Source organism: Pseudophryne corroboree, chromosome 11, assembly GCF_028390025.1.
Source record: "Pseudophryne corroboree isolate aPseCor3 chromosome 11, aPseCor3.hap2, whole genome shotgun sequence".
NCBI lineage: Eukaryota > Metazoa > Chordata > Amphibia > Anura > Myobatrachidae > Pseudophryne > Pseudophryne corroboree.
This window is the reverse complement of record NC_086454.1, coordinates 102,149,482-102,221,570: the sequence shown is the minus strand read 5'-3', so window position 1 is coordinate 102,221,570 and position 72,089 is coordinate 102,149,482. Positions and strand designations below refer to the sequence as shown.

The 72,089-nt window shown below is 46.5% G+C and overlaps 1 protein-coding gene across 1 annotated transcript; it reads right to left on the bottom strand.

The window, feature by feature from the left end:
• Nucleotides 1–21,329: 21,329 nt before the first annotated feature.
• On the bottom strand, nucleotides 21,330–60,795 carry LOC134968989 (cathepsin D-like). The gene is made up of 9 exons (XM_063944684.1): nucleotides 60,589–60,795; nucleotides 49,690–49,846; nucleotides 47,244–47,367; nucleotides 43,677–43,795; nucleotides 35,663–35,862; nucleotides 34,748–34,870; nucleotides 33,043–33,187; nucleotides 25,554–25,652; nucleotides 21,330–25,217 (listed from the first exon to the last, which is right to left on the bottom strand). The coding sequence occupies exons 1-9, from the start codon at nucleotides 60,654–60,656 to the stop codon at nucleotides 25,056–25,058; spliced, it is 1,197 nt and encodes a 398-aa protein (XP_063800754.1). The 5' UTR covers nucleotides 60,657–60,795; the 3' UTR covers nucleotides 21,330–25,055.
• Nucleotides 60,796–72,089: the final 11,294 nt, after the last annotated feature.

Here is a 72,089-nt window from a genome sequence, read left to right as displayed (position 1 = left end):
ACTGACAGGTAAGGAACTAGTGTCTGGCCCTCTACTGTGTGTACACAATTTGCCCTCCCCTGCCTGTTACAATGACAGCGGCTGTGATTGGGTGCTCCAGCTGGCCTGGCACCCTGGCACTTCAAGATGTCACATGGCTGCACAGGCCATTCTCCCTTGTCCCACTGCCCCCATGTACCCTGCAAATCATGCCTGTCATGTTTATTTCTCTATTATAGTATTATTTTAATACTATTATGCAGGGGCATAGTAGACACAGCAAGATAGAGGCTGCACCAATTTTAGTTGCCCCATGGCCCCCACAAGGCTTAATCTGGCCCTGGCAGCAGCCAGCCCCTGGCCGCCGCTGCTGCCTGCGCTTCCCACTTCGTGTCATCAAACTAGACCATGACTCCAGGGAGCTGTGGACAGAATATGATAGGGACCCTGAGGGCGGCAGCCTGATCACCCACAGCAAGGACACCATCTGGGACAACGGCCTGGGCACCACAGGGTCCTCCATGGTGCATGTAGCTCACAGTGCCGACTCAGTCATCAGGCAGCCCACCCTTAGCAATTTGTCACTGGGCATCAGCAGACCGTAGATGGAGAGGCAGCAGTGGTGGTGCCTGAAGGTGCTGGCAATCCATGCATCCTGCAGCCCCCCATCCCAGCTGCTGCAGCAGGGCCAGTCCTATATACCCACATAGTGTTCTGCAGAGTGGGCATAATCATAGGTGTGCGCAGGGGGGGGGTGCCTTGTGCGCACAGGCACCCCCTAATGTCTGGCACCCCAATCTCACATGCCTGATGCAGTGATCGCCGAGCAGGCTGAATACTGTCCCCTCTGCGTTGCACCCTGTCAGGACTGCATTACTGACCGGACGCCTGGGTTAATCAAGGGTGCCACTGCCACCGGCTTTCAAACTCACGGCTCCACCTCCATGTACAAAAACAGCGTGATGTGATGATGTCATGCTGCTCGCACGCCCACCTGCCACACCCGCCACATGCCCACCTCTCTCCTTCTATGCTATGCCAACGCCAGCCACTGATGAGGAGCAGCATGCAGCCAGCGTTCCTCTTAGGAAAACAAATTCAATACTGGCAGGCGGTCGGCAGAAACAATGATACGTCACTCGTTTTTCCAGCAGCAGCAGTACTAGTCTGCGACTGTCAGTGTCAGTGAGTGACTGACTTGTAAGTAAGCTGCTGCAGCTTGCAGGGGAAAGAGAGGGGGAGCCAGACGGTTCCGGTATGAATGGTCGACCATGTTATGGTCGACAGTCGTTAGGTCGACCACTATTGGTCGACATTGACATGGTCGACATGGACACATGGTCGACACGTGAAAATGGTCGACACATGAAAATGGTCGACACATGAAAAGGTCGACATGAGTTTTTTTACTTTTTTTGGTGTCGTTTTTTGCGTAAAGTGACTGGGAACCATAATTAGTGCACCGCGTCCCCTCACATGGCTCGATTCGCTCGCCATGCTTCGGGCATGGTGCCTTCGCTCCACTACCGCTTCGCTCGACACAGATTACCGTTCCAATCGTAGTCCACGCGGATCGTAAAGTATGGAAAAGTTCCCCAAAAGAAAAAAAAAGGTAAAAAAATCATGTCGACCTTTTCATGTGTCGACCTTTCATGTGTCGACCATGTGTCCATGTCGACCATGTCAATGTCGACCAATAGTGGTCGACCTAATGACTGTGAACGGATACCGAGTACGGATATTTTATATTGTGTTGACCGTCAATAGATGGTGCTAGACACGCCCAAAAGGCGGTGCTAGACACACCCCTCTGATGGTGCACCCCCTAATAAAATGTGCTGCGCACGCCTATGGGCATAATTGTCCTGTGCCCATTACCCTATCACCTATGTCTACCAGCAGGACCTCAATGGCCATCTGACAGTCTGGTCCAGTCGAGCAGCAGATACACCTCCTGTCGATGCGCTCTGTGGGTGCGGTTTTTGTAAGACTTGGCTGTGTCATGACGTCACTTTGCACAGCAACATATTTGGTGATACACTGAGACGAGGAGCTGAGGACATGCGAGTGGCATTACTGCTCTCCTGGTGCAGACAGTATCAGGTCCGGGTGTTGGTGGACATAGTTACTGCAGAGACTGCCAGCCAGTACACTACAGCCAGGTAAATATTTTGTTGCCTTCTCCTGCTCTCCCGTCTCCCACTATTCCTCCTCTCTACAGTAACTCTCCCATCTCTCACTATTCCTCCTCTCTACAGTAACTCTCCCATCTCCCACTATTCCTCCTCTCTACTTCTCCCATCTCCCACTATTCCTCCTCTCTACCTCTCCCATCTCCCACTATTCCTCCTCTCTACCTCTCCCATCTCCCACTATTCCTCCTCTCTACCTCTCCCATCTCCCACTATTCCTCCTCTCTACCTCTCCCATCTCCCACTATTCCTCCTCTCTACTTCTCCCATCTCCCACTATTCCTCCTCTCTACCTCTCCCATCTCCCACTATTCCTCCTCTCTACCTCTCCCATCTCTCACTATTCCTCCTCTCTACCTCTCCCATCTCCCACTATTCCTCCTCTCTACCTCTCCCATCTCCCACTATTCCTCCTCTCTACCTCTCCCATCTCTCACTATTCCTTCTCTCTACCTCTCCCATCTCCCACTATTCCTCCTCTCTACCTCTCCCATCTCCCACTATTCCTCCTCTCTACCTCTCCCATCTCCCACCTTTCCTCCTGTCTACCTCTCCAATCTCTCACTATTCCTTCTCTCTACCTCTCCCATCTCCCACTATTCCTCCGCTCTACCTCTCCCATCTCCCACTATTCCTCCTCTCTACCTCTCCCATCTCCCACCTTTCCTCCTGTCTACCTCTCCAATCTCTCACTATTCCTTCTCTCTACCTCTCCCATCTCCCACTATTCCTCCGCTCTACCTCTCCCATCTCCCACTATTCCTCCTCTCTACCTCTCCCATCTCCCACCTTTCCTCCTGTCTACCTCTCCAATCTCTCACTATTCCTTCTCTCTACCTCTCCCATCTCCCACTATTCCTCCGCTCTACCTCTCCCATCTCCCACTATTCCTCCTCTCTACCTCTCCCATCTCCCACCTTTCCTCCTGTCTACCTCTCCAATCTCTCACTATTCCTCCGCTCTACCTCTCCCATCTCCCACTATTCCTCCTTTCTACCTCTCCCATCTCCCACTATTCCTCCTCTCTACCTCTCCCATCTCCCACTATTCCTCCTCTCTACCTCTCCTAACTCCCACTATTCCTCCTCTCTACCTCTCCCACTATTCCTCCGCTCTACCTCTCCCATCTCCCACTATTCCTCCTCTCTACCTCTCCCATCTCCCACCTTTCCTCCTGTCTACCTCTCCAATCTCTCACTATTACTTCTCTCTACCTCTCCCATCTCCCACTATTCCTCCGCTCTACCTCTCCCATCTCCCACTATTCCTCCTCTCTACCTCTCCCATCTCCCACCTTTCCTCCTGTCTACCTCTCCAATCTCTCACTATTCCTTCTCTCTACCTCTCCCATCTCCCACTATTCCTCCGCTCTACCTCTCCCATCTCCCACTATTCCTCCTCTCTACCTCTCCCATCTCCCACCTTTCCTCCTGTCTACCTCTCCAATCTCCCACTATTCCTTCTCTCTACCTCTCCCATCTCCCACTATTCCTCCGCTCTACCTCTCCCATCTCCCACTATTCCTCCTCTCTACCTCTCCCATCTCCCACCTTTCCTCCTGTCTACCTCTCCAATCTCTCACTATTCCTCCGCTCTACCTCTCCCATCTCCCACTATTCCTCCGCTCTACCTCTCCCATCTCCCACTATTCCTCCTCTCTACCTCTCCCATCTCCCACTATTCCTCCTCTCTACCTCTCCTAACTCCCACTATTCCTCCTCTCTACCTCTCCCACTATTCCTCCTTTCTACCTCTCCCATCTCCCACTATTCCTCCTCTCTACCTCTCCTATCTCCCACTATTCCTCCTCTCTACCTCTCCCGTCTCCCACTATTCCTCCTATCTCCTGTCTCCACTATTCCTCCTCTCTACCTCTCCTATCTCCCACTGTACCTCCTCTCTACCTCTCCTATCTCCCACTATTCCTCCTCTCTACCTCTCCCATCTCCCACTATTCCTCATCTCTACCTCTCCTATCTCCCACTATTCCTCTGCTCTACCACTCCCATCTCCCACTATTCCTCCTCTCTACCTCTCCTATCTCCCACTGTACCTCCTCTCTACCTCTCCTATCTCCCACTATTCCTCCTCTCTACCTCTCCTATCTCCCACTATTCCTCCTCTCTACCTCTCCCGTCTCCCACTATTCCTCCTATCTCCCGTCTCCACTATTCCTCCTCTCTACCTCTCCTATCTCCCACTATTCCTCCTCTCTACCTCTCCTATCTCCCACTATTCCTCCTCTCTACCTCTCCTATCTCCCACTATTCCTCCTCTCTACCTCTCCCGTCTCCACTATTCCTCCTCTCTATTGATAATTTTGTAATATATTGTTGTAGAAATAAAACTAAATCTGCACCAGTTTTGTTTTGGTTGATGTTTTACACATAACTCTACATTTCTTGTCTAGGATACTGTAACTCAGGGCCTGGTTCACGTTTGTACGCAAATGTGATTTTCTAGGCTACAGAGCTGCTGATATCAGTAAGTGAAGCTGCCACCCAGGAATGAAAAGAGACGCCCACCGGAGCCATTTGATCAGATGCAATATTGTGTTTACTATCACATGACTGTAACCGCCCATGTCCTTTACACTGTAGTCACACGAGTGCACTAAATGATCACACACACAAGTCACTCTATACCTGTGTACATGCCGTGGTATAGGAGTGCCATGTATTCATATTTTCACTGATAAGAACATAGATGCCATTATGTCTTATTTAATGTCACAGGCTTTATGACCTTGCTGTCACAAGCCATAAAACAGTCCAGTAAATGTAATAAAGATAAGACAGGAAATACTGTATCCACTGTAATTAAGTTGGGACTTTTGCTAGTTTAACTGTATTTTGTTTGGACTGACCTAAAGAATGATTATTACCTACAATCAGTGGCCAACATGGAGAGCATGGAGCCCCTCTGATCTATGTATATTATAAAGCTTTTATATGGAAGTTACACAGTGATTGCATCCCAAACCTACACATTATAATGAGAGACCAAAGTTAGGACATTGCAGTTTTCTAGTTTTTAAATTATTGCCGCTTTATAAAATGGCAGGGAACCCGCACCTCCGGCCAATTCGGAATTCATTACATTCGGCCCTACATGTTAAAAATTCCCTGACTCGCCGATACTGATAATTTTTGGGTCAGAATTGCCGAATTGAGAATTTCAACATATTAGATTTTGCCGATGACCTGACCCAGGCATTAGCAGAACGGGGAAATGCTCTGATGGATGCTTGATGTATTGGCCCCTTTAGACTATAATGTACTATCAAATAATGAATGTATCCAATAGCTAAATACTCAGCACTTTGTGTCACTGTCGTGAATAGGTCTCGATGTGGATTTTTGGGTTAAGTCTCTGGTTGGAGTGGGTTCTGGAGTTGGTATCTGGAAGCTGGCTGGACTGATGTAGTTCCTGCTTATGGTATACAAAGAGGATACTGGCTAGTAGCGGGAAGTTGATGGAAACCCAGGGCAGAGGTGCGGAGTCTAACACGCTGGATATTGGACTGGAATCAATGTTGCAGGATGTCGAACTAGAACCGGCAATTGTGCAGACACTGGGATTGAACCAGCTAATACAGGATCCAGCAACTGTGTAGACACTGGGATTGGACACGTTAATACAGAAACCAGCAATTAACTCAGGAGCCAGGGAGAGCTGGAGATGGATACTGCACTGGTAGTCTTTTAGCCGGATAATATCTGTAGAGAGACATAGGGGTATATGCAATTGCGGTCGAATTCCCGAAAATGTCGAAAAACGTGACATTTTCGCCAAAAAAAAAAAATTGACAATGCAATTCAGTACTTTTCGTCAAAAAAACGGACTCGAAATTCGACTTTTTGAAATTCGACATTTGTCAAATGCGACATTTCTGCAATGGTACAAATGCGGCAATTCGACAAAAGTATATTCAATTGAAGATTGTAAATTCGACAACAGTGCTTTTAGACAGTAAATTCGTCATTTTCAATCCGCCACACTTTGCTGGCGGAATCTAATAAAAAAATGTAAAAATAAGAATTTACTTACCGATAATTCTATTTCTCGTAGTCCGTAGTGGATGCTGGGGACTCCGTAAGGACCATGGGGGATAGCGGCTCCGCAGGAGACTGGGCACAAAAGTAAAGCTTTAGAACTACCTGGTGTGCACTGGCTCCTCCCCCTATGACCCTCCTCCAAGCCTCAGTTAGGATACTGTGCCCGGACGAGCGTACACAATAAGGAAGGATTTTGAATCCCGGGTAAGACTCATACCAGCCACACCAATCACACCATATAACTTGTGATCTAAACCCAGTTAACAGCATGATAACAGAGGAGCCTCTAGAAAAGATGGCTCACTACAGCAATAACCCGATTTTTTTGGTAACAATAACTATGTACCAGTATTGCAGACAATCCGCACTTGGGATGGGCGCCCAGCATCCACTACGGACTACGAGAAATAGAATTATCGGTAAGTAAATTCTTATTTTCTCTGACGTCCTAGTGGATGCTGGCGACTCCGTAAGGACCATGGGGATTATACCAAAGCTCCCAAACGGGCGGGAGAGTGCGGATGACTCTGCAGCACCAAATGAGAGAACTCCAGGTCCTCCTCAGCCAGGGTATCAAATTTGTAGAATTTTACAAACGTATTTGCTCCTGACCAAGTAGCTGCTCGGCAAAGTTGTAAAGCCGAGACCCCTCGGGCAGCCGCCCAAGATGAGCCCACCTTCCTTGTGGAATGGGCTTTTACAGATTTTGGCTGTGGCAGGCCTGCCACAGAATGTGCAAGCTGAATTGTACTACAAAGCCAACGAGCAATAGTCTGCTTAGAAGCAGGAGCACCCAGCTTGTTGGGTGCATACAGAATAAACAACGAGTCAGATTTTCTGACTCCAGCCGTCCTGGAAACCTATATTTCCAGGGCCCTGACAACGTCTAGCAACTTGGAGTCCTCCAAGTCCCTAGTAGCCGCAGGCACCACAATAGGTTGATTCAGGTGAAACGCTGAAAACCACCTTAGGGAGAAACTGAGGACAAGTCCTCAATTCCGCCCTGTCCGAATGGAAAATCAGATGAGGGCTTTTACAGGATAAAGCCGCCAATTCTGACACGCACCTGGCCCAGGCCAGGGCCAACAGCATGACCACTTTCCATGTGAGATATTTTAACTCCACATATTTAAGTGGTTCAAACCAATGTGACTTTTGGAACCCAAAAACTACATTTAGATCCCAAGGTGCCACTGGAGGCACAAAAGGAGGCTGTATATACAGTACCCCTTTCACAAACGTCTGAACTTCAGGGACTGAAGCTAGTTCTTTTTTGGAAGAAAATTGACAGGGCCGAAATTTGAACCTTAATGGACCCCCATTTCAGGCCCATAGACACTCCTGTTTGCAGAAAATGTAGGAATCGACCTAGTTGAAAATTCCTCCGTCGGGGCCTTACTGGCCTCGCACCACGCAACATATTTTCGCCAAATGCGGTGATAATGTTTTGCGGTTATATCTTTCCTGGCTTTGATCAGGATAGGAATGACTTCATCCGGAATGCCTTTCTCCTTCAGGATCCGGCGTTCAACCGCCATGCCGTCAAACGCAGCCGCGGTAAGTCTTGGAACAGACAGGGTCCTTGCTGGAGCAGGTCCCTTCTTAGAGGTAGAGGCCACGGATCCTCCGTGAGCATCTCTTGAAGTTCCGGTTACCAAGTCCTTCTTGGCCAATCCGGAGCCACGAATATAGTGCTTACTTCTCTCCATCTTATAATTCTCAGTACCTTGGATATGAGAGGCAGAGGAGGGAACACATACACTGACTGGTACACCCACTGTGTTACCAGAGCGTCTACAGCTATTGCCTGAGGGTCCCTTGACCTGGCGCAATACTTGTCGAGTTTTATAAACATGTGGAAGACTTCTGGGTGAAGTCCCCACTCTCCCGGGTGGGGGTCGTGTCTGCTGAGGAAGTCTGCTTCCCAGTTGTCCACTCCCGGAATGAATACTGCTGACAGTGCTATCACATGATTTTCCGCCCAGCGAAGAATCCTTGCAGCTTCTGCCTTGCCCTCCTGCTTCTTGTGTCACCCTGTCTGTTTACGTGGGTGACTGCCGTGATGTTGTCCGAATGGATCAACTCCGGGTGACCTTGAAGCAGAGGAATTGCTGAGCTTAGAGCATTGTAAATGGCCCTTAGCTTCAGGATATTTATGTGAAGTGATGTCTCCAGGCTTGACCATAAGCTCTGGAAATTCCTTCCCTGTGTGACTGCTCCCCAGCCTCGCAGGCTGGCATCCGTGGTCACCAGGACCCAGTCCTGAATGTCGAATCTGCGGCTCTCTAGAAGATGAGCACTCTGCAACCACCACAGGAGAGACACCCTTGTGCTTGGTGACAGGGTTATCCGCTGATGCATCTGAAGATGCGACCCGGACCATTTGTCCCGCAGGTCCCACTGGAAAGTTCTTGCGTGGAATCTGCCGAATGGGATTGCTTCGTAGGAAGCCACCATTTTTCCCAGAACCCTTTCATTGATGTACTGAGACTTGGCTCGGTTATAGGAGGTTCCCGACTAGCTCGGATAACTCCCTGACTTTCTCCTCCGGGAGAAACACCTTTTTCTGGACTGTGTCCAGGATCATCCCTAGGAACAGAAGACGAGTCGTCGGAATCAGCTGCGATTTTGGAATATTGAGAATCCAATCGTGCTGCCGCAACACTACCTGAGATAGTGCTACACCGACCTCCAACTGTTCCCTGGATCTTACCCTTATCAGGGAATCGTCCAAGTAAGGGATAACTAAAATTCCCTTCCTTCGAAAGAGTATCATCATTTCGGCCATTACCTTGGTAAAGACCCGGGGTGCCGTGGACCATCCATACGGCAGCGTCTGAAACTGATAGTGACAGTTCTGTACCACAAACCTGAGGTACCCTTGGTGAGAAGGGTAATTGGGACATGAAGGTAAGCATCCTTGATGTCCCGAGACATCATGTAGTCCCCTTCTTCCAGGTTCGCAATCACTGCTCTGAGTGACTCAATCTTGAATTTGAACCTCCGTATGTAAGTGTTCAAGATTTTAGATTTAGAATCGGTCTCACCGAGCCGTCCGGCTTCGGTACCACAACAGTGTGGAATAATACCCCGTTCCCTGTTGCAGGAGGGGTACCTTGATTATCACCTGCTGGGAATACAGCTTGTGAATGGCTTCCAAAACTGCCTCCCTGTCAGAGGGAGACATCGGTAAAGCCGACTTTAGGAAACGGCGAGGGGGAGACGTCTCGAATTCCAATTTGTACCCCTGAGATATCACCTGAAGGATCCAGGGGTCTAATTGCGAGTGAGCCCACTGCGCGCTGAAATTCACTGAGACGGGCCCCCACCGTGCCTGATTCTGCTTGTAAAGCCCCAGCGTCATACTGAGGGCTTGGCAGAGGCGGGAGAGGGCTTCTGTTCCTGGGAACTGGCTGATTTCTGCAGCCTTTTTCCTCTCCCTCTGTCACGGGGCAGAAATGAGGAACCTTTTGCCCGCTTGCCCACGAAAGGACTGCGCCTGATAATACGGCGTCTTCTTATGTTGAGAGGCGACCTGGGGTACAAACGTGGATTTCCCAGCTGTTGCCGTGGCCACCAGGTCTGAAAGACCGACCCCAAATAACTCCTCCCCTTAATAAGGCAATACTTCCAAATGCCGTTTGGAATCCGCATCACCTGACCACTGTCGTGTCCATAACCCTCTACTGGCAGAAATGGACAACGCACTTAGACTTGATGCCAGTCGGCAAATATTCCGCTGTGCATCACGCATATATAGAAATGCATCTTTTAAATGCTCTATAGGCAATAATATACTGTCCCTATCTAGGGTATCAATATTTTCAGTCAGGGAATCCGACCACGCCAACCCAGCACTGCACATCCAGGCTGAGGCGATTGCTGGTCGCAGTATAACACCAGTATGTGTGTAAATACATTTTAGGATACCCTCCTGCTTTCTATCAGCAGGATCCTTAAGGGCGGCCATCTCAGGAGAGGGTAGAGCCCTTGTTCTTACAAGCGTGTGAGCGCTTTATCCACCCTAGGGGGTGTTTCCCAACGCACCCTAACCTCTGGCGGGAAAGGCTATAATGCCAATAACATTTTAGAAATGATCAGTTGTTATCGGGGGAAACCCACGCATCATCACACACCTCATTTAATTTCTCAGATTCAGGAAAACTACAGGTAGTTTTTCCTCACCGAACATAATACCCCTTTTTGGTGGTACTCGTATTATCAGAAATGTGTAAAACATTTTTCATTGCCTCAATCATGTAACGTGTGGCCCTACTGGAAGTCACATTTGTCTCTTCACCGTCGACACTGGAGTCAGTATCCGTGTCGGCGTCTATATCTGCCATCTGAGGTAACGGGCGCTTTAGAGCCCCTGACGGCCTATGACAGGCACAAGCTGAGTAGCCGGCTGTCTCATGTCAACCACTGTCTTTTATACAGAGCTGACACTGTCACGTAATTCCTTCCAACAGTTCATCCACTCAGGTGTCGACCCCCTAGGGGGTGACATCACTATTACAGGCAATCTGCTCCGTCTCCACATCATTTTTCTCCTCATACATGTCGACACAAACGTACCGACACACAGCACACACACAGGGAATGCTCTGATAGAGGACAGGACCCCACTAGCCCTTTGGGGAGACAGAGGGAGAGTTTGCCAGCACACACCAGAGCGCTATATATATACAGGGATAACCTTATATAAGTGTTTTTCCCCTTATAGCTGCTGTATTTTTAATACTGCGCGTAATTAGTGCCCCCCTCTCTTTTTTAACCCTTTCTGTAGTGTAGTGACTGCAGGGGAGAGCCAGGGAGCTTCCCTCCAACGGAGCTGTGAGGGAAAATGGCGCCAGTGTGCTGAGGAGATAGGCTCCGCCCCCTTCTCGGCGGCCTTATCTCCCGTTTTTCTATGTATTCTGGCAGGGGTTAAATTCATCCATATAGCCCAGGAGCTATATGTGATGCATTTTTTTGCCATCCAAGGTGTTTTTATTGCGTCTCAGGGCGCCCCCCCCCAGCGCCCTGCACCCTCAGTGACCGGAGTGTGAAGTGTGCTGAGAGCAATGGCGCACAGCTGCAGTGCTGTGCGCTACCTTGTTGAAGACAGGACGTCTTCTGCCGCCGATTTTCCGGACCTCTTCTGTTTTCTGGCTCTGTAAGGGGGCCGGCGGCGCGGCTCTGGGACCTATCCATGGCTGGGCCTGTGATCTGTCCCTCTGGAGCTAATGTCCAGTAGCCTAAGAAGCCCAATCCACTCTGCACGCAGGTGAGTTCGCTTCTTCTCCCCTTAGTCCCTCGATGCAGTGAGCCTGTTGCCAGCAGGTCTCACTGAACATAAAAAACCTAAAACTAAACTTTTCACTAAGCAGCTCAGGAGAGCCACCTAGTGTGCACCCTTCTCGTTCGGGCACAAAAATCTAACTGAGGCTTGGAGGAGGGTCATAGGGGGAGGAGCCAGTGCACACCAGGTAGTTCTAAAGCTTTACTTTTGTGCCCAGTCTCCTGCGGAGCCGCTATCCCCCATGGTCCTTACGGAGTCCCCAGCATCCACTAGGACGTCAGAGAAAACATGTTTTTGTGTGTGTTTTTTATTGGTAATAGCATATCTATTTATATTAGAAGGGATTAGGTACATGGTTTGTCTATTTAGGAGGCACAAGTATTATTTAGATATTTTTAAAAATATTTATTTTATTTTATTTTTTTAAATGGAATGGGGTAAAATCAGAAAAAAAAATGCGTGGGGTCCCCCCTCCAAAGCATAACCAGCCTCGGGCTCTTCGAGCCGGTCCTGGTTCCAAAAATCCGGGGGAAAAACTGACAGGGGATCCCCTGTATTTTTAAAACCAGCACCGGGCTCTGCGCCTGGTGCTGGTGCAAAAAATACGGGGGACAAAAAGAGTAGGGGTCCCCCGTATTTTTTACACCAGCATCGGGCTCCACTAGCTGGGTAGATAATGCCACAGCCGGGGGTCACTTTTATACAGCGCCCTGCGGCCGTGGCATTAAATACGCAACTAGTCACCCCTGGCCGGGGTACCCTGTAGGAGTGGGGACCCCTTCAATCAAGGGGTCTCCCCCATCCAGCCACCCAAGGGCCAGGGGTGAAGCCCGAGGCTGTCCCCCCCATCCAAGGGCTGCGGATGGGGGGCTGATAGCCTTTTGAAAAAATTAAAGAATATTGTTTTTTTCCAGTAGTACTACAAGTCCCAGCAAGCCTCCCCCGCAAGCTGGTACTTGGAGAACCACAAGTACCAGCATGCGGGAGAAAAACGGGCCCGCTGGTACCTGTAGTTCTACTGGGAAAAAAATACCCAAATAAAAACAGGAGATACACACCGTGAAAGTAAAACTTTATTTCACACCTGCCGACACACACATACTTACCTATGTTGACCCGCCGACTGGCACGTCTCCAATGTCGTCGACGATCCGGGGTACCTGTGAATAAAATTATACTCACCTGATCCAGTGTCCAGATTATAATCCACGTACTTGGCAAAAAAAAAAAAATGAACACCCGGACCAGGCGGACTGAAAGGGGTCCCATGTTTACACATGGGGCCCCTTTCTCCGAATGCAGAGACCCCTGTGACTCCTGTCACAGAAAGGTCTCTTCAGCCAATCAGGAAGCGCCACTTCGTGGCACTCTCCTGATTGGCTGTATGCGCGTCTGAGCTGGCAGACAGCGCATCGCACAGCTCCCTCCATTAGTTTCAATGGTGGGAACTTTGCGGTCAGCGGGTGACCTCACCGCTGACAGCAAAGTTCCCACCATTGAAACTAATGGAGGGAGCTGTGCAATGCGCGTCTGAGTTTAGACGCGCAGAGCCAATCAGGTGAGTGCCACGAAGTGGCGCTTCCTGATTGGCTGAAGAGACCTTTCTGTGACAGGAGTCACAGGGGTCTCTGCATTCTGGGAAAGGGGTCCCATGTGTAAACATGGGACCCCTTTTAGTCCGCCTGGTCCGGGTGTTCATTTTTTTTTTTGCCAAGTACGTGGATTATAATCTGGACACTGGATCAGGTGAGTATAATTTTATTCACAGGTACCCCGGATCGTCGACGACATTGGAGACGTGCCAGTCGGCGGGTCAACATAGGTAAGTATGTGTGTGTCGGCAGGTGTGAAATAAAGTTTTACTCTCACGGTGTGTGTCTCCTGTTTTTATTTGGGTATTTTTTTTCCAGTAGAACTACAGGTACCAGCGGGCCCGTTTTTCTCCCGCATGCTGGTACTTGTGATTCTCCAAGTACCAGCTTGCGGGGGAGGCTTGCTGGGACTTGTAGTACTACTGGAAAAAACAATATTCTTTCATTTTTCAAAAGGCTATCAGCCCCCCATCCGCAGCCCTTGGATGGGGGGGACAGCCTCGGACTTCACCCCTGGCACTTGGGTGGCTGGAGGGGGGGACCCCTTGATTGAAGGGGTCCCCACTCCTCCAGGGTACCCCGGCCAGGGGTGGCTAGTTGCGTATTTAATGCCACGGCCGCAGGGCGCTGTATAAAAGTGACCCCCGGCTGTGGCATTATCTACCCAGCTAGTGGAGCCCGATGCTGGTGTAAAAAATACGGGGGACCCCTACTCTTTTTGTCCCCAGTATTTTTTGCACCAGCACCAGGCGCAGAGCCCGGTGCTGGTTTTAAATATACGGGGGATCCCCTGTCAGTTTTTTCCCCGGATTTTTGGAACCAGGACCGGCTCGAAGAGCCCGAGGCTGGTTATGCTTTGGAGGGGGGACCCCACGCAATTTTTTTTCGGGTTTTTTACAGTTTTTTCCCGTTTTTTAAAAATCTAATCAAAATCCGTCAAATCGGCCGTTTTTCGACAGCGGGACTGTCGAATCCGTTTTTTATTGAATATGTTGAATTCCGGCACCCACTTGCCGGAATTCGACGGTCAAATTGTGTCGAATTAAAAAACGGGCAAAAAATTGCCGTGATTCGCCGGCAATTGCATATACCCCATATAGCTCACAGCAGGTCAAAAGACAACATATCACTGGCAGTTTGGGAGTGTCCAGGAAGATCCCTATATACCCGTGGCTGGCCAGGGATTGGAGGAGAGTGTCATGTGATTGGAAGCTGTCTCCTAGTTGGTGTTTGTCCAATCACCTGACTCGGACTGTCACGGCTGCGCCCATCATTGATTCTGGAGGGAACTCTGGAGTAGAGCACACTGTGGACATTCAGACAGTATGACAAGCACTGAAGGACTGATTGCAGCATATTCACATGATCTCTGCAGTTCAAGTCCAGCACTATCAACTGGACTATAAACTCTGCTGTAATCGGTAATCTGCAAACTTCACAGACAAAGAAACTCTCAGGTGCATAATCAGCCAGGAAGGAGACTGAGTAATTAGCAACACAAACACATGCAACAGCTTGCATGCTGAGCAGAATCCCAAGGCAAATCTGAATATTCTAGCCTGGAGAACAGGTGGCAGAGGTAAATCACAAGACAACTAGTAGAATATGAGAATAAGTCAGGACTACAGTATAACACTTTGTAACTAAAGCTGGGTACACACCTATGCAATCAATCTTTCGATGCAATAGTTCGATCAACCTAACTCCCGATCAGATGTCCCCAAAATACAGTCAATACGTCGCACACACCTATACAATTTTACTTGCAACGTCCGATTCCCTTCCGTTCAAGCTATCGAAAGAAAATGATTGTACAACCATACACACTGTCCTAATTCAGGCTACAGTCATGGCAGATGTAAACAGAATTACCATAATGGGCAGGGAAAGGGCGTGATTAATGAGCATACAAAACAAAAGAAAATCCCTTTGTCGTTTTCTACTTCTAGTGGTTCGTTTTCTGTTCCAATCATGAGTTTGAAGAGAAGAAAGGCTCGTGCTTGTATTGTTGCTGCTATGGTGACAGCACTACAAGCTATTAGATAGAAAAAGAGGAACAAGAATTGTAGTTGCTGGACCAAGGATTGGCTTCTGAGGCGAGACACTTTCTCACATATGCCATTAGTGCAGGAGATCTGTGAGAACAACCCTGAGGACTTTAGGAATTTCCTGCGTATGGATGATCCTACCTTTCACAAGCTTCTCTTGTATACCAGTACTGTGCAATTTCTGTTTATGTACGGATGTAGCCACGCCCATCATGGCTACATCTAGGCGCATTTGTGCCTGGTTTGCCGCAACCACGTGTCCGTCTAAGGTATGTGCACCTTAGACGTGCACGTGCCCCATTTTAATGAATGGGGGTGACAATAGACGCAGCTCTGTGCAGACGCACCAGGAGTGCCCATAAACGGCTGATGTAGCCACGATGGGCGTGGCTACATCTGTATAGCGGTTTATGTCGCTCATATAGTTCCATGCCAGCAATACATCACATGGAAACAGACCAGGATGTTAACATGTGATGTATTGTGGGCATGGGAGTATATACCACTATATGTTTGCTGATTATAGCCTTATAGGCAGGGCCGGATCTTCCACTAGGCAGCTCTAGGCAGCTGCCTAGGGGCACCAGGACCTGAGGGGGCGGCCTGCTACAGCTGCCTAAAAAAGGTAGCATAGTCCTTCCTTTCACAGCCACTGCAATCCCCCAGAATGCGTATCTTACAGTAGCCGTGACTGCTAAGCTCCCGTATTGCCGCCTCTAGCTCCACCTCCACCCGGCACAGGCAGTAACTTTGACAGCTCCTGGAGTCCTGGCTGGGGGTGGCATGCAGCACTGCTCTTCATTCCAGTCTCTTTCACAGACTACTCAGTTCCAACTCTGCACTGCAGCCTGCAGGTAAGGTGGCTGCACAATGCATTCTCTGCATTGATAAGGAAAGAGGGTGAGAGCAGCGGTGTGGTGAGGGGGTGGGGGGGAGGAGATAAGGAGCAGGCATGCACACAGTCTGGGGGAATGAGCAGCAGCATGCACACAGATGTTTGGGGGGATAGAACAGCAGACATTTAACAGAGTAGGGGGGTGGGGGTGAGAGCAGCATGCCTTTCATCTGAAGGGTGGGTAGGGGGAAGGGGCAGAAGGCAGAAGTTTTGCCTAGGGTGCCGAGAAACCTTGCACCGGCCCTGCTTATAGGCTACAGTATTCATTCTTTTTACAGGGTTGGGTAGGCTTTACTTGATATGGATGGTGTAATGTTTAGCATTACTGCCTCACAGCACTGAAGTCATCTGTGTGATTCCCATCATGGCCCTAACTGTGTGGAGTTTGTATATTCTCCCCATACTTGCGTGGGTTTCCTCCAGGTACTCCGGTTTCCTCCCACAATCAAAAATATACTGGTAGGTTAATTGGACCCAACAAAATTAACCCTAGTGTGAATGTGTGTGCTTGTACATGTGATAGGGTATATAGAATGTAAGCTCCACTGGGGCAGGGACTGAAGTGAATGAGCAAATATTCTCTGTAAAGCGCTGCGGAATATGTGTGTGCTGTATAAAATAACTGGTAATAAATAATAATAACTGGTAATAATATTTTGTGGTTGTATTCCTGTAATGTGCAATTCCTTTTTGCCTATATGTCATGCAACTATGTTTATGGTTGCAGTACCTCTGTGCTGCCAGAGGTGCTGCTGTTCTCACCTCTCATGTAGGAGACCTGGGATGCCAGTATACTGATGGCAGCAGTTGTAAGGCTCTCATATGTGCAGCTGGTATGCAGTTAACATACCTTCCGTCGAGGTTCCGGCGATCGCAATCCCGACAGGAGTACAGTCCCGCAGCTGGAATACCGGCAAGGTAGGTGATTTTCTCTCTGTGGGTGTACACAATACCCATAGAGGGAGAATACGTATAACCTGTGGCGAGCGAAACGAGCCACTGTGCCCGCAGCGTGGCGAGAGCAAGCAAGCCCACAAGGGTGCTTAGATGCGCTTGACCTGCTGCCGGCTTTCTGGTGGGCAGGTTGCCGATGTCGGTATCCCGTTCGCCGGCGTTTCATACCAATCCCGTGCAGCTTCCCAGCTGCAGAATATTATTATGTTTAGGGGCTGGTCATGTGAGCTGCACTGATTGACCTTTGTCTGTGTTAAAAGGCAGTCGAACCTCTGGGCCAGTTATAGTGCACGTCTAGTCCTTGTCTTGTTACCTAGTCCAAGCCGTGTCCTGAGAACCTCGTATTTATCCAGCTTGAATCCTGAATATCTTAGCTCTATCCACCTTGAATCCTGAATACCTGCCTTTGCTTTGTATCTTGCCTGCCCTGCAAAGACTGTGACGTATACTGCAATGCTATAGCTTATAGGTGAAGGTAACCTGTTTTGCATTAAAGCTCTGCAAAGACTGATATCTATACTACAACCTAATGCCTGCATGTGAAGTTTCACTTTCTCTAGCATTATATCCTGCAGAGACTGATACTTATGCTGCAATATTCTGTCTACTGGTGAATTTAACCTGCTACAGCATTTGGGTATAGTATGGTATGCCGGCGGCCGGGATCCCAACTGCCGGCATACCGACAGCTGGGCGAGCGCAAATGAGCCCCTTGCGTGCTCGCTGCGGGCAAGGTGGCACGCTACGCACGCCGCGCTATTTATTCTCCCTCCAGGGGGGTCGTGGACCCCCAAGAGGGAGAATAGTTGTCGGAATGCCGGGTGCTGGGATTCCGGCGCCAGTATACTGAGCGCCGGGATCCCAACAGCCGGCATATTGAATACCACCCACAGCATTTAACCCTGTCATTGCACCTTCACGTTACCTGTGATAGGCTTCTGTTGGTATCTTTGCATAATACAGCTTTATTGAACCAAGCATTCATGTATTCTGTTCTACTGCAGCGTATATTCTTGCAATTCACCTGTGAGACTTTGAAGGCAGGTGTCGTCATTTAACCACTTAACTGATGGTTTTCCCCCAAAAAAACGCTCAGAAATTGTCATTTTTTTTATGCGTGAATTAGGTGAAGAACATGAATTTAACCCTATCCAAAATGAATTTAGTTAAAAAAACAAACAAAAAAAAACAACAACCTTTTTTTGCATTAAAATTTTTTTTTAATTTTCCTTAAACATCTGTCAGGAAGATCGGTAACATTGCAACATTAATTTTCACACCCAAGATAGCTACCAGGTACACAGGGGGGGCTTGGGGGAGGAAGGGGGGGGGGGGGGCTGGTAGGTTTACACTTTCCCAGCGGTTGCTATTGTCTGCAGCCGCTGGGTGGGGGGTTCTGCCGTGCTGACCGATCAGCAGTGATCGGCAGCACGGCAACACTGAGGGGAGGGTGCAGGGAGGCAGAGGGACCTTCTGGTCCCTCTGACAACAGCAGCGGAGGGAAGTTTCTCTTCCCTGCCGCTGCTAACAATGTTTATCTGACTGGTCGCATCCTGTGCGACCAGGTCAGATAAGACACTTGCTGGTATGGTCGCATCTGATGCGACCATGCCAGGCAAGTGGTTAACCGTATAGTGGTATATGTCGCTCATATAGTTGTTTGACGCACTTCCGGTCACGTGTGTGCATTCCACTGGTGGTGGAACGCATGTCACTTCCGGCTTCGCGGTAATGCCGCAGCCAGGCTTTGGTTGCTTATTTGACACTTTGAGAGTTGTATGGGGTTTTCAAACTGTTTGCCTATGTGTAATTACTTTTGTCTAATTCTAATCCATGTAGATTATATTCTCTACATGCGGTTTACCACGAGTTTGTTCCACTTCCTGTGTTTAAGTGGGTGGGAGGGGCGTTTGACGTGTGTTTGCTATCAAGGTGGTCTATGGGTCATTGTGTAATATGGGCTGCTGGGTGAAGACCTGTTGTGAGTTTGTCTGTCTTGACAAAGGCTCATTTGGAGCCGAAACGTCGACATGCTGCTGTAATCTCTGCTAAATCCCTGATAGAGATGCACCTGTAAGGTCCAATAAATCTATGATTGCTTGGTAAGTGGTGAGTGCTTGCACTTCTCTTTGGATATTCAGTATGGAATGCTTTGACCATGAGATGTCCCTCTCCATTAGTTTTGGACTGATTGAGGAAACAATATTTGACCTGTTGCATTCAGCATTATATGGATACTGACAGTCTCTGGACTACTGTGTGTGTATACATTCATAATTGAATCATCCATTCTGTTATCATATTTACATTATGGATTTATTTGAAATTACTCTGATCGACATTTATGCCTGTCTTGAGAAAGATCCTGTTGTAGTATTGAAACGTCGACTTCTATGGCAATATACGAACTAAGTTTACATCTTTTTCTACATCTTTTTTATAAAGTGACTATTGACTATATATACTGTATATATGCTATGTATGGGCATATCTCACTAAATGTTATAATATAAGAGTACATACAAGGTGTAGCTAAAGTACATGTAAAAACATGCCATAGTTTACTAAGTGACAAATAATAAATGTATAATATTTTTTTAGCCGGTTAGGACAAATATATGGATGTTTAACAAAAAAAGGGCAAATATTTAAAAAGAACATGTCTGTATTTCGTGCAGTGATGGACATGAGAGTACGTAGCCAGGCAACGCCCGTAGAGGTGGTACTGCTGCAGGAGGAGAATCGCAAGAATGGTCAGAAGATCGATCGACCGTGTGTACACACTGCAGTTTTGGTCCAATCTTGCCCCGTCCGGTTGGTTGAATATTAAATGGCCCATAAAATTTGACCAATCAAGAGCCGAACAGTGTGGAGCATTTTAAGCCGTTTCTCGTCTAGTGCTCCTGCATCAGGACATACACCCCTATACAATCCAATTGCTGTTCTCTCGATAACAAATGAACGGCTTGACGATTGTATAGGTGTGTACCCAGCTTAAGAGATACTTATTTCCATACATTTTACAGATATACAGAAATGAAGAGAATGTAATCCCTATTTATAACATTAGGGTGGAATTCAATTGTTTGAAAAGTCGGTTAGGTGTCTGGTTTTTCCTGTCTATTAGATAGGAGAAAACAGACACCCAACTGACTTTTCAAACAATTGAATACCCCCCTAAGTGTCTAATAGCAGTATTCAATTGAAGGGGGTCATTCCGACCTGATCTCACGCTATGATTTTTCGCTGCGCTGCGATCAGGCCAGAACTGCGCACACGCGTAAGCACCGCAATGCACAGGCGCATCGTACGGGTAAAAGTGGATCGTTGCTGAGCGATGGATTTTACGAAGATTCCAATTGCACAGCTGATCGCAAGGAGATTGACAGGAAGAAGGCGTATGTGGGTGTCAACTGACCATTTTCTGGGAGTGGTTGTCCAAGCGTTTGCAGGGCGGGTGTCTGACGTCAATTCCAGCCTCAGACAGGTTGAAGTGATCGCAGCGGCTGAGTAAGTTCTGAGCTACTCAGAAACTGCACAAAACTTTTTTGTAGTGCTTGGCTGCACATGCGATCGCACACTTGCAAAGCAAACATACACTCCCATATAGGCGGCGACTATCTGTTCACAGCGCTGCAAAAAATAGCTAGCGAGCGATCAACTCGGAATGACCCCCGAAGTCGGAATTGCTGTCTAGTCGGAAAGACGGCAGTTTCCGACTTTTTTAGGTTGAATCATGATTAGACCTATTCAATGGGGCTGCCGTTTTTCCCACTTGTCGGCAATTCCGATTTATCGAGAAACATGTGGATCGCCGGATTAGCCGCAGATCCACATGTTTTGTCAGATCTGCGGCCAAATCCGGCAAGTTTTAGTCCCGTTTTCTACAATCTCAATCTGACTTTATAAAAAGTCGGATTGACATTGTCGAAAACGTCCAAAACCTGTCGTATTTGGCCTCAAATTGAATACTGAACTGTTGGATCCTTTGCGTCTGAAAGGATCTGACATCAATTGAATACTGCCCTAAGAGGTTTATTTATGAGGCAACCAGGCACTTCTGATCGTGTTTAGGCCCAAAATTGAAAAGGGCAATGCTTTTAGTAGCAAAACACGGCTAATAAAAACATTACCCTTTTAAATATTCGACATACACATGATCGGAAGTGCTGGGTTTAACAACCTAATGCTTGGTAACGTCACCCCATTGTCTGTAAATATTATTCACAATTATTTATACAGTAAAAGAACACACGGAAGCAGATGGTGACTTTCCTTCCATTGCTCCAATTACAGCGGTAAGGAAGATACAGACAGAAAGCTGACATAACTGGAACATTTGTTCTTTATTGCTTGACATTTGAATACATGAATATATTATTTGATCTCCATGTAACAGTCATGGACTTTGATTGTAATTGCCTTTGAGCAGGACTGGTAATCACAATAAATACAAGGCACCTATGACGTGGTTGGCCTCAGACGTTAAAGGACACAGCCGAGAATGGTTATTCAAATCAGTGCTCCTTACATACAGGTGTATCACTAACTGTATATTATTATCAAAGGATTTTCAGTTAGTATCACACTACTATTCACAATGTAATATAACTTCTGGCCCTCACTTATAAATTAGCAAAATATATTTTATGACAACAAGCATTAGCTTGTTCTAACCTAGCTTACCTATTTACTAGGTTAGCAAAGAATAATACATTAAGTAATGATATGCCTTTAAAGTGTACATATTGTCTATACACAGTGGTAGCAGCCATTTTGTGGGCTCAGTTAATATTGAGAAAAATGTAGCCTATGATTTTACTAAGAACCAGTGACATCACCCATGCCTCAGTTATGTGCCTACATTTTAGTCAATTGAAGGCTCAAGCCACAAAATGGCTGTCTCATCTGTGAGGAAGCCACATGGACAATTTATAGGTTGTGCTGGTTCGGTCATCTCACAATAATCCAGTGTAAAAGAGTTGATTTTGACAACAATTGTAGCATAATTATTGGAAAACTTGGAAGTATCGATATACATGTACCGTGTGCTCTTAAAACACAAGTAACTACACAAAAATGACAATGATTATACCTTTGTGATATCTTCAAGTCCTTTATGCAATTATGAATGCTAAAACTACATCAGTGGTTGTGATTTCTGTATTCCTAAAACCACGAAACAATAACCATATACCCGATTATTACCATTTGTACTTACTCCAGTCCCACGTAATCTTACCTGCTCTATAACATAAATAAAAGGGGCTCACTCTTGGGGGCATGGCCTGGAGTAACATGGGGTAGGAAGCATCTTGCTAGCTCTCCCATGAAAATCCTGGATATATCTTCTGTTTGTTTGGAGTTTCCACTTTTAATCTAGCACACTGGTGGAATTCCCCCTCATGCCTCCCTGAGGTATCCTTACCTGCTAGCCGAAGGTCCCTGCTGTCTCAGCCTCTGGTTTCTCCCTCGGCTCCAAAGACTGCATTGCAGTGCTGCCGGCACTTGGTTTTCTCAGTCTGGTTCCCGACCATCCTTTTCTGTATCCTGGATGCACTAGCAGCTGGCTGTCTCTCTGGCTCCCGTGGCTGCCCCCTGGTGTGGCACTTATCTGTGGGCTCCATTCTGACTCCTGGTTGCTTCCATCGCAGCTCCTGTCCATCTGTTGTGGTGTCTGGGATGTGGTAGGCATGGACCGTCGCCATCTTGCAGCTGTAGTCCTCCCCAGCAGTCATTCAGATCCTCCTGCTGCTCCTATGCTCCTTGGGCTGTGGATTACGCTGCTGGCTGTTCTCTGTGCTTCAGTGATGGATGCTTACTGCAACTGGCACTCTCTCCTGGTACTTTATCTGCACATCTTCTGCCTGATGTTTGCCTGCTGGTGAGATCTGGTGGCTGGACTCCTTCAAGTAACACTTTCTCCTGTTGGCTTGGCAGCTTCGGTGATACGTTTTAATATGGTTAGCTCTCTGCAACAAATCCTCCTAGTTATTAATGCCTCTACTCAGAGGTTTCTCAATAATATTGGGGAAATGCAGGTGGATATCCTTCTCCATGTTACATCCCTTGGAAATCTCGTGAAGAGGTTGGGTTGGAAGTATATCCGATTTCTGAATCTGCAGTCCTCACAGTTTCGATGCCTGATTATTTCTTGGATTTATCTTTCCCCATGTCTGTGAGTTTGTTAACTACCTTGTTCCTGGTTATTTTGATGCTGCTATAGTCCAGTCTCCAATCCTATTGGTTCTGCTGGGACTACGGGAGTTGTAATTTCAGTAAGCTATGTACTCTCCTCTTTGTCGTCGAGTGAGTTGGGAAGGGACTGCTTCGTTATTTTATCCTTTCAGGGGTCTGAGGCTTGGCCGGACTAAAGTTATGAAGCCTGTCAGTATGCCTTTCTGTTTGGGATGCTAATTCTAATTATGTGAAATTGTATATCATGTGTGCTATACACGTGTTCATATCATATTCATCATTTGTTATATGATAACTCCATTTTCATATGCGTGGGAGAGCTGGGTCTACACTAACTTTGGGTCATTAGTCGATTGCCCTCATCATATACTGTATGTAGCTTTATTACCTTTCTCCAGGTTGCGGGTTCTTAGGGGTTGTATATTGATCATACAGGATGGGGGGTTACAGGGAGGTTTGTATCGGGGGTAATTGTGTAGTTCTGTTGTTCGGGCAGATGTGGGTGCTTTATATTTTGGTATTTTATATTGCTTGGTATGCAGTTAGTACATTTCGGATTTGCGGTGGTGGAGTATTTTGTTTTTTTGCTTTTTTTTATATGTTATTTGTCTCTTGTACTTCTCTATCGCCTCCAGCTGTGTAAACCCAAATGGCGCCTTTGGGGTCTTGCTATGTTATATTTATAAGAGGTGGGGTACTATGTATATCCTATTTTCGGGATTACGTCCTTCATTTTTGTACACTGCCCTATGATATTACTTACTGTACAGTATGTCGCATTTGTGCCACATTTAATCTGTTTCAACTATATTATTTTATTGTTTGGGTATATTCTGTAAAATTCTATAAACATTACTCAATTTAAAACAGTGGGGTTCAGTCTTACAAGGCAGAGATTGCATGAAATACACAGTCTTAGATCCTGACCTATTTAATAGTGTTATGTAGCAGATTAGCACAGCCAATATAAAGGAGCTTCACTCTCCAGTTGTGTGATATTTGTTGAAACACTGTGTGTCACGGGAAGTAGGTCATGTTAAAAGGTACAGTAGATACAGCCCAGGAATATGGCCGTCATTGTTTACTGCTGAACAAAACCTAATTGTTTCTCGTACTTGTCACAGTAGTTTGGGGCTTTGCCAACAATCAGGATGTTCCAGATTGTTTTCTGTGGCTTACAATAGCGAAAATGTTTGAACGTGGCTTTAAACTAATAATGTACATCATTCTGTATGATTGTTTTTAAAATAGCGAACAAACTGGCCACATACAGGCAGATCTGTAGCAAGGTTACTGGAGGTCTTGTCACCAGTGAAGTGTTCTTGCACTCATCTGATTTCCATAACTATAGATATTTTTTTTTGGGGTGGCACAGTTCATACAAGATTGTCACATGTTAACGGATTTACAGTATGTTGTGCACTGTGAAAATTTCTCACACAATCTATCCCTTTGCATTAATCTGAAATTTAGTAGTTAAACCTGAGGATTGCTGGACTACACTGCAAGCAGGACAATCCAAGTTACTGAAAACTGAAAATGACCTACAGTACTTAAGATTGTTCTGCTCCACGGCCACACTTGAGATTGCGGCATGTTGTCTTAATTTATTGATCATTATTTATTCTACCATGCGATAAAATAAATTACTAATAACAGGCACTGAATCTTGATAGGTTTCAGCTGTTCAGTGCCTACTGACTGGACAACAAGAACGTTTAACACTCTGGAACCAATGGCATAAGATGGATGATGCCACTGGCACAGTGCTCAGCGGTTACATGTCAATCTGTAAGGGATATAATTGCATTAAGTTCCTGGGAAGAACAAGCGGTGATTGTACATGACTGTCTCATCACTTGGCTTTGGCAAACCCTACTCGATCGTTAGCCCGGTCAAAGACTGTATAATATTGTCCAATGAAGACATCGCCCAATATCCAGAGAGGTCCGGCTGGAGGAGGAATGTCAAGACCCATGAAGCCACTTACACAGATGTTTTGGCTCCCCTGTGTCACCTGTGGGTAAATGACAGAAATTAAATTATAATCTGTGCCACATACTGTAACCTACTCTCATCGCTCAGTGACAACATACATAAAGTATACGTGATCTGGTAAGAAAGGCTAATCTGTCATATTTACATATAGAGATGTAAACATTTCCATACCTGATTACCATAGAATAACCAAATGGTACAAAGCAGCATCTAAAGTAGTCCTGTCATATAGGGAAACTTGCCTATATGTAGTTCACGTATTTTCCAGTCAGGCTGTAGCCATTACTATCCCTACCCCCATTCAGATATCAGACACCCAGTTACAGTGCTAAATATTCCAGCCTCACTCCCTCACCTTCAGTATGTACTGTTCCCCAGTCAGGGTGTATCCTCGGCCTCCAAGTGTCAAAGAGATGACAGGCAATGAGGGGACTTTATCACACGGTACCATGTACTGCAAAAGACAATAAGCAGACTTGTTAGAGGCTGTCACATGTTACAGGCAATGTTTACAGAGTACCACTGCCCATTCCAACATGCGTTAACATCTGATAACTAGGAGTCTTTATTTACATTTATGATAGAATTCAGAGATGTGCGTTAGTTCAATAGTAATGCACAACTCTGCTGTTTTGAGATCTGTGCATGTACAGGATCCGCAGTGTACTTGTCTGGGGCTGCGATGTCGCTCGCAGTGCCACAAACACTACTGCATGTTTGACATGATGCTAGGTTTTGGGGTCAGCAACAATTAGCTTTTTCCGGAAAACGGGGGGGGGGGGGGCGTGTTGGCCCCATTTTCTGGGCGTGCCAAAACCAATGGCTATATCCGCGGATTCAGCTTCACTGGCCCCAGCAGCGTGAAATCACTGGACATCCTGAGTAGCCTAAGGCTTACTCAGATGTCAGGCGGTAACGCAATTCCGATACTGTATCCACAGATGCAGCAGCAGATCTCAGATGCCATCGCGAGGTGTCTATTTACACAAGAAGCCCCCTGCAGCATTTGCATATCGCCTGTGGCCACTATGGCGTCCTCCGCCGAACCAGACCCTAAAACACTTTCATTAAAGTTTTTGCGCTCACAGGATTCCTTCTGAGGAAACATGTGGGTAGACAGGTCCAAAATATGAAATACCCGTAGGAATTCAAGCAAACGGTGGAAAGCCTTTGGGGCATATTTTATCTAAAAAATGTGATAATACTTATTACTTTAGACCATTTTTTTTTTTTGCATATCCTTGGCCTGTAGTGGGAATCACAAACAATCTGTACCGGTGTGTAAAAGGATATATACATTGTCACCATTCATAATATCGACACCAGAATGTTGGTATGGCTGAGCAGGTCAGCAGGTACCAGGTTGACATCCTCAGAATGCCGGCGGTTAAGTTTAGGTGATGCGGGGAGAGTTAGGGTTAGGCTTTTGGAATAGAGGGAAAATACTCACCGGAACGGCGCTAGTCAGACCTCTGTGCTGGAACTACTTGTCACATGACCGCCAAGATCCGGAAGACAGCGCTGGAGACACAGCCGCCATTGGGACCAGGTAAATGACATCACGCCCACCAGGGACGTTAGGTGACATTCTGTCATAATGAATGGTAACATGGTCTATTCTGACATTTCGTCCATGACGCCATTCTCATGTTGACATTGTGCATGTCAACATCATAACTGTCAACCTAACATGCTACAACCCAACTGACCAGCAAACCGGTATCCGGACTCCAGGTCAACAACAAAAAGGTCGACACACCTTAGGTCGACGCCAATTGGTCGACACACCTTAGGTCAACATGGACAAAAGGTCGACAGGAACAAGGTCGGCATGGAAAAAGGTCGACATGAGTTTTTCACAATTTTTTTTCTTTTTTGGAACCTTTTCATACTTAACGATCCACGTGGACTACGATTGGAACGGTAATCTGTGCCAAGCGGAGCGAAGGCACCATGCCCGGAGCATGGCGAGCGAAGCGAGCCATGCGAGGGGACGCGGTGCACTAATTGGGGTTCCCGGTCACTCTACGAAGAAAACGACACCAAAAAAAATAAGAATTTACTTACCGATAATTCTATTTCTCGTAGTCCGTAGTGGATGCTGGGAACTCCGTAAGGACCATGGGGATAGCGGCTCCGCAGGAGACTGGGCACATCTAAAGAAAGCTTTAGGACTATCTGGTGTGCACTGGCTCCTCCCCCTATGACCCTCCTCCAAGCCTCAGTTAGGATACTGTGCCCGGACGAGCGTACACAATAAGGAAGGATTTTGAATCCCGGGTAAGACTCATACCAGCCACACCAATCACACCGTACAACTTGTGATATGAAACCCAGTTAACAGCATGATAACAGAGGAGCCTCTGAATAGATGGCACACAACAAGAACCCGATTAGTTAACAATAACTATGTACAAGTATTGCAGACAATCCGCACTTGGGATGGGCGCCCAGCATCCACTACGGACTACGAGAAATAGAATTATCGGTAAGTAAATTCTTATTTTCTCTGACGTCCTAGTGGATGCTGGGAACTCCGTAAGGACCATGGGGATTATACCAAAGCTCCCAAACGGGCGGGAGAGTGCGGATGACTCTGCAGCACCGAATGAGAGAACTCCAGGTCCTCCTCAGCCAGGGTATCAATTCGTAGAATTTTGCAAACGTGTTTGCCCCTGACCAAGTAGCTGCTCGGCAAAGTTGTAAAGCCGAGACCCCTCGGGCAGCCGCCCAAGATGAGCCCACCGTCCTTGTGGAATGGGCTTTTATTGATTTAGGCTGCGGTAATCCTACCGCAGAATGTGCCAGCTGAATAGTGCTACAAAACCAGTGCGCAATAGACTGCCTAGAAGCAGGAGCACCCAGTTTGTTGGGTGCCATCAGGATAAACAGCGAGTCAGTCTTCCTGACTCCAGCCGTCCTGGAAAAATAAAATTTACAGGGCTCTGACTACGTCCAGCAACTTGGAATCCTCCAAGTCCCCAGTAGCCGCAGGCACCACAAAAGGTTGGTTCAAGTGAAAACCTGAGACCACCTTCGGGAGAAACTGAGGACGAGTCCTCAACTCTGCCCTATCCATACAGAAAATCAGATAAGGCCTTTTACATGACAAAGCCGCCAATTCTGACACACGCCTGGCCAAGGCCAAGGCCAACAGCATGACCACTTTCCACTCGAGATACTTTAGCTCCATGGTTTTAAGTGGCTCAACCAATGTGACATTAGGAAATCCAACACCACGTTGAGATCCAAAAAGTGCCACAGGAGGCACAAAAGGAGGCTGAATATGTAGTACTCCTTTAACCAAAGTCTGAACTTCAGGCAGTGAAGCCAGTTTTTTCTGGAAGAAAATCGACAGAGCCGAAATCTGGACATTGATGGACCCCAATTTGAGGCCCAAACGTCACCCCTGCTTGCAGGAAGTGCAGGAATCGACATAGTTGAAATTCCTCTGTCGGGGCCTTCATGGCCTCCCACCAAGCAACAAATTTTCGCCAAACGCGGCGATAATGTCTTGCGGTGACATCCTTCCTGGCTATGATCAGGGTAGGGATGACTTCCTTTGGAATACCCTTTTCCTTTAGGATCCGGTGTTCTACCGCCATGCCGTCAAACGCAGCCGCGGTAAGTCTTGGAACAGACAGGGTCCCTGCTGCAGCAGGTCTTGTCTGAGCGGCAGAGGCCAAGGGTCCTCTGCCAGCATCTCTTGAAGTTCCGGGTACCAAGCTCTTCATGGCCAATCCGGAACCCCGAGTATGGTTTTCACTCCTCGCCTTCTTATTATTCTCAGTACCTTGGGTATGAGAGGTAGAGGAGGAGACACATAAACCGACTGGTACACCCACGGTGTCACTAGAGCGTCCCCAGCGATCGCCTGAGGGTCCCTTGACCTGGCGCAATATCTTTTCAACTTCTTGTTGAGGCGGGACGCCATCATGTCCACCCGTGGTCATTCCCAACGGTTTACCCGCATTTGGAAAACTTCTGGATGAAGTCCCCATTCTCCTGGGTGTAGGTCGCCCATCGGAGAATCCTTGTGGCTTCTGCCATCGCCATCCTGCTTCTTGTGCCGCCCTGTCTGTGTACATGGGCGACCGCCGTGATGTCGTCTGATTGGATCAGTACCGGCTGGTTCTGAAGCAGGGGCCTTGCTTGTCTTAGGGCATTGTAAATGGCCCTTAGCTGCAGAATATTTATGTGAAGCGAAATCTCCTTGGAAATTTCTTCCCTGTGTGACTGCACCCCAGCCCCGAAGGCTGGCATCCGTGGTCACCAGGACCCAGTCCTGTATTCCGAATCTGCGGCCCACTAGTAGATGAGCCCTCTGCAGCCACCACAGCAGCGACACCCTGTTTCTTGCTGACAGGGTTATCCGCTGTTGTATCTGTACATGGGACCCGGACCATTAGTCCCACAGGTCCCACTTTGATGTACCGACACCTGTCCTGGTTTTAGGATGTCTCTGACTAGAGATGACAACTCCTCGGCTTTTTCCACTGGAAGAAACACTCTTTTCTGGTCTGCGTTCAGAAACATTCCCAGGAACAGAAGACGTGTCGTCGGGACCAGCTGTGACTTTGGAATATTGAGAATCCAGTCGTGCTGTTGTAGCACTTCCCGAGAGAGTGCTACCCCCACTACCAACTGTTCTTTGGACCTCGCCTTTATCAGGAGATCGTCCAAGTACGGGATAATAAAAACTTCCTTCTTGTGAAGGAGTATCATCACTTCAGCCATTACCTAGGTAAAGACCTTCGGTGCCGTGGACAACTCCAACGGCCGCGTCTGGAACTGATAGTGACAGTACTGTACCACATATCTGAGGTACTCCTGGTGAGGGGGGGGGGGGGGGGATGGGGACATGCAGGTACGCATCCTTGATGTCCAGGGAGACCCTGTAATCCCCCTCGTCCAGGCTCGTAATAAGCGCCCTGAGCGATTCCATCTTGAACTTGAATCTTCTGATATAAAAGTTCAAGTGTTTTAATTTCAAGATGGGTCTCACCGAACCGTTGCGGTACCACAACCACTGTGGAATAGTAACCCCTTCCTTGCTGAAGGAGGGGCACCTTGACAATCACTTGTTGTGATTATAGTGTTGAATATCCACCAACACCGTCTCCCTGGCAGAGGGAGGTGCCGGTAAGGCAGATTTTAGGAAACGGCGGGGGGAAGAACGTCTCGAACTCCAGCCTGTATTCCTGAGATACTACTTGAAGGACCCAGGGATCTATGTGAGAGAGCCCACTGTCCGCTGAAATATCTGAGACGGGCCCCCACCGTACCCGGGTCCGCCTGAGCAGCCCCAGCACCATGCTGTGGACCTACCGGACGCAGGGAGGACTTCTGCTCTTGGGAACTAGCTGTGTGTTGCAGCTTTTTTCCCTCTACCTTTGCCTCTCGGCAGAAAGGATGAGCCTCTAGCCCACTTGTTTTTCTGGGGCCGAAAGGACTGTACTTGATGATACGGTGCTTTCTTTTGTTGTGGGGTAGCCTGTGGCAAAAAAATAAATTAATTTCCCAGCAGTAGCTGTGGAAACGAGGTCTGAAAAACTATCCCCAAACAGTTTTACCCCCTTATAGGGCAACTTCCATGTGCCGATTCGAGTCGGCATCGCCTGACCATTGCCAAGTCCATAACCCCCGTCTGGCGGCAATGGACCTAGCGCTTATTTTTGATGCCAGCCGGCAAATATCCCTCTGTGCATCACGCATGTATAAGACCACGTCTTTTATATGCTCTATATTCAGCAAAATATTGTCCCTATCCATAGTTATTTTCCGACAGGGAAACTGACCACGCAGCGGGAGCACTGCCCATCCATGCCGAAGCAACGGCTGGTCGCAATATAATGCCCTAGTGCGTGACCATATCTTATAGGGTAACCTCCTGCTTTCTATCAGCAGGTTCCTTCAGGGCGGCCGTACCTGAAGACGGTAGTGCCACCTTTTCTGATAAGCGTGTAAGCGCTGTATCTACCCTATGGGGTGTTTCCCCGCGTGACCTATCCTCTGGCGGGAAAGGGTACGCTGCCAATAACCGTTGTAGAAAATATCAATTTCTTACCGGGGGAAGACCACTCTTCCTCACACACCTCATTTAGTTTCTCAGATGCAGGAAAAACTACTAATAGTTTTCTCTCACCAAACACAATACCCTTTTATGTGGTATAATCATAAATGTGTAATACATTTTTCATTGTCTCAATCCTGTAACGGGTGGACCTATTTGGAGGGTACACCAGTCTCATCGATGTCAACACTGGAGTCAGTATCCGTGTCGACATCTGTGTCTGTTATCTGAGGTAGCGGGCGATTTTAGAGCCCCCCATGACATTTGAGACGCTGGAACAGGCACAAGCTGAGTAGCCGGCTGTTCCGTGTCGTCGGCCTTTTATGTAAGGAGTTGACACTTTCACGTTGATCCTTCCATAAGTTCAACCACACCGGTGTCGACCCCGCAGGGGGTGACAACATATTTACAGGCATTCGCTCCGCCTCCACCTCATTATCCTCCACATACCTGTCGACACAGCCGTACCGACACACAGCACACACACAGGGAATGCTCTGATAGAGGACAGGACCCCACAAAGCCCTTTGGGGAGACAGAGGGAGAGTATGCCAGCACACACCAGGGCGCTATAGATCACAGGGATAGCACCTATAAAAAAGTGTTTTCCCTTATAGCTGCCTATATGTTGTATACTGCGCCCTAAATTGTGCCCCCCCCCCTCTCTTTTTAACCCTTTCTGTAGTGTATTAACTGCAGGGGAGAGCCAGGGAGCTTCCCTCCAACAGAGCTGTGAGGGAAAAATGGCGCCAGTGTGCTGAGGAGATAGGCTCCGCCCCTTTTTCGCGGACTTTTCTCCCGCATTTTTATGGAATCTGGCAGGGGTTAATATACATCCATATAGCCCTGGGGGTTATATGTGATGTATTTTTGCCAGCCAAGGTGTTTATATTGCTGCTCAGGGCGCCCCCCCCAGCGCCCTGCACCCTCAGTGACCGGAGTGTGTGGTGTGCATGAGGAGCAATGGCGCACAGCTGCAGTGCTGTGCGCTACCTTGGTGAAGACTGATGTCTTCTGCCGACGATTTTCCGGACCTCTTCTTGCTTCTGGCTCTGTAAGGGGGCCGGCGGCGCGGCTCTGGGACTGGACTCCGAGGCTGGGCCTGTGTTCGGTCCCTCTGGAGCTAATGGTGTCCAGTAGCCTAAGAAGCCCAAGCTGGCTGCAAGCAGGCAGGTTCGCTTCTTCTCCCCTTAGTCCCTCGATGCAGTGAGCCTGTTGCCAGCAGGTCTCACTGAAAATAAAAAACCTAAAACTAACTTTTTCTAAGAAGCTCAGGAGAGCTCCTAGATTGCACCCTGCTCGGTCGGGCACAAAAATCTAACTGAGGATTGGAGGAGGGTCATAGGGGGAGGAGCCAGTGCACACCAGATAGTCCTAAAGCTTTCTTTAGATGTGCCCAGTCTCCTGCGGAGCCGCTATCCCCATGGTCCTTACGGAGTTCCCAGCATCCACTAGGACGTCAGAGAAACATAAAAAACTCATGTCGACCTTTTTCCATGTCGACCTTTTGTCCATGTCGACCTAAGGTGTGTCGACCTTTTTGTTGTCGACCTGGAGTCCCAGACCCCAGCAAACCATGGGATATATTTATTTAAGTGAAACTGTGAGAAATTCTCCAAATACAGTTGTTTTCGGGGTATCCCTGCAAGATGTAAGCTTCCATAGGCTTCTATGGGGGCTGCTAAGCAGTCAGATTTACAAAGCTCTGGAATGCAGATTTGTTCACAAAAGGTTACTATGGTGAATATGTTCTGATGTGTAATACTCTCACCTCTCCCTGAGTCAGTGGGATGGCTCCAATAGCTTTCTGCAGCGCAGTCACTTCTTCCTTTGGGCCGGTGATCAGTGAGGTTCCAGTATCTACAATGGCTGCACAGCCGCCTTTGCACAGTGTGAGTTGGTCTCCCACACCCAGCCTGCAGGGGGAGGTAGAACACCAGGACACTATAACTGACTTTATTTACTGTAACAAGACTAGAGTCATAGGGGGTCATTCCGAGTTGATCACTAGCTGTTTTCGGTCGCTGCGCAGCGATCAGGCAAAAAATGGGCACTTCTGCACATGCGTATGCGGCGCAATGCGCACGCGCATCGTACTATTACAACGAATGATGTCGTTTCACACAAGGTCTAGCGAAGCTTTTCAGTCGCACTGCTGGCCGCAGAATGATTGACAGGAAGAGGGCGTTTCTGGGTGTCAACTAACCGTTTTCAGGGAATGTTCGGAAAAACACAGGCGTGGCTGGGCGAACTCAGGGCGTGTTCATGACGTCAAAACAGGACCTGAATAGTCTGAAATGATCGCAAGCGCTGAGTAGGTCTGAAGCTACTCTGAAACTGCACAAAATAATTTTGTAGCCGCTCTGCGATCCTTTCGCTCGCACTTCTGCTAAGCTAAAATACACTCCCAGTGGGAGGTGGCATAGCGTTTGCACGGCTGCTAAAAACTGCTAGCGAGCGAACAACTCGGAATGACCACCATAGGCCTGTGAAAAACTAGAGATGACACATACATGCAATTACAAGCAGGGAATAGTGCAGGAATTCTCCATCTTATACTGGGGGTAATTCCGAGTTGATCGCAGCAGGATTTTTGATAGCAATTGGGCAAAACCATGTGCACTGTAGGGGAGGCAGATATAACATGTGCAGAAAGAGTTAGATTTGGGTGGGTTATTTTATTTCTGTGCAGGGTAAATACTGGCTGCTTTATTTTTACACTGCAAATTAGATTGCAGATTGAACACACCACACCCAAATCTAACTCTCTCTGCACATGTTATATCTGCCTCCCCTGCAGTGCACATGGTTTTGCCCAATTGCTAACAAAAATCCTGCTGCGATCAACTTGGAATTACCCCCATTGTATGTACAGTGGCTATAAAGAGTAATCACCCCTTTTATTCCAGAAGTCTTACCACTGATTGACACTAAACTCTTTTGTTACAACAAATAAAAAATGGTGAAGCTCTTTAATAAAAAAAATAAAAGATAAAGAAAAAAAAAAGATTAATTAATTAAATTAATAAGAATTGATGATTTAACACCCTTCACCCTTTATTTAAATGCTTGGTAGAATAATGTGTATCTGAAATTATAGCTGTGAGTGTGTTTGGGTAATTCTCACTGCATGTTTCATCCATTCTTCTTTGCGATGCGGCTTGAGTTCCAAGCTGGAAAATAGTAATTTTTTGAAAATCATTCCACAGATTTCCAAAGGGATTGAGGTCTTGGCTCCCTTTTAGAGGACAATCCCTCTACTACTATGATGGCTCCCAACTAGATATGGGCGTGGGAACTGCTTCAAGAGATGGAGGTAAGATCTTCTACTCTGTCTCAGTTAAAGAAATCTACCACTCTTCCAGATGCATGCAGGACCCCAGAGCAACACGCAAAGTAAAAATACACTGATACACAAAGGAAGAAAAAAAACAAGATAGGAGTATATAGAATTACCTCCTTTCCATACTACTTACTGGTCCATGTGAACTTCCCAGTATGCTTTGCGGGTGATATTCACATAGTTAAAGTCCCCTGTGTAATACTTGGGATCGGTGCCTCCCAGTAATAGCTCGCCACCGGGCTGGGATTCTGGGTTCCTAGAGAAATAATTAAAAGTTATATGAATTCAGCCGCGATCTGGGATAGTCTCATACTGTATGTACGAAGCATAAGAGCGGGGTCTCATTACCATAAGGTTTATGACTTAGAAACACACAATGCTTGTGCGCATCGGGATCGAATCGGGAACACAAGGTGGCTAACACCTTGCAATTTGCACTAACTTTCCTTGCGATTTAGATTATATAGTCAAAATCAAAAGGAGAAATCTTGAGTGAGAGAATACACTGGACATAGGAAACAGAGGTGCTCTACTCAGTCACACGCTGCAGTAACTAGAAAGCCATGATATTCTCACTGACATTATAGTGGATGAGGAACTAGATAAGACACTGAATTAGAGTGACATGACCGTTATACAAAAGGCGATAAGATGGTGACTTCCCTGTGACTACTTTAGAAGAGCTCCTGATAACAGGCTAATTCAGCTAGAAACGCGTGATGTTGGGTGAAGCTGTGTCTATGCCCCTATGCAGTTCTTCTTTCACTTATACATAAATGTGGATATTATGATTTTTATAGTTATGAATCTTTTAACTGAATACAGTGCTTCTGTTTTCTTTCTCTTATTTTGCCAATTGGCATTATTTCCGGTGACCGTCAGTATCTCTCTATCAATGTATCTTTACCCTTTCACTTATCCTGAAAACCGACTAGAGAAGGCAATGAGCGAGCCCCTTGTTGTGCTAAGGGAGGCTAAAGCCAATCACAGACCTCCATTCAATTTGCAGTCGGCAATAGGGCATGTCTATGATGGGCACATTTCTCACCTGTTGAGGTAGAAGGAGAATATATTTTTCTCTACCAATGCCTGCTGCATGATGTTGTCAAAAACAGGGGGGACGCCATCCACAGAGATGCGAGGGTACGCCATTCCCAAAATGCCATCAAACTTGGCTGCTATAAAGGTAACACCGGGCTGCTTGATAGCCTCCCCAAATAGCTGCCCTTTCACAGCCAGGTTACCAATCTGAGGAGAGGATTATGGGAGAGTGAGACAGAGTCAATGACAATGTTAAACTTACATTAGCAATTAAGGGATCTATTTGCTAAGCCTTGTATGGAGATAAAGTGGACAAAGATAAATTACCAGCCAATCAGCTCCTACCTGCCTTGTTACAGGCTGTGTTTGCAAAAAAATTACAGTTAGGAGCTGATTGGCTAGTACTTTAACTCCGTCCACTTTTTTCTCAATCCAAGGCTTAGTAAACAAACACACCCCTAAGCAGGGCCGTAACTACGTGTGTGCCAAGTGGGCTTGGCACACAGCGCAGTTGCCCTGAGGGCGCACGGCCAGCGGCATGTAATGAGTCAAATTGACTCATTACATGCCGCCTCTAAGTCTCTGCGCCGTGCGCCGCGCTGTGAAGATAGAAGACATCAGCCAGCGCCGGGCAGCGGAGGAGGAGGGAGGGGGAGCAGGGAGCCGCAGCAGCGCTATGTTATTGGTAGTAAGCGCCGCTGCAGCATCCCCCTCTCCTTCCGTATTGGCTGCCCAGCAGCCAATACGGAAGGAGAGGGGGATGTTGCAGCGGCGCTTACTACCAATAACATAGCGCTGCTGCGGCTCCCTGCTCCCCCTCCCTCCTCCTTCTTCTCACCTCACTGCCTGCACCGAGGGAGCTGCACGAGGAGCCTGTCAGCGGGGAGAAGGTAAGTATACCCCCCTCTCTCTCTCTCTTTCTCTCTCTCGGACACCGCCTGCCGCAATGTGTAAAAAATGGGACTGGCTGCCGCAATATGCAAAATGGGACTGGCTGCCGCAATGTGTAAAAAATGGGACTGGCTGCCGCAATGTATAAAAAATGGGACTGGCTGCCGCAATGTGTAAAATGGGACTGGCTGCCGCAATATGTAAAATGGGACTGGCTGCCGCAATGTGTAAAAAATGGGACTGGCTGCCACAATGTGTAAAAAATGGGACTGGCTGCCGCAATGTGTAAAATGGGACTGGCTGCCGCAATGTGTAAAAAATGGGACTGGCTGCCGCAATGTGTAAAATGGGACTGGCTGCCGCAATGTGTAAAATGGGACTGGTTGCCGCAATGTGTAAAAAATGGGACTGGCTGCCGCAATGTGTAAAATGGGACTGGCTGCCGCAATGTGTAAAAAATGGGACTGGCTGCCGCAATGTGTAAAATGGGACTGGCTGCCGCAATGTGTAAAAAATGGGACTGGCTGCCGCAATGTGTAAAATGGGACTGGCTGCCGCAATGTGTAAAATGGGACTGGTTGCCGCAATGTGTAAAAAATGGGACTGGCTGCCGCAATGTGTAAAATGGGACTGGCTGCCGCAATGTGTAAAAAGGGGGCCTGGCTGCCGCAATGTGTAAAAAGGGGGCCTGGCTGCCGCAATGTGTAAAAAGGGGTCTTGGCTGCCGCAATGTGTTAAAAGGGAGATTGGCTGCTGTAATGTGTAAAAAGGGGGACTGGCTGCCGCAATGTGTAAAAAGGGTCTATCTGCCGCAATGTGTAAAAAGGGGGATTGGCTGCCGCAATGTGTAAAAAGGGTCTATCTGCCACAATGTGTAAAAAGGGGGCCTGGCTGCCGCAATGTGTAATAAGGGGTCCTGGCTGCCGCAATGTGTAAAAAGGGAGACTGGCTGCCGCAATGTGTAAAAAGGGGGACTGGCTGCCGCAATGTGTAAAAAGGGGGACTGGCTGCCGCAATGTGTAAAAAGGGGGACACTGTCTGCTGTAATGTATAAAAGGGGCTCTACCTGGTGTAGTGGCGCTACTGTGCAGCGTAATTTGAATAATGTAGACTACTGTGCACCGTAGTATGAATTGCTATTATTTTGTGGCACGCCCCTTCCCAGTGAAGCCACGCCCCTAGAAATTTTTTGCGCGCCTGTGGCGCGCACTACCCCAATCTTACATGGTGGGGGGGGGCGCCACTGTCGTTTCTTGCACACAGCGCTAAAATGCCTAGTTACGGCACTGCCCCTAAGCGCTATCTAGTTCCACACAGTGCATCTGCTCTCTACACCAATCCTATTTGGAACACTTAACAAGTAATATTACTTTAACATTAGGACATAAATATGCACAGCTCATTTGCATATATGTGCAGAGAATATAAGGTGGCCCAAAATAAATTAAACCTATTTTTAAGTTGGCACTAACATAACTGATTATACTGGAGTTCTGTGGCTACAGACATCCCACATTATAGGCATCAGTACTCGGTTACCCCATTTACAGACATTTTAAAAAAAAGCTATTATAGTAATATAAATTAATACCAAGAGAGCTCATTATACAATAATAATAATAATTTTTTAATACTATAAAGCTTTGTTTAATAATCGGACACCCCAGAGTGTTGAATAAGAGCGGCATATTGATTCTTGTATTTGTATTTTATATATATATGGGTGTGGTTCATCAAATCGACAGTGTCTAGGTCGACAATGTTTAGGTCGACCACTATAAGTCGACAGTCACTAGGTCGACATGGATGGAAGGTCGACAGGGTTTCTAGGTCGACATGTGCTAGGTTGACAGGTCTAAAGGTCGACATGAGGATTTTTTTTTTTTGTGTCGTTTTCTTCGTAGAGTGACCGGGATCCCAAATTAGTGCACCGCGTCCCCTCGCATGGCTCGCTTCGCTCGCCATGCTTCGGGCATGGTGCCTTCGCTCCGCTGCCGCTTCGCTCGGCACACTTTACCGTTCCAATCGTAGTCCACGTGGATCGTTAAGTATGAAAAAATTCAAAAAAAGAAAAAAATTTGAAAAACTCATGTCGACCTTTAGACCTGTCGACCTAGCATATGTCGACCTAGAAACCCTGTCGACTTTCCATCCATGTCGACCTAGTGACTGTCGACCTATAGTGGTCGACCTAAACATTGTCGACCTAGACACTGTCGATCTTCAGACCGGATCCCATATATATATATATATATATATAGACAAAGTCCAAAGAAATAGGCGCTCTCCAAGTCACTTTTAAAGTTTGCTCAGAACATTTTTATACCATACTCACAGTACCAATAAATGCAAGGCTTCACAGGGTTTGCATACAGACATTGTGCAACGTTTCGGTTAACATATAACCTTTGTCAAGCTTTCCAACATCATAAGCCAACAGCAGTAGCAGCAAAGCAGAGTTAATGCAGTGGAATTAACATACTTGTTCCACAAGAGCCTCTTAAATACCCCCTGCATGTGTATGCCGCGCGGCCACGGCGTGCATTCCATTCACACAGACGAGCGCTCCACACGGCGGATTTCCGCGGGAGAGCGTCACTTCCGCTTCCGCTCACCGATCACTACAGCCGGCTGTGGAACGCATATGCGTTCCACCGCCCGTCCAAACCTTCCGGATATCAATAATGTATAAATGAGTGTGGAACGCACATGCGCTCCACACACCGGGGTACATACAATACCAATTAGTAATTTACTATTATGTATTAGGAAGGAAAGTATATTAAACAAATTTTCTGAGTTCCAGCAGAAGGTGGGGGCACTTATTGAGCTTGATACACCAGTTAAATTTACAGCAAAATGTGATAAAATGAAGCTTGATTTTTTGGATGTCACGATATATAAGTGTGATAACGGCCTAGGTTCAACACTGTTTAGGAAAGATACGGACAGAAATTCCTTACTGTACGCCACTAGCCATCACTCTCCAAGTCTAAAGATGAACTTACCGATCTCACAGTTTATACGTGTCCTAAGGATAAATACCGACCAGTGTTTGGCAGAACAACAAATCCTTGAAGTTAAGGCACGTCTAAAAGAGCGGGGTTATGCACACAGAACGATTGAGAGCTGTCTTGCTAAAGCACGCCGGAAGGTTGCCAAGCCCACGGTAAAGGCAAGACAAAAGAACAATAATCGGATGATCTACGCAAGTAGATATGATGATAAGGCTAAAGTTGTGAAAGATGCTTTTAGGCACAACTGGAATATTATTGCATCTGATTCCAATCTCAAAAGATTAACAGATCGACAACCGATGCTAGAGTATCGTCGTGGAGCAAACTTGAAGCAACACCTAATGAGACCATTGATGAACCCGACAAAAGATAAGGGTGGCACTTGGTTAAGATCTACTAAAAAAGGTTGCTTTAAGTGCCTGGACTGCACAACCTGTAGGTCCATGATCTCGGGACCAACTTTTCCACATCCACATAGTGGTGTGCAAATTCCAATAAAACATCGCTTGCACTGCCTGATGGACCATGTTATCTATCTGATTACTTGCCCGTGTGGGCTGGCTTATGTAGGCCTTACGAAAAGGCACTTTAGAGATCGAATGGCCAACCACAGGAGCACGATCCGCCAGGCAATTGAGACGGGTAGTTCGGATAAACCTGTGGCAAGACACTGGATGGAACTAGGGCACCAAATACCGACCCTCCGGTGCAGAATCATTGATTGGATACCGCCATCAATAAGAGGTGGTGATCGGGTCTTAGAATTGCATAAACGAGAGGCCGAGTGGATCTTTAGGTTGGACACAATTGCCCCTAGGGGTCTGAATGAGCAGTTAGTGTTGAAAAATTTCCTGGGTTAAACCAGTATGATTGGCTCCACCACATTTGTTTTTAATTAATTTCCTCATATATATACATATTTTCTAACTTTATTATATGTGTTTTGCATGTATGTCTGTCTTATGTATACTGTATTTAGATTACGCAATGATGATGTCTTTATAGCTTTTTGCTATAATACAAGTAGCCTCTTAATGTTCACCTGCGTGTATTAAAGAAAATTTGTTTAATATACTTTCCTTCCTAATACATAATAGTAAATTACTAATTGGTATTGTATGCACCCCGGTGTGTGGAGCGCATGTGCGTTCCACACTCATTTACACATTATTGATATCCGGAAGGTTTGGACGGGCGGTGGGACGCATATGCGTTCCACAGGCGGCTGTAGTGATTGGTGAGCGGAAGGGGAAGTGACGCGCTCCCGCAGATATCCGCCGTGTGGTGCGCTCGTCTGTGTGAATGGAACGCACGCCATGGCCGCGCGGCATACACATGCAGGGGGTATTTAATAGTGATGAGCGGATTCGGTTTTACTCGGTTTTACTCGGTTCTCAAAACCGAATCTTATTGGCTCACTGATGTCACGTGTTTTGGATAGCCAATAAGATTCGGTTTTGAGAACCGAGTAAAACCGAGTAAAACCGAATCCGCTCATCACTAGTATTTAAGAGGCTCTTGTGGAACAGGTATGTTAATTCCGCTGCATTAACTCTGCTTTGCTGCTACTGCTGTTGGCTTATAATGTTGGAAAGCTTGACAAAGGTTATATGTTAACCGAAACGTTGCACAATGTCTGTATGCAAACCCTGTGAAGCCTTGCATTTATTGGTACTGTGAGTATGGCATAAAAATGTTCGGAGCAAACTTTAAAACTGACTTGGAGAGTGCCTATTTCTTTGGACTTTGTCTATATACTGGAATCACCCTGAGTAGGGGATTAACCTGTGTAGTGCACCCCACCGTTGGATACTCTGATGAGAGTGCTGGACTTTCTACATATATATATATATATATATATATATATATATATATATGTGATAAATGGTAAAATGTATTGAATATAAACCAATTATCTGTGCCCAGTAATGTGTATTTTAATACAGATATATTTGTCTCATTTGGGCTCCAAACTACACTAAAATGCTGTGGTGTTTAACGCAGAAGCCCTACCTGTATATTAAATCATTCACATGTGATGAAATGCGGAAAATTAGACCCATAAGATTTGTTATTAATGAGAAGTGACTTTCAAGCACACCTTTAATTAATATAAATACAGTAATGTATAATTGTTTTAAGAAAGGAAAAATATGGTAAGAAATGTGTAGTCCAAAGTGGGGTTGACGGGTTGAGGATGCACCAGAAAGCTAAACTTTCCAGAGCTTGCACCTGATAGGCATTGCCATCTATAGATTTTTCCTTTTCCCACAAATCCCCAGAGATGGATCTGAAAGATCCCTCTTTGTAGTCCCTCCCCCGAAGCTTGAACATGTGCAGGCCAACAGCCACGCATATGCAAAAGGACTCCTGGGTCAACCCAGAAGTCCTCACAATGCAAACGACAGTGCTTATCTGAAAAGATGTCCATTGCATAAAATTTTGCAATTACTCATGCATATTGTATTGCATTAATAAACGCCACTACACATGCGATAAGGGGATGGAGAAAGTGTGTGACTACTGTAAGACAGCAGCACGCTATCATTTCTAAGTGGCTGCCACTGCTGTGGTACGGTTGGAATGAGAAGAGATAGTGTAAGGTAGGAGAATTAAAGATCTCCCACATGCCGCACTGTAGCCCTGTATGACTCCAGGCAATGGTTGCAGTCACCTTTCAGTAGCAACAACATCTAATACACATCTAGCCCCAATACGCCATGCAGCGTGAGATGTCTGGTGCCAGTGAGCTGCCAGGTCCTAGTGCAACTCTGCTAACAGTGGGCATTTTTTTTTGCCAAAAATACATTGCAACGCAATATGAGTAGGGCGCACCAGGAGACTGTGCTAATTAATTTGATATGTAACACTTGTATATTGTGTGTGAAGGAATCCGTATATGGAGCACAACGGAACATGTATTGGAAAAAAGCTGCGGCTGCTACTTGTAGCAGATATACACGTGTCATATATCATATTAATCAACACAGTCTCCTGGCGTGTTCTAGTCACATTCCGTTCCAACTAAGGGCCAATACACACTAGAAGATTTTTTTCCATCGATTTCAGCGATAATTATGGTTTTGAACGATCTATCACTCAAATCGTCTAGTGTGTACACAGCAAATGATGAATGATGCACCCACCCGCGCTCGTTTGATTCTGGTTGTCAGTCGTCCATGTATGCAGCTCAATCCCCACAATCCCGGCAGGGCAGATCGTTCGTCGTTCAGATCGTTTGTAAAATCACTCAGTGTGTACACTCAATATCGTCTGGCAGGGAGTTCAAGGGAAATCGCTCATCTTCCAAATTGTTCAACCTTTACATCCTTCAAGTCTTCTAGTATATATGGGACTTTAGATGCATTTTCGGCAAAAAAAGATGCCCAATGCTATCAGAGTCTCAAGAGACCTGGCGCGCTGAGAGGGGGCTGTTTGTTGTGACTGCAGCAATGATGTATGCGGACACATCTGTATATATATCACACTATCATCGCACTGCCAATTGTGTGTGGCTATATTTTATCATACAACCGAGTTCCTCATTGTATGAAAATGAATATTATAAAGAATGTATACTTCCAGATGCAACCTATCACACATTCTTCCCCGTGTAATTTGATATTTGTCTGTTCTATGTGTGTGCAACTGATGTAGCTTCAGGAAACTGTAACTCAGTAGCTGAGCGGTAGGATATGCGTCGTCCTGCTTTTCTTATCATCCTGTTTTCTCAGTAATAAATATTGATTTTTCATATTTGGCATTTGCTGAAGATCTTTTGAAGCCCCTACATCTTGTGTGTTGGAGCCGTCAGGACATATCGTTTCTATTTATTTAATCACAAAAAGGCTCACTGCGCATTTCAGCGGATTAAAGTGCTTTTTGAAGTTGATGTAATTATTTGCTGATTCCATTCAACTATATGAATAATGATGACTAACTCACTACTTAAGAAGACTGATTAACTATAGCTAACAAAAGAATATTTCCTTATCTCTTCTGTACTTTTACATTGTGTGCCAGAATTTTGGCACATCATGAAACCATGCTACCAAGTGGCACTTATTTCATAGACACAGCCATGGGCCATACAGAAGAGACTATAGAACTTACCGTCACAGTGTCCTGGCTGAGGTACCCAGACAGGCTGCCACTGCCGTACTGTATAGAGAATGCTGTGCCATTCTTCACGTAGGTGGATGATTTGGAAGAATCATACTTGTGGTGCATCCCTGCAATAGAAGAGGACCCTTAGCGTTCTCGGGAAATGTTCATTATTTTACAAACCTGTAACCCACATATGTACCTTCAAACTCGCAACCAGCTGAAAAACTGAGGGGTCATCAACATGTATTCTCACTAAGGGGTATATTCAATTAGGGTTGAAAGCTGCCGTCTGTCGAAAAGACGGCAGTTTTTGACTTTTTAAGGTCGAATCATGATTCGACCTATTCAATCCCAGCTAATTTTATTCGACAAGTCGGGGAATTCGACTTGTCGAATAGTACGTGAATCGGCGGTATAGCTGCCGATTCACGTACTTTTGAGGGAAACGGGGCCAGATTCGACAGGATTTGGCCCTGTTTCCGACCATTTCAGTCCGACTTGAAAAAAATGTCGGACTGAGATGAGGGACCTTAGTGGAGGAGAGGGGGGAGAGTTGCGGGGAGACGGGGGTGGGGGTGGGGGGGGAACGCGGGCAGCCAGACGGGGAGAGCCGCGGGCAGCCAGGCGGGGGGAGAGCAGTGCTGGAGGATGTCACAGCTGCCGCTTACAGCAGCGTCCACCCAGCTCCAGCAAGCGAGACCTCGCTTGCTGGAGCCGGGTGGACGCTGCTGTGAGCGGCGGCTGTGATGCGGGGACGGGAAGCGGAGGGATGTGGAGACATGAGACGGGGGAGTGGGGCGGCGGGCTGCAGAGCACTACCTCTGTCGGGCGCCCCCCGACCAGGCTCCCGGCCGCCGCTGACAGGTCCCCCGCTGCCGCTGATGTGTCCCTCGCTGCCGCTGATGTGTCCCTCGCCACCGCTGACATCGTCCCCCACCGCCTGACAGGTCCTCCGCCACCGCTGCAGTTACTTCTCCCTGGCTGCCGCTGACGGGGAGAGGCAGAGAGACTGTAGCGCTGCTCTCCCACGTCTGCCCACGGCTCTAAGCTCCTGCATCTCAATTCGACTTTTTTTAAAGTCGAATTGATAATGCATTGAATAGCCCAGGTCGGATCTATTCCGACAAATGAATGTCGGAATAGATCCGACTTCAATTGAATATACCCCTAAGGGAGAGATGTATAAAACCTTTGAGAGAGATACAGTGGGAAAGTTGTCCATAGCTATGAGCTTTTGCTATTTTAGAGACAGTGCTAGATAATGATAGCCAGAAGCTGATTGATTTATATGGGCATCTTCTCCACTTTATCTCTCTTGAAGGGTTCAAACCTCTCCCATAAAAACAGATACAGAACTTAAGCAAGAGACTACCAGAGTACAATACATAACTATCGGGTTTATGTATGAAGCAGCGAAAACAGTGGAGACATGGATCAGTGGAGAAGTTACCCATAGCAACCAGTCAGCTTGGAGGTAGCATTTATCAAGCACATTTTATAAAATGATAGGTAGAAGCTGATTGGTTTCTATGGGCAACTTCCACACTGGCCCACTTCTCCACTCTTCTCATTGCTTTATATATTCACCCCTATATTTGCAAGATAATTTTGTAAGGTTGAAATAATTACATCGTTTTTGTGTATTGCAAATACTGTGTTCTATGTTTATCATTTATAAAAGCCTCCTTTCATGCATGCGTTTTACTTAATTAATGACCATTAGGTGAATGTATTAATTACCTTGTATTTTCTTTCACAATCATTTTGTTGTATCAAAAGAATGGTACACTAAGTTATGTTTATTTTAGTGTTTATTAAACATTTTTTGTTACGTAACGCAACTATACTTTAAATATGATCTTTAGTTAAAACATATAGAGGCAATTCAGATGAGGTTGGAGGTGCTAGGAAGCAGTGTGATAGCTCTGTATAGTAATGCAGCAGGAGGCATCTATTACAAGCAGACGCCTCCTGCTGCAGTAGTGATCAGACCTGTATCCTAAGACGCAGCATCAGATCACTGACTCACCATCGGGTGGCTTGCAGCACCCATGGGGAGGCGCAAGCCGGCTGTCGCTGAGACCAGGAAATCTCCGTCCAATGATGGGTATCCCTGGCCTCTTCCCTCCCCCTAAACGACGGTGACATGCCTCCATTTGCCGTCGCTGTCCCTTTCCCGCCCCCAAAATGGCATCAGACTGTCAATCACTCATAATCTGCTGCCATCCTGATTCCTACATCACATGCACAAAGTACCGAACATCAGTACTTTGAATATCAGGAAGCAGATCCAATGGGTTCTGAACGGGGGTCATTGTCATTTGATCCAGAGTCGTAACCCAATGCTGCCTACGTGTTTTATGTACTGAACTATCAGTTTCAGGGTTTCTTCTTTACACAGGTATTTTCAAATATAAAAAGTCTTTAGTTGCATCAATAATCTCAGAACAACCAGTACTAAAAGATGCAAGAGACAAGTGGCATAAATTGCAGATCTTCTTAGATGTTACAGCATGGCTTCCAAGTTACAATGCTTGAATGGTGACATATTCTGTTAAACATTATACTCTTTATCTGACTAAAATGGACCATATGTGCAGGATTCTACTTAAAATAAAGTCTTAGACAAATACACTTTTGAGGGGAGCTGGAATGATTTTGTGGGGGCTAATATGCAAACAACGTATCACCTATTGTAGATTCCATTATCAGTGTGATAATAACTGTATTTAGAGAGTAAAGGTGGGTACACACTGGAAGATATATCTGCCGATCAATTGATCGGCAGATATATCTATGGACGGATCGGGCAGTGGGTTGAGCATACACACTGACCGATCCGTCGGGGACTGACGTCATGAACTGGGCGGGCATGTACACACGCCCGCCCAGTTCAGCTGTCAATCACCGCCGGCCGCCGCAGCAGGTGTACGGGCGGTCGGCCGACCGCCGTACACACACAGCGACGCGCCAATATATCAGGGGCCGACGCGATACATCTGTAAACGACGGAGTTCACAGACGTATCGGCCGTACACACTGGCCGACGGACCCGCGATATATCGGCCGTTCAAGAGAACGGAAACTATATCGGCCAGTGTGTACGGGCCTTAAGGGGTCTATTCAATGCCTGTCGGATCCTCTCCAACGGAGAGGATCCGACAGTTCAGTATTCAATTTGCAGGCAATTCAGACAAGTTTTTGCCCGTTTTCGACAATGCCGATCTAACTTTTTTTAAAGTCGGATTGACATTGTCAAAAACGGGTCAAAAAACTGTCAGAATTGCTCACAAATCCGTCAAAACACATGCATCGGCGATCCACGTGTTTTCCAATAAGTCGGATTTTTTAAAAAGTCGGAAAAACTGCACTATAATTGAATAGGTCAAATCCAAATTCGACCCAAAAAGGTTGGAAAGTGATGTTTTTCCAACTTTTTTAAAAATCCGACAGTAATTAAATAGACACCTTAGTGGGTTATATAACATCCACCATTCATCCAACAGGATTATTTATAAGTAGGATTGACAATTCTTGTACATGTATTGACAGTTGACACTACATAGTACTCACAGCAGGCAATGTCCAGCACAGAACAGTGTATTGATGGTACCCAGAGGTTAGAAGATCCTGTGTCAAACACAACGGTGAATGTCTGTGGAGGGGATCCGATGCCAATCTCTCCATAGTACTGAGCCTGAAGGAAGGGAGGGACGGGGGGGGGGGGGGGGGGATAGGTGAGCAGGTGAATCTTAATCTACCCTTGCAGTAGAGACATATATGCAATTGCGGTCGAATTGCCGCAAAAGTCGAAAAACGGGGATTCGACAATGCAATACAGTACTTTTCGACATAAAACCTGCCGTTTCAGATTCGACTTTTTGCAATTCGACATTTACTCAAATTCGACATGTCTGCAATGTTAAAAATGCGGCTTTTCGACAAAAGTATATTCAATTGAAGAATGTCGATTCGACAACAGTGCTTTTCGACAGTAATTTCGTCAATTTCATTCTGCCTCACTTTGCTGGCGGAATCTAATAAAAAAAATTAAAAACATGTTTTTATTTGTGTTTTTTGTTGTTGCTAATAGCATATCTATTTATATTAGAAGGGATTATCTACTTGGTTTGTCTATTAGGAGGAACAAGTATTATTTATATATTTTTTAAAAGTATATTTTTTTTTAACTGACTAAAATAGAGAGAGCACGGTTTTCAGTGGGAAGGGGTGGGAATGGGTTAAAATCAAGAAAAAAAATGCGTGGGGTCCCCCCTCCTAAGCATAACCAGCCTCGGGCTCTTTGAGTCGACGTGTGAACATAGGTAAGTATGTGTGTGTCGGCATGTATGTAATAAAGTTTTACTTTCACGGTGTGCGTGTACTGTTTTTATTTGGGTATTTTTTTTGCAGTAGAACTACAGGTACCAGCAGGCCCGTTTCCCCCCGCATGCTGGTACTTGTGGTTCTCCAAGTACCAGCTTGCGGGGGAGGCTTGCTGGGACTTGTAGTTCTGCTGCAAAAAAACAATATTCTTTTATTTGACACAAGGCTATCAGCCCCCCATCCGCAGCCCTTGGATGGGGGGACAGCCTCGGGCTTCACCCCTGGCACTTGGGTGGCTGGAGGGGGGGGACCCCTTGATTTAAGGGGTCCCCACTCCTCCAGGGTACCCCGGCTAGGGGTGACTAGTTGGGGATTTAATGCCACGGCCGCAGGGACCGATATAAAAGTGTCCCCCGGCTGTGGCATTATCTCTCCAGCTAGAGGAGCCCGTGCTGGTGTTAAAAATACGTTTGACCCCTACGTCTTTTGTTTCCTGTATTTTTTGCACCAGGACCGGACGCAGAGCCCGGTGCTGGTTCTAAAAATACGGGGGATCCCTTAGCTGGTTATGCTTAGGAGGGGGGACCCCACGCAATTTTTTCCAGGGTTTTTTAACCATTTTTGTGCCGTCCAAAAAGTCGAATCCAGGACCACACTATCCGTCAATTGGTCCGTTTTTCGACAGCGGGACTGTCGAATCCGTTTTTTATTGAATATGTTGAATTCGGGTCCCGGCGGGAGGGTAAGTGACTGTCGAATTGTGTCGAATTGCATACCCCATAGGGGGTAATTCAGAGTTGATCGCAGCAGCAAATTTGTTAGCATTTGGGCAAAGCCATGTGCACTGCAGGGGGGGGGGGAAGATATAACATTTGCAGAGAGAGTTAAATGTGGGTCGGTTATTTTATTTCTGTGCAGGGTAAATACTGGCTGCTTTATTTTTACACTGCAATTTAGATTTCAGTTTGAACTCACCACACCCAAATCTAACTCTATCTGCACATGTTATATCTGCCCCCCTGCAGTGCATATGGGGGCTAATTCAGACCTGATCGCTGCTGTGCGCTTTCGCACTGTGGGCGATCAGGTCTGAACTGGCGCATGCCAGAGTTGCGATCGGCATCTCTGCCCAGCGATCACCTCTGCCTGATTGACAGGCAGAGGTGTTCGCTGGATGGGATGGGGCGGGCCAGCAGCGTTAGGCCGCTGATTTGGGGGCGCAGTCCGGGGCGCGGCGGCTGCATGACGTCACACGCAGCCGCTGCAACCCGGACAGCGACGGGTAGATCCCTGCCAGCGTGCAGGAGCTGCGCTGGTAGGGAGCTACTCTACAGGTATAAAAGCATCACCGCCATGCGATGCTTTTGTACCTGTGCGGGGGGTAGGGGGGGGCAGACATGTAGGGCGGACTAGCCCTGTGCTGTGTGTCTCCCCGCATGTCAGGGCGGCTGATCGTAGCCGTGCAAAATTTTGCACGGCTACGATCAGGTCTGAATTAGCCCCGTGGTTTTGCCCAACTGCTAACAAATTTGCTGCTGCGATCAACTCTGAATTACCATCATTGACACAAGCAGAAGGAAGTTCAACATGTATTCTCCCTGCGTCTACTACACTGTATCATAAGAATCAGCCATGAACTTACACAGCCTACATTCTTCTGTCTATATCACCGCACTCTACCTTTGTTACTTACATCTAGATAATTTTTCAGGATCTCTGGTGTGGGTCCTCCATTTGGTGGGAATCCTGGGTAATATTTTTTGTAGCCTTCAGGTGCAATCAATTTCTGCACATCCCCAGATGTTTCAGAAAACGTCCGACGGATGGAGGTGAACTTTGTTAGTGGTATTCTGGAGAAAGGCAGAACAAAGCAAAGATCACAACCTGCAGGGCCTTTCATACTGCTACATTAAACCACAGCAGTACCTCGTGTAACAGTTCCATCTGCACCAATTCTCCGAGTATAAAGAAAAACTGTGATTTTATGATCGTGGTGTGCAAAAAACTGATCTTTTTATTTATTCCCCTCTTTATGTTGGATAATTATTTTTATATATATATATATATATATATATATATACCTAGTTGCAGTAGGTGATTAAAGACACTGTGTGCATGGGAGGCAATCACGAGACCGCCTGTCGGGATCCCGGCGGTCACAATGCCGACGCCGGAATCCCGACAGGCGGTGAAATGCTGCCGCCGGAATACCGGTGCCACAGGCTTTTCTCCCTCCTCTGTGGATTGTCTGTACATACTACACATTATTAAAGACTTATCTTTCAGATACAGTATATCGCATGTGCTGTCAGCCAATGCTATATCGGTAGTACACGTCTTTGAACGCTGAATTGGGTGTACACATCAAAAGATGGTTGGGACGACATGTCATTAATCGGCTCTACACACAATATATCTAGTGCAGTATTTCCCAACCTCTCCATGGACTACTAACAGTGCAGGTTTTAATGTTAGCCATGCTTGAGCACAGTTAGATCAAAATAACTGAGTAACTAATGAAGTCACCTGTGCTCAAGTATGGCTGTTCTAAAAACCTGGGCTGTTAGTGTGGATTGAGGACTGCAGTTGGGAACACCTGGTCTAACATTAGACACCTTGATCAGATTCACTTATTTGTTGTTATTGGTAAAAAAAATATAGACTAGAAAAAGAGGTCGCACTGACACCCTCTAATTAAATTTAGATTATGTTGTATATGGATATATGTCCTTTCCCCTTTAATTCATTGATATGTATGTATAGATACTTTAAATACAATATAAGGGAGGTGCTCCTGGGAATGGCGTAACGTACAAAACAAGACAGAAAAAGTATTCCCCGTTATGGGCACACACGGATTTATATCAATTACTAATGATCAAATACCCTTACGATAGATGACCAATGATATTAAAATTTAACTTTTATTATTCTCATTAAAACATAAGTGAAATATTGTGCACGTGTATTAGTTTGTGTGAAAAATATAATACTGTGAATTAAAAAGCTTTGCCACTGTGTTTAATTCCTTATTCACTGACTTGAATAGTCTTGAACAATGTTACAATGTTTGTTGCAATCCTCAGCTGTTAAGCCAGTGGTTGTATCTCAAGGTTAGCAACTCCTATAAATAGTTTGATTGTACCACCACTATCCTTGTCGGGTACTGTGCTTACAGTGTGGGCATCACTGGTTCATAATGCACCTTTTATTGTGGATAGTTTTATGGTGGACCTTATAGCTTAACAATAATGCCTTTTAGTATCCAACGGCAATAATTATTTCAGGGAGTGTCACCGATGTGTTTCTCTTACTTGCTAACACCAGTACAGTGTCACTATGTGATAGGGTATATATGACAAAATTGTTCACACTTATTATTGCAGGTTACCCCAACTTTCCGTCTAACCAATATACAGGGACTTAGAGAAGTCACACTGTGTCTATGCACTCTATGTGTAATATGTGAATAGATCACAGTGTTGTATTAGATATGGCACTAAGCTGTGCTTTATTGATGGTATGTCGCAATTATATTTTGCGTATCAAATAAGAGATTTAAGATATAATCATCTGTGACTCCTATTCCATGCACACACAGAGAAATTTCAGCATCAAATGCCGACACAGTCACAGATGATTATATCTTAAATCTCTTATTTGATACGCAAAATATAATTGCGACATACCATCAATAAAGCACAGCTTTTGTGATTAAATGTTTTAGGTGTGGTATGCCAGGTCATGTTATTGCCAATTGCCCAGTCACGCAAGAATCCATGCAATGTGATGCTGCCTTTGAATGTCGCAGAATGTCTTTCTTTGCTAGGTTAGCCTGTACTGTGGTACCTTCACCTGAGCTGGAAAAACAAATGTGTAATGTGTTCTTAGAGGGTAACCGGGTAGAGGCATTGCTAGATTCAGGAAGTTTAGTTACCCTCGTGAAAGCTGGGTTAGTGAACCCCTTAAAGGTCCAGCAAATACCTATTGGGGTAACTTGCATACATGGGGATACCCAACATTATGTCACTGCTGAAGTGAATATAGAAACTTGTTGTGGGTCAGCAATTGTTAAAGTAGGACTGGTCCCCACCTTGGTGCATGAGGCCATAATAGGGAGGGATTTTCCTCATTTTTGGAAACTGGGAATCACGGTTATCAACAGATGTGAGAAGTAAAGAGCCAGTTGATAATACCGGTGATTTTATGGATGTACGTATGTCTTCGGAACTTTCTGACCCTTTGCCTTTTGCTAGTTTGGCTGGGGAAGTGACAGATGGGGAGTCCAGTGAGGACCCTCTTGCTGGGAACAGAGACATAGTAGTTAGAACTGAAAGCGTGCCTAACCTGGAGGTAAAGAAGGATCTCTTTGCGTCTGAACAGTTAAAGGATCCTACCTTAATAAAGGCTAGAGAGAATGTTAAGGTTGTTAATGGGGAATCTGTGGTACCAGGTGACAGGGTTACGTATCCCCACATGGCCATCTGTAATGAGCTCTTGTACCACATTGTCAAAAGGGGTGAAGATGTGGTGGAACAGTTGGTAGTTCCCCAGCCTTATCGGAGAACGGTACTAGATTTAGCTCATAGTCACGTTACCGCAGGACATTTAGGGGCAGAAAAAACCACTGAAAGAGTTTTACAAAGGTTCTTTTGGCCAGGGGTTTATAAAGAAGTGTCTGAATATTGTTCTTCCTGTCCTGAATGCCAGTATCATGCCCCTAGACCCCATTTCAGGAGCCCACTAGTTCCCATGCCTATTATAGAGGTCCCGTTTGACAGAATAGCCATGGATCTCGTGGGGCCCTTGTTAAAGTCTGCTCGGGGCCATCAGTATATCCTGGTAATTATGGACTATGCCACTCGATATCCTGAGGCTGTCCCTTTACGCACTATCACAACCAAGGCGATAGCTAGGGAGCTGGTGCAGGTTTTTAGTAGAGTGGGAATACCAAAAGAAATTTTGACTGACCAAGGTACTCCATTTATGTCAAGGATCATGAAAGAATTGTGCAAATTATTTAAGGTCACTCACCTCAGGACGTCCATCTACCATCCCCAAACTGACGGGTTGGTGGAAAGGTTTAATAAAACATTAAAAAGTATGTTAAAAAAGGTTGTTGAGAGAGATGGGAAAAACTGGGATTGTTTGTTGCCCTACTTGTTAATGGCAATCAGAGAAGTTCCTCAGTCCTCTACGGGGTTTTCTCCATTTGATTTGTTGTATGGTAGACACCTCAGAGGGCTGCTGGACATTGCCAAAGAGACGTGGGAAGGACAGCCCACTCCTTATAGAAGCGTTATTGAACATGTAACACAAATGCAGGATAGGATTGCAGCCGTGGTACCTGTTGTCAGAGAGCACATGGAACAGGCCCAAAGTGCTCAACAGAGGGTCTATAACCGGAGTGCCAAGATACGGGAATTTGCTCCTGGAGATAGAGTTCTTGTTTTGGTACCCACTGTGGAAAGCAAATTCCTAGCTAAATGGCAGGGTCCATTTGAGATTAGGGAAAAAGTGAATGAGGTTAATTACAAAGTATACCAGCCGGGAAAGAGAAAACCCGAACAAATCTACCATGTTAACTTAATCAAACCCAGGAAAGATAGGTTGTCTCTGTCAGCGGAGCCTTGCCCTTCGGTGTCTTCACCTCGGTTGCTTCCCGCAGTGAAGGTGTCCGAGACATTATCAGCTGATCAGAACAATCAGGTTAAAGAATTTCTCATCCAAAATAGGGAGATATTTTCAGAGCTGCCTGGCCGAACGACCATAATAAAACATGACATTGTCACAGAACCAGGGGTCAGGGTTCATTTAAAGCCATATAGGATTCCTGAAGCTCAGCGAGAAGCTGTTTCTAAAGAAGTTAAAACCATGTTAGAACTTGGAGTCATAGAGGAATCTAACAGTGAGTGGTCCAGTCCCATAGTGCTCATCCCGAAGCCCGACGGTAGCATACGCTTCTGTAATGACTTTCGTAAGTTAAATGAGGTGTCCAAGTTTGACGCATACCCCATGCCCCGTGTGGATGAGCTTATAGAAAGGCTGGGAACAGCCAGGTTTCTCACCACGTTGGACCTGACCAAAGGTTACTGGCAAATACCTTTATCTGATAGCGCAAAAGAAAAAACAGCCTTTTCGGTTCCGGAGGGGCTGTACCAGTATAAGATGTTACCCTTTGGATTGCATGGGGCTCCAGCAACCTTTCAACGGGCGATGGATAAAATTTTGAGGCCCCATAGAAAATATGCAGCTGCCTATTTGGATGATGTGGTAATTCACAGTACAGACTGGGGGTCCCATTTGGTTAAAGTACAAGCAGTACTGGACTCAATCAGAGAGGCAGGGTTAACTGCTAACCCAAAGAAGTGCTGCCTCGCAATGGAGGAGGTCAAATACTTGGGCTTCACCATAGGCAGAGGTCTGATTAGGCCCCAATTGAATAAAATTGATGCTATTCAAAACTGGCCTCGTCCAGTGAATAAAAAACAGGTAAGGGCTTTTTTGGGAATAACTGGGTACTATAGACGGTTTATTCCCAATTTTGCGACCACAGCGGTGCCGTTGTCAGACCTTACCAAAGGGAAGCAGTCAAATATGGTGAAATGGAACCCTGATGCAGAAAAGCGTTACAAGCGTTAAAAGTGGCTTTGTGTTCACAACCGGTGTTGATAACACCAGATTTTTAAAAAGAATTTGTTGTACAGACAGATGCCTCAGAGGTAGGGATAGGGGCTGTGCTGTCCCAAACCAGAGATGGGGACGAACACCCTATCATTTATTTGAGTAGGAAACTCAATGAGCATGAAAAAAGGTATGCCATTGTGGAAAAGGAGGCTTTGGCCATTAAGTGGGCACTAGATACCTTGAGATATTACCTCTTGGGTAGACAATTCAGACTAGTGACGGATCATGCCCCTTTAAAATGGATGTATGTAAATAGAGGCAAGAATGCTCGTGTAACTAGATGGTTTCTAGCGTTGCAGGATTTTAAGTTTACTGTCGAACATAGGCCGGGTACACAATTGGCCAACGCAGATGCATTGTCCCGCATCTTCTGTTTAGGGGCTACAAGTGTTACGGTCCCTAGGTCGAAACAGGGGAGGGGGATATGTGACAAGAACACTGGGATAGTGTTTGAGGGCAGGTATGTTTGTCCCAGGTTCTTGTCTTACATGTATTAGAAAAATGAAAACTTCTAGGAATATGTATTGTTTTGTTAGAACCTTTTCAGTTTGTTGGAAAAGCTGGGTAAGGGCCCTGAAAGAGAGATGGGGCAAGTTCCAGACATTGGGCCCAGTTCAGGTCTTTGGCCTCACAGAAGGCTAATCAGGCTTTCAGCTGTGTAAGAGTGTTATAGAGCTGCTGGCCTGATTAGAGAGTGCAGACTGCCTGGGAAGACTGCAGGATCTCTGTGAGAGAAACACGCTTCCTGATACAAGTGAGCTATACAGTGTACTGGAGAACTCTGTGTTTTTTTGTTTAGTGATAGTTAGGAACATCTTGTGTTTAGTCAGTGCCGGACAGGCAAGGTATTTTCTTTTGCTGTTTGTTTTATTTTCTGTATAATAAAACTGGCTGGGGCCAGTTGTACCGGAAACTGGACTTGTGTGGTTCCTCAGCTGCTGCGTGCTGCCATTTATCCCAGGAAACGGCACCTTGTACCCTTACAGTGTTACAGTATATATACACACACATAGTGGTCGAAGTGGAAATTTTGAAGTGGGTGTATGGAAAAGTGAAGGCTGAAAAGGGGATGTGGCCACTAAAAAGGAGTGTGGCCACTAAAAAGGGGCGTGGTCTTAAGTGTAGTGTACCTCACCATATACACACATTACGCCAGGTACAGCTGCTTAAACACATTATGCAAGGTAGAGCCCCTTACACTCATTACGCCAGGTAGAGCCCCTTACACACATTATGCCAGGTAGAACCCCTTACACACGTTACGCCAGGTGCAACCCCTTGCACGTGTTACGTCAGGCGCAGCCCCTTGCACACATTACGCCAGGTACAGCCGCTTGCACATGTTACGCCGTGTACAGCCCCTTGCACACGTTACTCCAGGTACAGCCCCTTGCACACATTACGCCTGGTACAGCTGCTTGCACACGTTACGCCAGGTACAGCCCCTTGCACACGTTATGCCAGTTACAGCCCCTTGCACACGTTACTCCAGGTACAGCCCCTTGATACTCGTTACTCCAGGTAACCAAACCGAAAAAGCACTCACCGCTCCTCATAACAGAGACATGGCGGGGATAGAGGAGAGGTCGCAGAGTTATGCTCCGGGCTCAGACTCCAGAAGCAGCGGCTAAACGGATGCACCACAGATGGGCGCCCAGAGAGCTCCAGTGGCGCCGGGTGATGGAACCGGGCGCAACCCACGTGGGTGCCCGCACCTAATGATGTAAGGCTGACTACTCCCCCATCCTCCTGCTGCTCAGCGCTGCCTACACTAACAGCAGTGTGCAGCGCTATTAGTATAAAAATAAAACAACAACTTCCGGGTCATTGGCGAAATGCTGGTATGCCAAACCATTGCGTACCAGCTCACTTCAACCACTGTATGTATGTGTGTGTATATATATATATATATATATATATATATCTCTATCTGGAAAAAGAATTTAGGAGAATGCGCCCATAGTGCAGATCATTTTTATTTTATGAATGCATCATTAAAAACAAGCAGGTCACAGGTAAGTATGTTCCCGTATCAAATAAGACCCACACTTTGGGCCAGTTTAAGAGCATAAAACCATCCACCAGGCCACACCAAAGTGTGGGTCTTATTTGGTACGGGAACATACTTACCTGTGACTTGCTTGTTTTTAATGATGCATTCATAAAATAAAAATGATCTGCACTATGGGGGTCATTCCGAGTTGTTCGCTCTGTATTTTTTTCTCGCAACGGAGCGATTAGTCGCTAATGCGCATGCGCAATGTCCGCAGTGCGACTGCGCCAAGTAAATTTGCTATGCAGTTAGGAATTTTACTCACGGCATTACGAGGTTTTTTCTTCGTTCTGGCGATCGGAGTGTGATTGACAGGAAGTGGGTGTTTCTGGGCGGAAACAGGCCGTTTTATGGGTGTGTGCGAAAAAACGCTACAGTTTCTGGGAAAAACGTGGGAGTGGCTGGAGAAACAGAGGAGTGTCTGGGCGAACGCTGGGTGTGTTTGTGACATCAAACCAGGAACGACAAGCACTGAACTGATCGCAGATACCGAGTAAGTCTGGAGCTACTCAGAAACTGCTAAGAGGTGTGTGGTCGCAATTTAGAGAATCTTTCGTTCGCAATTTTAAGAAGCTAAGATTCACTCCCAGTAGGCGGCGGCTTAGCGTGTGTAAAGCTGCTAAAAGCAGCTTGCGTGCGAACAACTCGGAATGACCTCCTATGGGCGCATTCTCCTAAATTCTTTTTCCAGGTATCTTTTTGCTCAAAGGGATTCTGAGCCTCTGGGGAATTGCTGTGGTGTCCATTACACCAGTGCTAACAGTGCAAGGCTTTACTACCTGTGAACTGTGAATGTCTAATTGAAAGAACACCAGCGCACCTGTACATCGTTTCTTTCAGCATATATATATATATATATATATATATATATACATACACCTACCTCACTGGACCGCAACCTAGGTGTGGGGAGCACATGAGTGCACCCCTTTCCTGGGATTGGCGACTGCAGTGGATTCCTGTATGTATATATATATATATAAACACAAAAATGAGGTGTCAATTACATACTAGATTATCTGTAAAATCCGAAGATTAGCGCAGGACAGCAAGCAAACTATCCTACATATGTATAAAAATGTTAGCACTCAATATTAGATACATAAACTTGAAAATTGTTTAGCCCGATAAAAAGTATTTTGTTACTTTTTTCCAACATACACAAACAGTGGAACTACAGGTGTTTAATCAGAGAAGTAACAATCACACTTCCTATCAGTCACTAGGACTGTCAGCTACACCAAAAATTGCTAAAATGACATATACAGGGAGCTGCACGCGAAGTGGCCGTGTGGAAATAAATGCAGATCTTTACCTGTATTCCGAGTCAGCCGTATCTACACGACCGCACCAGACATCTGCATATACACAACTGTGGAAATCAAGCAATCCCTTCTATATGCCGATGACACCCCTGTGGCACACTTATTTTAATGCTGGGTGCACACTGGACGACATAAATGATATCGTTGAACGATTTCCCTTGAACTTCTTGGAGCCCAGGACAAACGATATAGTGCAAACACACTGAACGATTTTTACAAACGACCAACGATATACAGGAGTCATTGGATATTACCAAATTGTTGGGTTTCAGCCTAATATATCATGTTGTTTGTAGCGTACACACTGGACGATATGCACCTTGTTGTTAAAAACACAGCCAAAATTAAGCTGCATGTACAGACGCCGGAGGACCTCATTAACGACCCGCGGGAGCACACATCGTTGACGTACACACTGGACGATATGAACGAAATGTTGTTCAGAAATGTCGTTATTGTCAATATTGTTTAAAATATCGTCCAGTGAGTTCCCAGCTTTAGAGCAAACACACCACTGTTACCAAGTAACACCCACTAAGGCGAAAGTGTACATGTGTTTAGGGCAGACTAGATGTGCCAAGTGGTTCTTATCTGTCATCAAATTCTATGTCAAATGCTAAGTGGAGATGCAGCAGAGATGCATACACCGTCCCATCAGCAGTTCCAACAAGCAGATCCATCTGGGGAGCGAATTAGTTGCAACTCTGAATCAGGCCTGCAGTATGTCCTATTATACTGAACTGAGGAGACCAGTGGTACTATGGGCTTTAATCATAGAAGTTTTCATCAGCCTGATAAAGTAGAGAGGTATGTCATGTTTCCCCAACCTATAAACACTGTTTCCCGCACTTTACATTTTTAAATCCCCCCTTAAAAGCTGCAGCCTCGCAAACGGTTCAGTGACCGGTTCTTGTGACTGCTGCGCTACACAAAGTAAATCACTTGTAAAAATACAGTAAACTTGTATGATTACATTTTCTGCACATAACATCGTACTTGCTGAGTTGCCAACATGATAGAATGTATTAGGTCTCTAGAATGTAAGCTCCTGCGGGCAGGGCCCTCTCCTCTTCTGTAGTCTCTACAATCATACTTGCCTACTCTCCCGGAATGGCCGGGAGGCTCTCGAAAATCTGGTGACCCTCCCGGCCCCCCGGAAGAGCAGGCAAGTCTCCCGATTCGCAGGGTCCCCCTGCCCGTCCGCCCACTTAGTGTGTAAAGTGGGCAGTCCGGGCAGTTGATGACGCGATTCTTGCTGAATCGCGTCATCATAGCCACGCCCCCTGCAGTGTAATGCCGGTGATCGCGGCATTACCGAGCAGGGGGCGTGGCTTAAATGAGGTGTCATCGTGACTCCACCCCCACCCCGCCTCCGGTCCACCCCCTCATCCACGTCACAGCCTCCCCTGCCCGCCCTCTGAGCCGACCTGGCTGTTATCTCCCGCAGAGAGCAGCCAGAATGTAGGTAAGCATGCTCTACATAATGATGTAAACTTGCCTATAACTGTTCTGGGTTGGGTACCTGACTGCCGGTCACATAACTACATCCCACTGTTCTATGTGATCTCTCATGCACAATGTCATTTTCCTGTGTGTTACATCCACTATGTATGGTGCCACGGACTCCTTGTGGAGCATTCTAAAAAAATTATATAATAATAATAATACTAATAAAAATAATTTCTAGATGCACTGCATATCGCCATCTCTTGCACTGTACAGTCTAGGACAAATTAGGCCATTACAGTCCAGGTTTTAAGGATATCCATGCCTGAGTCCAGATGGTTAAACAAATTAACTGAGGTACATATTTAGTCATCTGTGCTCAGGCATGGATATCCTTAAAACCTGGACTGTAACGGTGGAGTTTGGGAAACTCAGGTCTAGGACTACAATCCTAATTAGGTTTTAAATGTTCTAACGTATTTATTTATTAACAGTTTCTTATATAGCGCAGCAAATTCGATTGCGCTTTTACAACTGGAATGTTACCCTTGTGCATAATGCTCCGGTAAATAAATATTATGTTGGAAATATTAGGGAATAAGAATTAATAGTGAGAATTGCATCTAGTGTATAAAATACCTCCAGACTTCTTCTCCTCCCCTGGGAACCACTCCTAGCGTATATCTGTCTTCTCTTTATGTATCAAGCTAGCTATATAGCCTGGCAATGTCCCTGCAAATTGGGGACAGTTGTCGGCTATAAACACGTACGTAGTTTAATAAGCCCATTATAATAATGCACATTAGTATCACTACCCAATATTAAATCCCTGTAGTTTATACGTACGCTTCGTTACACAGACCCAGACATACTCTATCACAGCTACATGAAAGTATTCATCTTTTTGCCTTAAGATAAAAGAGTATCTGGCTTTAAGCAGGATAAAAACAGTACACACATTTAGTTCTATGCAGCTGCTAATCTGGATGCATATCCTATAGAATATTCTGAGTTGTTACAATGTCCTTATACACAAACATCTATATTCTGGAAGGAATCTGTGCCAGTGGCTATCTCTCACCTGATGAGTGCTGACCCTTGCTGGACCAAAGCACAGAGAAGCAGAGCCCACACTATTGACAGATCCATAGTGACAGCCTCAGGGTGCGTCTGCAGCTTTGTTCTGTATATATATGCAGTGTGTCCGCTACCTCTACATTTGTCATCAATGACCCAGCACTTTCAGTCATCTCATGAGATGTGTCAGCTGACCCAGCTGTCATGTGACCAGGAGGAGGGGGGCACTGGGCACACTAATCTTGCCAGGAGCCTTTAAAGCGTTCAGGATTCTAATGCAATTCTCTGAAGGGCTACCTTCATTTACATATGCATTATTCTCTATCATTCTCATTCCTTATATTATGAATATTGTATACAGTGTCTTTTTTTATTTCACTGAATTGATTAAAATAAATATACATAAAGTACTTTGCCTAGTTGTGAAAAGGCATTGCAGAGACTGGGAAAGCAACACCTGCACATGTACTGCGCCATCTGAGAGGCGTGTCAGAGAAATGTACTTCAAAATATATAAAAACTATAGTAATATATAGCTCATGTGCATTCTCCAAGTTACAAGATTTGAAAACCCTTTGTAGCTGTCACAGTAAGAATGGGTCTGGGACTGAGGGTCGACAGCACAAAGGTCGACACACCTTAGGTCGACGCCAATTGGTCGACACACCTTAGGTCGACATGGACAAAAGGTCGACATGAACAAGGTCAACATGGAAAAAGGTCAACATGAGTTTTTTATGTTTTTTTGGTGTCGTTTTCTTCGTAGAGTGACCGGGAACCCCAATTAGTGCACCGCGTCCCCTCGCATGGTGCCTTCGCTCCGCTACCGCTTCGCTCGGCACACTTTACCGTTCCAATAGTAGTTCACGTGGATCGTTAAGTAAGAAAAGGTTCAAAAAAAGAAAAAAATCATGAAAAACTCATGTCAACCTTTTTCCATGTCGACCTTGTTCTTGTCGACATTTTGTCCATGTCGACATTTTGTCCATGTCGACCTAAGGTGTGTCGACCAATTGGCGGCGACCTAAGGTGTGTCGACCTTTGTGCTGTCGACCTGGAGTCCGGATACCAGTAAGAATATGTTGGTCACTACCAGGTTTCTACTTCTCTCTCTCCACCAGGATCACACAATTCATCATATCCCCTGTAATGCAGCACATATTGCACTATTATGCACCTGATTTACGCTATGGCAGTATCCATGCAAATGGTCGATGTTCTTTATCTGTGCATCCCATTGTGTTACCGTACAAAGGGCCTAATTCAGTAAGGATAGCAAATTCTGCTAATCAGCAGAATTTGCTATCCTTTTGCACGCATGCTGGGGGCCGCCCAGCATGCTGACCGGCGCCTTCCCCCCTGCTACAAGCAGAAATTGCAATTGCCTCGCAATTTCTGCTTGTCAGCAGAAACTAAGGTTGACTCCTGCCGACACAGATTAGCTGCGGCCGCAGCAGTCCCAGCGCCATCTTACCTGTCGCGGCGGCTGCGTGTGACGTCACGTAGCCACCACGCCCCCGTTTGGCGCGCACAACCCACTGTTTGGGTGGCCCCGCCCCCGCAATGCTCTGTTTCCTCCCTGAAAACGGAGCGTTGCCGCCACCCTCCCGCCTCTGCCTGATTGACAGGCAGAGGCGACCACATTTTCTGCGCCCCCCCCCCCCCGCAGAAAATGCGATGCTTGCGCAGTAGGGCCCGCTGCGAATGCGCCCGCAGCACCTCCGCAATAATTCCGGGCGGAACGTGATTTGCGATCCAACCTGAATTAGCCCCAAAGGGCCTAATTCAGAACTGATCAGAGCAGCAAATTTGTTCGCTAAAGGGCAAAACCATGGCCCTCATTCCGAGTTGTTCGCTCGGTATTTTTCATCGCATCGCAGTGAAAATCCGCTTAGTACGCATGCGCAATGTTCGCACTGCGACTGCGCCAAGTAACTTTACTATGAAGAAAGTATTTTTACTCACGGCTTTTTCTTCGCTCCGGCGATCGTAATGTGATTGACAGGAAATGGGTGTTACTGGGCGGAAACACGGCGTTTCAGGGGCGTGTGGCTGAAAACGCTACCGTTTCCGGAAAAAACGCAGGAGTGGCCGGAGAAACGGTGGGAGTGCCTGGGCGAACGCTGGGTGTGTTTGCGACGTCAACCAGGAACGACAAGCACTGAAATGATCGCACAGGCAGAGTAAGTCTGGAGCTACTCTGAAACTGCTAAGTAGTTAGTAATCGCAATATTGCGAATACATCGGTCGCAATTTTAAGAAGCTAAGATTCACTCCCAGTAGGCGGCGGCTTAGCGTGTGTAACTCTGCTAAATTCGCCTTGCGACCGATCAACTCGGAATGAGGGCCCATGTGCACTGCAGGGGAGGCAGATATAACACGTGCAGAAAGAGTTAGATTTGGGTGGGTTATTTTATTTCTGTGCAGGGTAAATACTGGCTGCTTTATTTTTACACTGCAAATTAGATTGCAGATTGAACACACCCCACCCAAATCTAACTCTCTCTGCACATGTTATATATCTGCCGCCCTTGCAGTGCACATGGTTTTGCCCAATTGCTAACAAAATACCTGCTGCGATCAACTTGGAATTACCCCCCATGTGCACTGCAGGGGAGGTAGATACAGTATAACATGTCAGTGGCGTAACTAGAAATTTTTCTCCCCCAAGCCAAAAAATTCTTCAGCGCCCCCCCCCCCCCCCATACTTGGCACTAGTAAAGTGAGAAATATGCGCGCGCTGCCAAAAAGGGGTGTGGCTTCGTTGGAATGGGCGTGGCTTTGCGTAAAAGGGCGTGGTATTGCAGGAAAAGACTACCTTATACCCCAGTTTTGCAACCTGCACGCCCAGACGTTAGCCACCACAGGAATGTAAAATAATCCTGATTCATGCCCCTTACATTATTTGTCATTTTTCCTCCTTATAGTAATGCCCAGTATACATTATTCCACATACTGCAATGGCCTTAGCCATTATGCCACACACAACAATGCACATGACACAATATGCACACACTGTAATGCCCCCGACACATTATGCCACACACCGTAATGCCCCCGACACATTATGACAGGAATCGCAATGCCCGTTATACAATATGCTACACACCGTATCTGTGACACAGTATGACACATACCGCAATGCCCGTTATACATTATGCCACACCGCAATGACCCCGAGACATTATACCACAATGCCCGTGATATAGTATACAACACACCGTAATGCCTGACACATTATGACACACACCGCAATGTCCGTGATACATTATGCCACACACCGTAATGCCCATTACACATTAAGTTCTACAGTAAGGCTTCTAATTACTTTTAAATTACCTGCTCGTTGCCAGGGGTTTCATGCTCTTTGTTCCATGCACGGTGCCAGGGGTTTTCATGCTCAGGGTGTCATGCTCGTTGCCAGGGGTTTCATGCACTGGGTGTCATGCTCATTGCCAGGGGTTTCATGCACTGGGTGTCATGCTCGTTGCCAGGGGTTTCATGCACTGGGTGTCATGCTCGTTGCTAGGTGGTAGTGCTTGTTGCTAGGGCTGTGCTCCCAGTGCCACATATGCCCCCAGTGCCAGATATTCCCCCACAGTGCCAGGTATATGCCCCCAGTGCCAGATATTCCCCCACAGTGCCACATATGCCCCCTCAGTGCCTGCTCCCCCAGTGCCAGATATTCCCCCACAGTGCCAGGTATATGCCCCCAGTGCCAGATATTCCCCCACAGTGCCAGGTATATGCCCCCAGTGCCAGATAGTCCCCCACAGTGCCAGGTATATGCCCCCAGTGCCAGATAGTCCCCCACAGTGCCAGGTATATGCCCCCAGTGCCAGATATTCCCCCACAGTGCCAGGTATATGCCCCCAGTGCCAGATAGTCCCCCACAGTGCCAGGTATATGCCCCCAGTGCCAGATATTCCCCCACAGTGCCAGGTATATGCCCCCAGTGCCAGATATTCCCCCACAGTGCCAGGTATATGCCCCCAGTGCCAGATATTCCCCCACAGTGCCAGGTATATGCCCCCAGTGCCAGATATTCCCCCACAGTGCCAGGTATATGCCCCCAGTGCCAGATAGTCCCCCACAGTGCCAGGTATATGCCCCCAGTGCCAGATATTCCCCCCACAGTGCCAGGTATATGCCCCCAGTGCCTGCTCCCCTCCCCCTCCTTTGTGTTGGAGGGACACGGAGCGCACAGCGCGCCCCCCTGTGTCCCTCCTGGCTTTCCGGCTGTCTAATAAAGGAAGTGCCAGTCCGTGAGCCAATCAGAGCTCACGAACGGCACTTCCTGTATTAGACAGCCGGAGAGCCAGGGAGGGACACAGGGGGGCGCGCTCTGTGCGCTCCGTGTCCCTCCTTACAGCGGCGGAGGGCAGGAGACCTGCAGATTGACATGCGGACGCTCGTCCGCATGTCAATCTGTTCTAAGTCAGTGGCGCCCCCGCAGCCCCTCGCCCCCAAGCCACCGCGAGGACTGCGGGGGCAGTAGTTACGCCACTGCAACATATTCAGAGAGAGTTAGATTTGGGTGGGGTTTGTTCAAATGTGTAAAAATAAAGCAGCCAGTATTTACCCTGCACAGAAACAATATAACCCACCCAAATCTAACTCTCTCTGCACAGGTTATATCTGCCCCTCCTGCAGTGCACATGGTTTTGCCGATTAGCTAACAAATTTGCTGCTGCAATCAGATCCGAATTACCCCCCAAGTTGTAAGGCTGACTGAGATTCACAGTCTCAGAAATGTGCTGGGCGTTCCTGGATGGTGACTGGGCGGTGCATGTTGAGACGCAAGAAGATGGCCTGCCTTATTCAGCTTCAGTCACAAAAAATGCAAAATCGCAAATTGCTGATTATCGAACGACTGTTCATGCACTGCGCCTGGATCGCACGTGCGTGAAAGCCACAATACAATCGCCAGGAAGTGACTGTCAGGGAGAGGTAAGATGGCGTTTGCGGGGAGTGGTTGAGGAGACGCAGGCATGTCATGGCTGTTCTTCGGACAAGCATCGGACGTCTGCTGCAATTCCTGCGATTAAAAACATGGCACCCAGCGACTGCATTCTCATTATTCTGAGTAGCCCTGGGTCATTCACAATGGTTGATGATGCTAGATTTCTGCAAATATATCACAGCTTCTGTGACTGCATACCCAATTTTGCGACTGCATCAGAGGGTGTCTTTATCCTTTCTGGGTGGCTTTTCACACACAATTTTTAGCAGAAGCAGGATTGAGAAAAGCATCATTTCTGTCTCAACAGCGATCCAAGCTAAATAAGGTCCTCAGGCGCCTAATCGCTCCCATTGGAGGCCAGTCTCAGACGTACAGTCTGCACCAACCTTGGGACTGGTGGAAGTTTTGATGGTGCAACCGATGGTTTTGTCTAATGACGCTCAGAAATAGATGTCTCGGTCATGTATAGATGTACTCCAGTCAAGGGCTTATAGTGGTATTAGAAGAAAAATACCAGACATAACTGCGGCAAAGGACACACACACGGACGCCGGAATATGTCAGTTTGTCTCTCCTCTTTATGCATCTGTTCTTAATCCCTCCATCTTTATGTGTCTATTTCATTTACGCTTCCTACTATATCTATTCACCCACTTTCTTTTACCCTTTACCCCCACCACTCACTTTCCCCCTGTGCTCCTCACAGGCCACATTTTCTCATACCATACACCTTCTACTTCCTCTCTCTTCACACTTTACCTTCATCCTATTTCTGCTGCTGGGGTTCTGCTGGAAAGCCCCCTCCTTCACATATTCTTCCCTACATGCTCAGTCTGCACAACAACATGACCACCCCAGCACATCATGATTATCCCTGACAATATCATCCCCCAGCACAACATGACCCCCTCCTACACACCAACACTCTCCCACTGCACACCAGATTAGCCCCCACATCACATTTTTTAATTAGCTGATTTTCCTGGAGTGCTGTCAGAAGTTGAAGCTGGCGGGAACACCAGCAGCCCTATGTGCAGTGTGACTGCAGCAGTCATATGCAGAGGTGTAGCTAGGTGCCATGGTGCCCGGAGCAAAAGTATGTTTTGGCGCCCCCTCCTCTGTACTGAATTGGGTGCATGTTACATTTGAAAAGAAAAAATATTTAAAAATACTAAAATCGGTGACAGGGCCGGTTCTAGACCTTGTGGAGGTCAGGGTAAAAGTTTTCTTTGGACGCCCCCATGTTTAAAATAGGGACAGTGTGCAACAAAGGCGCGCAACAAAAATATAGGGGAATGGCTTCATGTGGAAGGGGTGTGGCCTCAGAATAGTACAAACTCACATTACACTGCACAGAAGGGTGGTCTTCAGTATGCCGGCTGTCGGGATCCCGGCGCACAGTATACCGGCGCCGGATTCCCGACAGCCGGCATACCGACACTTATTCTCCCTCGTGGGGGTCCACGACCCCCCTGGAGGGAGAATAAAATAGCGTGGCGCGCGTAGCGAGCGCAGCGAGCCCGCAAGGGGCTCATTTGCGCTCGCCACACTGTCGGTAATCAGGCGGTTGGGCTCCCGGCGCCGGTATGTTGGTCGCCGGGTGCCCGACCGCCGGCATACCATACCACACCCGCACAGAATTTTCTGTTATTCGCATTACACCACACGGTAGTACCCCTTATACACTTTACGCCACAGTGGAGCCGCTTATACTCTTTATGCCACACAGTACAACAATACATGTTACTCTGCAGCTACTAATGCAGAGAGAGGTGCTGTTGCAGCCGGGGCAGAGAGGGGTGCTAAGACAGCCAGGTCAGAGAGAGGTGCTGCAGAAGCTGGGCTAGAAAGAGGTGCTGCAGCAGCTGGGGCAGAAAGAGGTGCTGGTGCAGCAGTTGGGACAGAGAGAGTTGCTGGGGTAGAAAGAGGTGATGCAGCAGCGAGGGCAGAGAGTGGTGTAGCAGGATACACGTAACCCTGCTTCACAGCTACAAGCAGACAGTGAGACACACAAAGAGGGCGGGCAGAGCTGCGGCATGTGCCGGATGTTACTGTCGCCTGCCCTGTTCCCTACCTAGACTCCGAGTCCAAGTCAGTGTGTGCCCCCTCTGCTTCTCCTCCTCCTGCTCTGCGGCTGCCTGTACAATGGCCCGTGGTTTAGCAGGTAGAGAGAGGGGGCAGGCAGCGGCGCGCCCTCTAACTTTTCCGGTGCCCGGAGCTGGCACTCCACTGGAGCCACCCTCACTACACCCCTGGTCACATGAACATACTGTAGCAGCAGGAAGAACTGCTACACTAGTTCCCTTCAACTGTGGTTTATTAACAACTATGGAGGGCAAAGATATGTACCCCAGATGGTACCCCCAGCTGGACCTGGTGCCTGGAACACAAGCCCCACATCTGCCCACACTACGCCCCTGAGTAGAGTCACCAGCATTTTCAAGTGAAGGTTTTCCATGTGTACATTACAGAGTAAATATGGTGGTAAAACCTATTCTGGTAATAGATTCACATTATTTACAATATGTATTCCTTGTATAAAGCATTTATTACTCATAAATGTTTTTAGATACTTGAATTTTTTATTTTTTTATAAGTGTAGTATAGGTTCTGAAACTTTGTAAGAAAAAACAAAACAAACAAAAAAAATTTCACTTTAGTGGAATGAACAAATCTGGCAAGCTGTCTCAGACTGGCCTGACAGTGTAACAACAATCCTTACCACTTTGGGCAGGTATCATTGGGGCAGTATGGCTGAGCTGCCCTGGTAATATTTTATTGATAAATTGTGGTAATACAGATTTTTTTTTATCACTGTAATTAGCAGCATAAAATCTTACATATTGTCAATAAGGGGCCGTTCATGAGGATGATAAATAGGCCTGCATATCTTTCCATAATCAATATTATTTTATGTGGATAATTATGGGTAAGAATGAGCATGGGCATATTTATTGTATGATTTTTGGTCCACAATTTTGTCTATTGTTGTCATGGCTGATATCAGTCAAAGATATATATAAGGCCTAACTGGGTTTAGCTCACAAGCGGGCCCTTATCTGGATGCTTCTCTGTATCTGAGGGGCGAGTACAACTTAACTGCACTCTATTGTTGTGTAAAGCATATATGATAATGTAAGGACTTGCAGTGATTGGGGATCCCTTGATGTTGGGCTGCAAGCACTGGTGTATCTATAATGGGTACAGTGTGTGCAGTGCACACCCTGCACCCATTTTTTCAATACCCATCTCTCTGGCATACACCGTTGGTCAGGGCAGTCGAGAGCTGGGCTGGTCCCTGGTACTTTTCAAGGGGCGTGGTCTAATCACAGGAGGTGTGGTCATGTACCTTTAGAAAAAGAATACTGAACCCCCCCCCCAGTATTTTAAGCACCTCCATGGCCACACTACAGCCCAGTACACTGCAGAGTGTTCTGGGCTGAGGAGAAGAGCTGCAGCTGCTGCTGCCAGATAAGGGGGAGGGGGCCTGGGCCCCTACTGGAACCTCATTGGGCCCCTCCATCAGACCTGGGCCCGGGTAATTTGTACCCTCCCTCCCCTCTCTCTCGGCACCACTGCCATTGATGGCAGAATTCTCCACAAATTACCAGGAAAATGGAGCTGCGGCCATTTTACTGGTGTTATGCACATGAGCAGTAAGGGAAACTCTGCACCATTTCCCTGGAGTTGGTTGCTCGCGCAATAGTGCTCAGACTATACTGGAGAGGGAAGGGACCCAGACGGTGGAGGCTGCATATGGGCCTCCTCCTCTATTCATACGCCCGTGGCTGCAAGCTTTAAAAATGTACTGTTTATCAAGCCAATTATGCAGGCGATACCTCAGATATCTTGTGTATTAACGGCAGAATTGGAGTACACAATTATCCCCATGTTTGTTATGCCTTTTATGAAGCTTCAAAAAACTAAACATTTTCAGAGCTTGACTACAATAGCTAACGCCATATTCAGATGGCATTTGCATGCTCTGTCCTATAGAAAGAGCTTTTCGGGGATGAAAGGAGATCCATTCTTATCTCTCCTCTCCCTCCTGGTTCTCACAGTACAGCCTATGGGACAGAACCCATCACTGAAAGCATTAGCCGCTGCCATCAGAAATTCATCACTTCTGTTCCTGATAATTCTTTGCCTATCACACATTGGGGGTAATTCCAAGTTGATCGCAGCAGGAAAATTTTTAGCAGTTGGGCAAAACCATGTGCACTGCAGGGGGCAGATACAACATTTGCAGAGAGAGTTAGATTTGGGTGTGGTGAGTTCAATCTGCAATCTAAATTGCAGTGTAAAAATAAAGCAGCCAGTATTTACCCTGCACAGAAACAAAATAACCCACCCAAATCTAACTCTCTCTGCACATGTTATATCTGCCCCCCCCCTGCAGTGCACATGGTTTTGCCCAACTGCTAAAATTTTTCCTGCTGCGATCAACTTGGAATTACCTCCATTATCTCTGTAATAAGCACTCCAGCCACAAGGCCTTAGAAAACAGCAGAGAATAACACATACGATATTATAGGTATAACAATGTAGTTTCAATTTGGCAACCCACAATCTGATAACACGAGCTGGGACAGATGAATTTCTGGGAACCTACTGTTCGATCAAACTCTTTATAGCTGACAATTAGAACCTGAACTGTTGCTGAGCAGGACTATTCCAAGACTGTATCTATATTTATCTTATTGTTGTATGTCACTTGCTCCTAGTCACCTGCACTCCCCGGCAATTATCCAGGGATTATCATCCTAAATACAATCCCTACTGCATACTTGCTTTACCCACCATAGCAACTACACATTGACAACAAATTAACCTTTAGTTTTCTTCCATTCTAATAAAACATACTTCATTCCAAAGCTTGTCAGAAATGCTAGAAACAAACCATGAAACGAAAACTTGTGCCCATTGGGACATATGAAGTAAATGTGGATATGGAACACCGAGAGTGAAATACACAGCGTTAAATCCAAATTTGCTTCAGCGTATGACAAGATTAATCAGAAATCCAGTGGAATAAAGAAGCCTTGGTTGCTGCCTTCTGGTGGGTGTTATCAGAGAGTACCAAGGATGAATTTGCGTCTTAGGAGATTCTGCTTTCCTTAGATGAGCTGGTCACTCTCTGCAATAGAGTTGATACATGGTTCAGTGAATGGACACAAGAGAAAGTATTCTTGCTGCTCCGCCTTTTGTTTTATACCTGACTTTAGTAATTATGCCAGAGAAGTCCATGCATTTGGGGTGATTTCAAATAATTTACAGGAAAGGAGGTTAAGAAAAATCTATATTTATACTGTGCTGCTCCTCGTCATCTGATAGGGGCATGCCCTAAGCATTTGAGAAATGACATGGCCTAAGTAGTTCCAGGTAGACAAAATTAGAGTCATCTATATGCTTTCCCTATACTAACATCAGTTCCATTCCGAGTCTCTGTCTCTACAAGAAGAAGCCTTCCACAAGAAGCCTATTTCCTTCCCAAGGTTGATAACTCAGTAGTTCTGGACTTCCTTCCTTGGCTTTGTCAATATTCCCAAAAACTCAATGGCAATTTGCTTATGTATGATCTTATGGTTCTAACTACAAACTTTTAAGAAGATAAGTTTTGTTTGCAACGTTGTTCTTGTTGTCTACAAAACTGATGCTTCCCATACCTCCTTTAATGAAATTTTCAGTAAGCAGAGGGTGGAATATTCCTCATTGGGAATATGATAGTACTAATAATCTTCTTGATAAAATCCTTAGTCAAGGACAAGTCTATCCATTTGCATTACCTGATACAAAGGCCTGGATTTAAGTGGAAACCTTTATCACCAGAAAGACCATCACAATATTGATTATGAGGTCTAAACACCATCAGATGGAATGGTGCTACCTACTCTAATTCAAGGTCTCTTCAACTGCATCAGAGGTGCAACCATAATTTCTAAGTTGGATCATAGGGGAGCATACAATCTTATTTTTATCAGAAAAGGGGAAGAGTTAAAAACAGCCTTCAACACTCAGGAAAGACAATATGAGCACCTTGTCATACCTTGGCCTATTCTGTTTTAAAATACAATGGCCCTCATTCCGAGTTGTTCGCTCGCAAGCTGCTTTTAGCAGCATTGCACACGCTAAGCCGCTGCCTACTGGGAGTGAATCTTAGCTTAGCAGAATTGCGAACGAAAGATTCTCAAAATTGCGAATAGAAATTTCTTAGCAGTTTCTGAGTAGCTCGACACTTACTCTGCCACTGCGATCAGTTCAGTCAGTTTCGTTCCTGGTTTGACGTCACAAACACACCCAGCGTTCGCTCAGACACTCCCCCGTTTCTCCAGACACTCCCGCGTTTTTCTCACAAACGGCAACGTTTTTTCACACATACCCATAAAACGGTCAGTTTCCGCCCAGAAACACCCACTTCCTGTCAATCACGCTCCGATCACCAGAACGAAGAAAAACCTCGTAATGCCGTGAGTAAAATACCAAACTTCTTAGCAAATTTGCTTGACTCAGCCGCAGTGCGAACATTGCGCATGCGCAGTTAG

Excerpts from the sequence above, each read along its gene's own strand:
- LOC134968989 (XM_063944684.1), bottom strand. The coding sequence starts at position 60,656 with ATGGATCTGTCAATAGTGTGGGCTCTGCTTCTCTGTGCTTTGGTCCAG. Across the intron at positions 43,796-47,243 it reads TGTGCTGGACATTGCCTGCT|GGATGCACCACAAGTATGAT; the intron begins GTGAGTACTATG and ends CTTCTATTGCAG. Across the intron at positions 33,188-34,747 it reads TGGGAAGTTCACATGGACCA|GCTGGGTGTGGGAGACCAAC; the intron begins GTAAGTAGTATG and ends CTCCCCCTGCAG.